The 60,948-nt window shown below is 31.6% G+C and overlaps 1 protein-coding gene across 1 annotated transcript; it reads left to right on the top strand.

Moving 5' to 3' along the window:
* Positions 1–15,040: 15,040 nt before the first annotated feature.
* On the top strand, positions 15,041–42,131 carry LOC139498885 (slit homolog 1 protein-like). The gene is made up of 13 exons (XM_071287471.1): positions 15,041–15,121; positions 24,526–24,723; positions 25,728–25,799; positions 26,662–26,733; positions 27,645–27,716; positions 29,837–29,908; positions 30,683–30,754; positions 31,066–31,137; positions 35,819–35,973; positions 36,791–36,958; positions 38,931–39,098; positions 39,640–39,675; positions 40,485–42,131. The coding sequence occupies exons 2-12, from the start codon at positions 24,551–24,553 to the stop codon at positions 39,645–39,647; spliced, it is 1,104 nt and encodes a 367-aa protein (XP_071143572.1). The 5' UTR covers positions 15,041–15,121; positions 24,526–24,550; the 3' UTR covers positions 39,648–39,675; positions 40,485–42,131.
* Positions 42,132–60,948: the final 18,817 nt, after the last annotated feature.

Raw genomic sequence — 60,948 nt, 5'->3', positions numbered from 1 at the left:
TTTGATAAAATGCGAGAGTTCTCTGAATTCCAATAAATTTATTTCTGTCATATAAGAACTGAAATGGAGTTTTTCTTATATGTCACCGTTGTGAAACTTATATTTGATATTGTACACGTATAAAGAAATGGAGAACCATCTAGGTCGTTTAATTATCATTTAATAAACGTTTTTGTCCCAATCACAAGTCAAGCGTTTGTTTATGTAATTATGCGCATGCGTATAGTTTTCCTGACTTCAAGGGATATCAGATTGAATGGTTGCTCTGGATTCCCCACTTCATTGATTAGTTTGAAACTCATAGGATCCTTTCTATGTCTGTCTGCTATTGAGGGTTATTGTTGTTGCATAATTTTAAATCATATGCATCTTTTTAATTAAAATAAATGTAGTCCACATCTTAAAGGTGTAACTTGAACACCCCTTCAGCCGGAATGGAGTTTTCCATATTATCGTTTCGAGTTGTCTCCCTTCCGTAAGTAACTTCCGTCAAAATCAAAATACGAGAAAAATTAACTCGTTAGATTACGATAAACGTCGTATTATATTAAAAACGATCGCAATTTAAACAGAGAAGTGTGTACAAAAAGGAGTCATGCCCACTGACCCAAAGAAAATTAAATATTTAAAGAGTTGGAAATGAGGTTCCTCCTAGGATTAATGGTGATAAGATACGAAGTGAAATACCTTCTCTCACTCTCAGTGACTGCTGTGGAAAATAAACTTGGAATTTATAGTACAAAAATAAAACCCAATAAGTACATTGCTCATACACTTGTATACAGAATTGGCTATTTTTTAAGTTGAGTAACTATTCAGATTACTAAAATTACATTTAACATGACTGGCAGTTGAAATAGTTTTGAAAGTAATACTATCCAGCTATACCAGGGCTGCTAAACATGCATGAGACTCACGCCTGTTCATGCTTTTTTGCGGCATTATCTCTCGATCTATTGTTGTTTTCTTTGATCTTTTCAATTTTGGACACATCTCACGCATTAGCTTTATGAAAAGTTGGCAGAACTGCTATGTACATGTGTCAATGAAAACAATACACCTTATCGCTATTTGTCCCTCATAACTGGATATCGCACAGGTTCCCGTAAAATTTTGACGTCATAGAACAACATATCTGACGCCACAATGTAAAAGTGATTGTTGTATGCGTCAATAAATTAAATTACACCATATTAAAGTGCACATGCAAAGGTATTTATAAAAGTTTTGAATTCGCCAAAACAATAACCGCCAAAATATTTCGTATACCTTATTCAATGAAAATCGCGAAATTTTACACCGACGAAAATAACCCGCTATACGGTATTATATTTACATTTTCATTTGAACAGTTGAAACAAATTTCTTTCTTAACTAAGTTCGTGTGTCAGTTTTTGATCCGTTGATGATAGTCGATAACTCATTTATTGACGTCTCTTTTACAATCTACACTCGAGACAGCACCTTTGCAAATACATTCGTTATCATTTGTTGTGAGGAGTTAACCAGTAGAATGCATACTTACTTAAAATTTTCCTCACAAGATCCTGAACAAAAGTATAAATCGTCATTTACAGTATGTATACGACTTCGTTTTTCTTATATCTTTTATTCAAAAATGATTAATTTCCTTTACTTTCATTTTTAAAACTTTGCAATGAAACAATCACTTCATCACACTTGAATGAGCGACATAACAGAACAAATCACCCATCCGGAGCATCTAAGACTGCATCCGGTGTTTTGTGAGGTTCGTATTGGTCAGTCTTCAAATTTCAATGTTGTGTTTTGTATACTCTTATTTGGCTTTACGTCTTTTTCTTTTTTTGTTTTTTGTTCTTATAGTGTTTGATAGTTTAAGACCCACCATTTTTTCATAAAATGCCCTGTACCAAGTCAGGAAAAAGGCCATTGTTACATTATAGTTCGTTTCTGTGTGTGTTACATTTTGGTGTTGTGTTTCTGTTGTGTCGTATAGTTCTCTTATATTTGATACGTTTTCCTCAGTTTTAGTTTGTATCCCGGATTTGTTTTTTCTCTATTGATTTGTGAATTTCGAACAGCGGTATACTACTGTTGCCTTTATTTATGTTCGACTTATGAGATTAAATGCCCCTTTGCTATATTTGGCCTATCTATTACAGTAAGTAAACTACTGTTGCCTTTATTTATGTTCCACTTATGAGATTGGATGCCCCTTTGCTATCTTTGGCCTCTCTTTTACAGTAAGTATACTACTGTTGCCTTTATTTATGTTCGACTTATGAGATTGAATGCCCCTTTGCTATTTTTTGCCTCTCGTTTACATTAAGTAAACTACTGTTGCCTTTATTTCTGTTCGATTTATGAGATTGAATGCCCCTTTACTATCTTTTGCCTCTCTTTTACATTAAGTAAACTACTGTTGCCTTTATTTCTGTTCGAATAATTATGAGATCGAATGCCCCTTTGCTATCTTTTGACTCTCTTTTTCAGTAAGTAAACTACTGTTGCCTTTATTTCTGTTCGACTTATGAGATTGAATGCCCCTTTGCTATCTTTTGCCTCTCTAAAACGAACTGTATTTACTACTAAATATATGATAAAAATAAAAGATATTTGATAAACTTCACACGATATCGGAATAGTTTTACAAGAATGAATACAATAACGACTCACAATGTATGCAGACATCACTAATGAATCCACACTCGGTCCAAATTACATGAGTCCTAGACATAACAACTATAGATGTCAATTTGTGGTTGATGTAAAATATATTATCGTTCCTTTGTGCATTTTTCCTTTGATATTTTTTTGTGATATTTTTTTTATATCATGCTACTTGTTTGGGATGGAAAATTATCGCTATAAACTAAGGCGGCATGTAGCGATTCTAATGAAATTGACATGAATTGACAACGTCGTCAAAGGTAAAATAGCGATAAACAGCACTACAAACTGATCAGAGTCTGAATTGACCAGTTTTTGTGCTCGACCAGTAAAATCGAGCACACATTTTACTCGACCTATCTCGACATTGTCTCGACTGTACTTTACTGTACTTAAGTGTACTCGACTAGGTCTCGACTTTACTTAATAAGTCTGATTCAGTACTTGATGATCTTTGTGTAGTTATTGCGGACCTGTTTTTGTATTGTTATGAGTTACAATTTATGACAAAAATAAGCAAAGACCCATCGAAACAACATCTGATAAACAAATTTAATAATACTTTTAGATATTTGGATGATATTTTGGCTCTCAATAATGACGACTTCAGTATGTATATTAATGAAATTTATCCTGTTGAACTTACTTTAAATAAAGCTAATACTAACAATGACCACTGCCCTTTTCTCGATCTTGATATCTATATCACTAATGGAAAGCTGAATACTAAAATTTATGATAAAAGGGATAATTTTTCATTTCCTATCGTTAATTATCCGTTTATAGATGGTGACGTTCCCTTGTCACCATCTTACGGTGTTTATATATCTCAACTTGTACGATTCGCTCGTGTATGTAACAATGTTTTAGATTCTAACGAGAGAAATTTATGTATTACTGAAAAATTATTACACCAGGGTTTTCGATATCACAAACTAGTCAAAACATTTACTAAATTTTATCATCGGTATAAAGACATCATTCGTAAATATATCTCAACATGCAGACTTCTAATACGTTCAGGCATTTCACATCCAATTTTTTATGGAAATATTCTTTATAAAGCACAAAGGTGTCAGTATTCACCTCAGAAACTTACAAAACCTATGAATAGACTTATTAAGAAGGGATATAATTACGATACTGTTGTCAAGTCATTAAAGATTGCATATTTTGGCGTTAATATTGAGTCACTGATAAGGTCTTTGCATCGGAACTAAACACATTTATTCTAAAAACAGTTGTTGGCATGACACGGGTTATGTTCTTCTCATATATGTTATGATGGTATGATACTCAACCCCTAACGGGAAGGATTGTGCCTGATGTTCATATGATGAAATCATAATCTTTCAGTCAGTTTAATGAAGTCTGGAGCTGGCATGTCAGTTAACTGCTAGTAGTCTGTTGTTATTTATGTATTATTGTCATTTTGTTTATTTTCTTTGGTTACATCTTCTGACATCAGACTCGGACTTCTCTTGAACTGAATTTTAATGTGCGTATTGTTATGCGTTTACTTTTCTACATTGGTTAGAGGTATAGGGGGAGGGTTGAGATCTCACAAACATGTTTAACCCCGCCGCATTTTTGCGCCTGTCCCAAGTCAGGAGCCTCTGGCCTTTGTTAGTCTTGTATTATTTTAATTTTAGTTTCTTGTGTACAATTTGGAAATTAGTATGGCGTTCATTATCACTTGACTAGTATATATTTGTTTAGGGGCCAGCTGAAGGACGCCTCCGGGTGCGGGAATTTCTCGCTACATTGAAGACCTGTTGGTGACCCTCTGCTGTTGTTTTTTATTTGGTCGGGTTGTTGTCTCTTTGACACATTCCCCATTTCCATTCTCAATTTTATGAAATAGTCTTGACCATGGCTCGACCTGTCTCGACCTGTCTTGACTAGTCTCGACCAGTTCGAATAAAATAGAGATAGTACACTTTAATTTTTTTTATAACTTTTTAAATTCAACTTTGATTTTCATCAAACTATGCAGCTATCTTAGATATATATCAAGCTTACTGAATCCCCTGTCATTTAGTTTTTTGTTGTATTGCTGTAAAATGTAAGAATTAAAGTGATCTTGGTAAAAAAAAAAAGAGCTAGGATTGGTAATTTGGACAAAATAGAGATAGAACACTTTAATTTTTTAATAACTTTTTCAAATCAACTTGGATTTTAATCAAACTATGCAGTTATCTTAGATAACTATCAAGCTTACTGAATCCCAGGTTATTTTGTTTCTTGTTGTATTGCTGTCAAATTTAAGAATTAAATTAATCTAGGTCAAAAAAGCTAGAATTTGCAGTTCGAACAAAATAGAGATAGTACACTTTAAGTTTTTTAATAACTTTTTCAAATCAACTTGGATTTTATTCAAACTATATAGCTACCTTGGTGAGGTATTAATCTTACTAAATCCCAGGTTGTTATGAAGTTTGGTGTATTGCTGTCAAATTTAAGAATTAATTTAATCTAGGTAAAAAAAAGCTAGATTTTGCAGTTTTGACAAAATAGAGATAGTACACTTTAATTTTTTTCATAACTTTTTCAAATAAACTTTAGGTTTGGTGTATTTCTGTCAAATTTAAGAATTTAATTAATCTACATGTAGGTAAAAAAGCTACGATATAAGAAATATATCTTTCTTCATTTATAAATGATATTAAATTTTTGTTTTAACCAAAAAAAAGGGTGTCTTTTTTAAGATTTCATAACTTTTTCAAATCACCTTAAACAAAATAAACACCTTTTTTTTTTTGGTTAAAATCATGAACTTTCATGACAATCCTTGATAACCTTTTAAAAAAAGAAATGTGTTCAAAAGTTACAGTATAAATTTATTTTAATCAAATCTTAAAATATTTTTTTGTCAAATTTAATGACATGGCACTATACATGATTTAATTACATCAGTACACATGAGTTTTACAGGTAAAAAGAAAGCCCTACTTTTCTTAAACTCGTGTATTGCTTATCTAGTGAATTAAAAAAGCCTTGCGATTAAGATTTAACAGGATGTTGCAACTTTGAATAAATGTTATTTAGAATTTAAAACTCTCTTTAAGATGTGATCTTTTTAATAAGTTTGCCCCAAGCAGAAGGTATTGCTTTATAAATCACCACAAATCAGAAGAACTATTTTAATAATTTCGTTAATGTTTCATCCCTGTTTGATATATTTATATAGTATATATCAAAAGGAATAAAACATTAAAGGAATTAAATAACTATTTTATATATACTTTTTCCCAAATTATGAGGAAGGATATATTTCTAATATCGTAGCTTTTTGACCTAGATTAATTAAATTCTTAAATTTGACAGAAATAAACCAAACTAAATAACACCCTATGATTCAGTAAGATCAATATATTGCAAAGATAGTTGTAGAGTTTGATAAAAATCTAAATTGATTTGAAAAAGTTAGGAACAAAATTAAAGTGTACTATCTCTATTTTGTCCAAATTGCAAATCCTAGGTTTTTTTACCAAGAATACTTTAATTCTTAAATTTTACAGCAATACAACAAAAAACTTAATGAAATGGGATTCAGTAAGCTTGATATATATCTAAGATATCGGCATAGTTTGATGAAAATCCAAGTTGATTTGAAAAAGTTTAAAAAAAAATTAAAGATGCCTATCTGAATTTTTATATAAAAATTTTCATTTTGACATATTGTAAAATTAAATTCTTTCATTTCGCAGCAATAAATCAAACTACCTAATAAGCTTGAATTTTGTAAGATCAATATTTAATTTAGTTAGATGGGCTGATTTACACCAGTCAAAACTAAATTTGAAGGTCAAGACTAGTCGAGACAGGTCGAGACTGGTTGAGACTGAGTCGAGACTGGTTGAGACTGAGTCGAAACTAGTCGAGACAGGTCGAGACTAGTCAATACAGGTCGAGACAGGTCGAGCCTTTGTCAAGACTATTTCAGACTACACAAAGATCATCAAGTACTGAATCAGACTAATTAAGTAAAGTCGAGACCTAGTCGAGTACACTTAAATACAGTTAAGTACAGTCGAGACAATGTCGAGACTAGTCGAGTAAAATGTGTGCTCAATATTACTGGTCGAGCACAAAAACTGGTCAATTCAGACTCTGAGCAGTTTGTAGTGCAGATTAGCAATGGTCATATCAACGGCTTTTCTCGCTTTCGCCGTACCGACTCAAGCGAGATCATCTATAAAAAAAAATCGATACTAAGTTTATTTATTCTTTTCAAAATATATATATTATGTTATCAAAGTTTGTATTGATATTATTGAATCATTTTGTTAATTGATGGCAAATCTCTCTTCCCCTAGTATGTTAGAGTTTTCATCTTCTGTTTCTGATTTCAAATAATTGTAATAAATAAAATTGAGAAAGCATGAACAAAATGATATTAAACAATTCTTCTAATTTGATGATTTGACAATTTATTTATTCAAATAATTCATAATTTATTATAAACGTTGAATTCAATAGTGCTTGTTCAAGCATTCATTTGCAATATGTTACATAGACTTTATTTGCAATATGTACATAAATTTGTATTCGCAATATGTTACATAGTTTTTCTATTTTTTTTATCTTTAGTCATACGTAGTTTTATATTAGTACGAACCGCTCCTATTCAGAAAAAGAAATTTGTAAAAATATTTGCCTTGTTCAACCACTGAAACAACAGTAAGCATGTGTTACATCCTCGGACCACGCACACACTAGCGTGATATTAAACATATATACCATCCCTTCCAACGTGTTATTTCATTCACAAAGCCTCTCTTCAAGTGTTCGGTTGTGTGATCAGTTTTTCCAGTTGTGGTCGTCTTGTAAACTATTTAACATGTAAGTAACTTTATACATTTACCTATCTTAACTTATCTCTTATAGCACTCATCACCATTCCCTGCGACATGACACAGATGATAACGCGTTCGGTCTGTTTTCTGACCTGAAATCATTCTTGATAATTTCATGCTAAAATCCAAATTTACTCATTACATAATTAACATAAAACATAATTCTACGTAGATTTTCCAATTTATCAAAGGAGTAGGTCCGATAAGGACCGATTTTGGCCTCAAATTTCAGGTTCATCTGACGAAAGATTTTGACCACTTTTTAAACACTTAAGTGTCTATTTTATTTGATTCAGTTAGTGTATGTGAAAGATTTTAACTGATTTAGTCATTAAAAACGATCCGATTCAAGCTCAAATATGAAAAATCTACCAAATATGCCGAAATATGTCACTTTTCAGATGTTTTTTGTCAAAAATGAATGTGGCCGCATCCGTGTTCATCCTAAATCTTTATACATGTTATGAATTATCATCAAATACAACTTACATTTCAATATTAAGGATGAACACGAATGCTGCCACTTTCGTTTTACACGAAAACCGTCTAAAATTTAACTACAATGCTAGAATTGTGAAGATTTCAGTAATTTAGCATGACTTAATGGTGCTAGTACCCGATATATGTGCATTGTATTGTCAAAAACAGCCCACATTTATGTAGCAGAAGCATTCTATCGTCCAATAAATAACTAAAAGTTTACATTTTAACAATTTTGTAAAACTGCTTTTTGGGACCAAAAAGGGGTCTTACTGGACCTACTCCTTTCTGCATCTTTTTTTTATGTTTTTGGGATACGATTGCTTTCAAGCAATCTGTAGACTTATACCATTGACTCAGGGCCATGCCCTCACGTCAACCGTTTTATTCTAAACATTAAGGAACATCTCAGATTCTAATGATTGCCTTGCTTTAAAAGGTAAAAACATACAAAAGGATTGAACTTAAAAAACTTTCCTGTAATGTTCTTCTCATAATCTTCATGTTTGATATTTCCCTTGACTTATATGCGTGTTTTTAACAACACGGAAAACCAGACTTAAGCAGTATTTATATTTAGTGTTTTTATAAATTAATTTAGAAACACGTCGGAGGGAATTCCCCAGTTTTGATAAAATGCGAGAGTTCTCTGAATTCCAATAAATCTATTTCTGTCATATAAGAACTGAAATGGAGTTTTTCTTATATGTCACCGTTGTGAAACTTATATTTGATATTGTCCGCTCATAAAGAAATGGAGAACCATCTAGGTCGTTTAATTATCATTTAATAAACGTTTTTGTTCCAAATCACAAGTCAAGGGTGTGTTTATGTAATTATGTGCATTCCCCACTCTATTGATTAATTTGAAACTCATAGGATCCTTTCCATGTCTGTGTGCTATTGAGGGTTATTGTTATTGCATAATTTTAAATCATATGCATCTTTTTAATTAAAATAAATGTAGTCCACATCGTAAAGATGTAACTTTAACACCCCTTCAGCCGGAATGGAGTCTTCCATATTATCGTTTCGAGTTGTCTCCCTTCCGTAAGTAACTTCCGTCAAAATCAAAATACGAGAAAAATTAACTCGTTAGATTACGATAAACGTCGTATTATATTAAAAACGATCGCAATTTAAACAAAGAAGTGTGTACGGAAAGGAGTCATGTCCACTGACCCAGAGAAATTTAAATATTTAAAGAGTTAGAAATGAGGTTCCTCCTAGGATTAATGGTGATAAGATACGAAGTGAAATACCTTCTCTCACTCTCAGTGACTGCTGTGGAAAATAAACTTGGAATTGATAGTACAAAAATAAAACCCAATAAGTACATTGCTCATCCACTTGTATACGGGATTGGCTATTCTTAAAGTTGAGTAACTATTCAGATTACGAAAATTACATTTTACATGACTGTGCAGTTGAATTAGTTTTGAAAATAATACTATCCAGCTATACTAGGGCTGTTAAAAATGCATGAGACTCACGCATGATCATGCCTTTTTGCGGCATTATCTCTCGATCTATTGTTTTTTCTTTGATCTTTTCAATTTTGACCAAATATCACGCATTAGCTTTATGAAAAGTTGGCAGAAATGCTCTATACATGTGTCAATGAAAAAAATACACCTTATCGCTATTTGTCCGCCATTACTGGATATCGCACAGGTTCCCGTAAAATTTTGACGTCATAAAACAACATATCTGATGCCACAATGTAAAAGTGATTGTTGTATGCGTCAAAAGTACAAGGGGCCGGGTCAGCCGGGATTAGCGATAAGGTGTATGGCAATCGTATCCCTCAGAGCATTCTGCTCTTTGATTAGATTGTATTGTAAGTGTTGCATTTTTTCCCGAAGAGAACAAAACTGCCAAAATAAATTACACCATATTAAAAGTGCACATGCAAAGGTATTGATAAAAGTTTTGAATTCGCCAAAACAATAAACGCCAAAATATTTCGTATACCTTACTCAAGGAAAATCGCGAAATTTTACACCCGCAACAATAACCCGCTATACGGTATTATATTTACCTTTTCATTTGAACAGTTGAACCAAATTTCTTTCTTAACTAAGTTCGTGTGTCAGTTTTTGATCCGTTGATGATAGTCGATAATTCATTTATTGACGTCTCTTTTACGATCTACATTCAAGACAGCACCTTTGCAAATACTTTCGTTATCATTTGTTGTGAGGAGTTAACCAGTAAAATGCATTAAAATTTTCCCCACAAGATCCTGGCCAGAAGTATAAATCGTCATTTACAGTATGTATACGACTTCGTTTTTCTTATATCTTTTATTTAAAACTGATTAATTTCCTTTACTTTCTTTTTTAAAACTTTGCAATGAAACACTCACTTTATAACACTTGAATGAGCGACATAACAGAACAAATCACCCTTCCGGAGCATCTAAGACTGCATCCGGTGTTTTGTGAGGTTCGTATTGGTCAGTCTTCAAATTTCAATGTTGTGTTATGTATACTCTTTTTTGGCTTTATGTATACTACTGTTGCCTTTATTTATGTTTGACTTATGAGATTGAATGCCCCTTTGCTATCTTTTGCCTCTCTTTTACAGTAAGTATACTGCTGTTGCCTTTATTTATGTTCGACTTATGAGATTGAATGCCCCTTTGCTATCTTTAGCCTATCTATTACAGTAAGTAAACTACTGTTGCCTTTATTTATGTTCCACTTATGAGATTGAATGCCCCTTTGCTATCTTTTGCCTCTCTTTTACAGTAAGTATACTACTGTTGCCTTTATTTATGTTCGACTTATGAGATTGAATGCCCCTTTGCTAGTTTTTGCCTCTCTTTTACAGTAAGTAAACTACTGTTGCCTTTATTTCTGTTCGACTTATGAGATTGAATGCCCCTTTGCTATCTTTTGCCTCTCTTTTACATTAAGTAAACTACTGTTGCCTTTATTTCTGTTCGAATTATGAAATCATATGCCCCTTTGCTATCTTTTGACTCTCTTTTTCAGTAAATAAACTACTGTTGCCTTTATTTATGTTCGACTTATGAGATTGAATGCCCCTTTGCTATCTTTTGCCTCTCTAAAACGAACTGTATTTACTACTAAATATATGATAAAAGTAAAAGATATTTGATAAACTTCACACGATATCGGAATAGTTTTACAAGAATGAATACAATAACGACTCACAATGTATGCAGACATCACTAATGAATCCACACTCGGTCCAAATTACATGAGTCCTAGACATGACAACTATAGATGTCAATTTGTGGTTTATGTAAAATATATTATCGTTCCTTTGTGCATTTTTCCTTTGATATTTTTTTGTGATATTTTTTTTATATCATGCTACTTGTTTGGGATAGAAAGTTATCGCTATAAACTAAGGAGGCATGTAGCGATTCTAATGAAATTGACATGAAATTGACAACGTCGTCAAAGGTAAAATAGCGATAAACAGCACTACAAACTGCTCAGAGTCTGAATTGACCAGTGTTTGTGCTCGACCAGTAAAATCGAGCACACATTTTACTCGACTAGTCTCGACATTGTCTCGACTGAACTTAACTGTACTTAAGTGTACTCGACTAGGTCTCGACTTTACTTAATAAGTCTGATTCAGTACTTGATGATCTTTGTGTAGTCTGAAATAGTCTTGACCATGGCTCGACCTGTCTTGACTAGTCTCGACCTGTCTCGACTAGTCTCGACTCAGTCTCAACCAGTCTCGACCTGTGTCTACTAGTCTTGACCTTCAAATTTAGTTTTGACTGGTGTAAATCAGCCCATCTAACTAAATTACATATTGATCTTACACAATTCAAGCTTATTATTTAGGTAGTTTGATTTATTGCTGTGAAATGAAAGAATTTAATTTTACAATATGTCAAAATAAAAATTAAGATATAAAAATTCAGATAGGCATTTTTTATTTTTTTTTATAACTTTTTTAAATCAACTTGGATTTTCATCAAACTATGCAGCTATCTTAGATATATATCAAGCTTACTGAATCCCATTTCATTTAGTTTTTTGTTGTGTTGCTGTAAAATTTTAAAATTAAAGTAATCTTGGTAAAAAGAGCAAGGATTTGCAATTCGGACAAAATAGAGATAGTACACTTTAAATTTTTGAATAACTTTTTCAAATCAACTTCTTCGATTTTCCTCAAGCTATGCAGCTATGTTAGATATATATTAAGCTTACTGAATCCCAGGTTATTTTGTTTCTTGTTGTATTGCTGTCAAATTTAAGAATTAAATTAATCTAGGTCAAAAAAGCTAGAATTTGCAGTTCGAATAAAATAGAGATAGTACACTTTAATTTTTTTTATAACTTTTTAAATTCAACTTTGATTTTCATCAAACTATGCAGCTATCTTAGATATATATCAAGCTTACTGAATCCCCTGTCATTTAGTTTTTTGTTGTATTGCTGTAAAATGTAAGAATTAAAGTGATCTTGGTAAAAAAAAAAGCTAGGATTTGCAATTTGGACAAAATAGAGATAGAACACTTTAATTTTTTTAATAACTTTTTCAAATCAACTTGGATTTTCATCAAACTATGCAGTTATCTTAGATAACTATCAAGCTTACTGAATCCCAGGTTATTTTGTTTCTTGTTGTATTGCTGTCAAATTTAACAATTAAAAAGAGGTAAAAAAAAGATAGAATTTGCAGTTCGAACAAAATAGAGATAGTACACTTTAAGTTTTTTAATAACTTTTTCAAATCAACTTGGATTTTATTCAAACTATATAGCTACCTTGGTGAGGTATTAATCTTACTAAATCCCAGGTTGTTATGAAGTTTGGTGTATTGCTGTCAAATTTAAGAATTAATTTAATCTAGGTAAAAAAAAGCTAGATTTTGCAGTTTTGACAAAATAGAGATAGTACACTTTAATTTTTTTCATAACTTTTTCAAATAAACTTTAGGTTTGGTGTATTTCTGTCAAATTTAAGAATTTAATTAATCTACATGTAGGTAAAAAAGCTACGATATAAGAAATATATCTTTCTTCATTTATAAATGATATTAAATTTTTGTTTTAACCAAAAAAAAGGGTGTCTTTTTTAAGATTTCATAACTTTTTCAAATCACCTTAAACAAAATAAACACCTTTTTTTTTTTGGTTAAAATCATGAACTTTCATGACAATCCTTGATAACCTTTTAAAAAAAGAAATGTGTTCAAAAGTTACAGTATAAATTTATTTTAATCAAATCTTAAAATATTTTTTTGTCAAATTTAATGACATGGCACTATACATGATTTAATTACATCAGTACACATGAGTTTTACAGGTAAAAAGAAAGCCCTACTTTTCTTAAACTCGTGTATTGCTTATCTAGTGAATTAAAAAAGCCTTGCGATTAAGATTTAACAGGATGTTGCAACTTTGAATAAATGTTATTTAGAATTTAAAACTCTCTTTAAGATGTGATCTTTTTAATAAGTTTGCCCCAAGCAGAAGGTATTGCTTTATAAATCACCACAAATCAGAAGAACTATTTTAATAATTTCGTTAATGTTTCATCCCTGTTTGATATATTTATATAGTATATATCAAAAGGAATAAAACATTAAAGGAATTAAATAACTATTTTATATATACTTTTCCCCAAATTATGAGGAAGGATATATTTCTAATATCGTAGCTTTTTGACCTAGATTAATTAAATTCTTAAATTTGACAGAAATAAACCAAACTAAATAACACCCTATGATTCAGTAAGATCAATATATTGCAAAGATAGTTGTAGAGTTTGATAAAAATCTAAATTGATTTGAAAAAGTTAGGAACAAAATTAAAGTGTACTATCTCTATTTTGTCCAAATTGCAAATCCTAGGTTTTTTTACCAAGAATACTTTAATTCTTAAATTTTACAGCAATACAACAAAAAACTTAATGAAATGGGATTCAGTAAGCTTGATATATATCTAAGATATCGGCATAGTTTGATGAAAATCCAAGTTGATTTGAAAAAGTTTAAAAAAAAATTAAAGATGCCTATCTGAATTTTTATATAAAAATTTTCATTTTGACATATTGTAAAATTAAATTCTTTCATTTCGCAGCAATAAATCAAACTACCTAATAAGCTTGAATTTTGTAAGATCAATATTTAATTTAGTTAGATGGGCTGATTTACACCAGTCAAAACTAAATTTGAAGGTCAAGACTAGTCGAGACAGGTCGAGACAGGTCGAGCCTTTGTCAAGACTATTTCAGAATACACAAAGATCATCAAGTACTGAATCAGACTAATTAAGTAAAGTCGAGACCTAGTCGAGTACACTTAAGTACAGTTAAGTACAGTCGAGACAATGTCGAGACTAGTCGAGTAAAATGTGTGCTCAATATTACTGGTCGAGCACAAAAAATGGTCAATACAGACTCTGAGCAGTTTGTAGTGCAGATTAGCAATGGTCATATCAACGGCTTTTCTCGCTTTCGCCGTACCAACTCAAGCGAGATCATCTATAAAAAAAATTCGATACTTAGTTTATTTATTCTTTTCAAAATATATATATTATGTTATCAAAGTTTGTATTGATATTATTGAATCATTTTGTAAATTGATGGCAAATCTCGCCTCCCCTAGTATGCTAGAGTTTTCATCTTCTGTTTCTGATTTCAAATAATTGTAATAATTAACATTGACAAAGCATGAACAAAATGATATTAAACAATTCATCTAATTTGATGATTTGACAATTTATTTATTCAAATAATTCATAATTTATTATAAACGTTGAATTCAATAGTGCTTGTTCAAGCATTCATTTGCAATATGTTACATAGACTTTATTTGCAATATGTACATAAATTTGTATTCGCAATATGTTACATAATTTTTCTTTTTTTTTTATCTTTAGTCATACGTAGTTTTATATTAGTACGAACCGCTCCTTTTCAGAAAAAGAAATTTGTAAAAATATTTGCCTTGTTCAACCACTGAAACGACAGTAAGCATGTGTTACATCCTCGGACCACGCACACACTAGCGTGATATTAAACATATACCATCCCTTCCAACGTGTTATTTCATTCACAAAGCCTCTCTTCAAGTGTTCGGTTGTGTGATCAGTTTTTCCAGTTGTGGTCGTCTTGTCAACTATTTAACATGTAAGTAACTTTATACATTTACCTATCTTAACTTATCTCTTATAGCACTCATCATCCTTCCCTGCGACATGACACAGATGATAACGCGTTCGGTCTGTTTTCTGACCTAAAATCATTCTTAATAATTTCATGCTAAGTTCCAAATTTACTCATTACATAATTAACATAAAACATAATTCTACGTAGATTTTCCAATTTATCAAAGGAGTAGGTCCGATAAGGACCGATTTTGGCCTCAAATTTCAGGTTCATCTGACGAAAGATTTTGACCACTTTTTAAACACTTAAGTGTCTAATTTTATTTGATTCAGTTAGTGTATGTGAAAGATTTTAACTGATTTAGTCATTAAAAACGATCCGATTCAAGCTCAAATATGAAAAATCTACCAAATATGACGAAAAATGTCACTTTTCAGATGTTTTTTTGTCAAAAATGAATGTGGCCGCATCTGTGTTCATCCTCAATCTTTATATATGTTATGTATTATCATCAAATACAACTTACATTTCAATATTAAGGATGAACACGAATGCTGCCACTTTCGTTTTACACGAAAACCGTCTAAAATTTAACTACAATGCTAGAATTGTGAAAATTTCAGTAATTTAGCATGACTTAATGGTGCTAGTACCCGATATATGTGCATTGTATTGTCAGAAACAGCCCACATTTATGTAGCAGAAGCATTCTACCGTCCAATAAATAACTAAAAGTTTACATTTTAACAATTTTGTAAAACTGCTTTATTTTGGGACCAAAAAGGGGTCTTACTGGACCTACTCCTTTCTGCATCTTTTTTATATGTTTTTGGGATACGATTGCTTTCAAGCAATCTGTAGACTTATACCATTGACTCAGGGCCATGCCCTCACGTCAACCGTTTTATTCTAAACATTAAGGAACATCTCAGATTCTAATGATTGCCTTGCTTTAAAAGGTAAAAACATACAAAAGGATTGAACTTAAACAACTTTCCTGTAATGTTCTTCTCATAATCTTCATGTTTGATATTACCCTTGACTTATATGCGTGTTTTTAACAACACGGAAAACCAGACTTAAGCAGTATTTATATTTAGTGTTTTTATAAATTAATTTAGAAACACGTAGGCGGGAATTCCCCAGTTTTGATAAAATGCGAGAGTTCTCTAAATTCCAATAAATCTATTTCTGTCATATAAGAACTGAAATGGAGTTTTTCTTATATGTCACCGTTGTGAAACTTATATTTGATATTGTACGCTCATAAAGAAATGGAGAACCATCTAGGTCGTTTAATTATCATTTAATAAACGTTTTTGTTCCAAATCACAAGTCAAGGGTGTGTTTATGTAATTATGTGCATTCCCCACTCTATTGATTAATTTGAAACTCATAGGATCCTTTCCATGTCTGTTTGCTATTGAGGGTTATTGTTATTGCATAATTTTAAATCATATGCATCTTTTTAATTAAAATAAATGTAGTCCACATCGTAAAGATGTAACTTTAACACCCCTTCAGCCGGAATGGAGTCTTCCATATTATCGTTTCGAGTTGTCTCCCTTCCGTAAGTAACGTCCGTCAAAATCAAAATACGAGAAAAATTAACTCGTTAGATTACGATAAACGTCGTATTATATTAAAAACGATCGCAATTTAAACAAAGAAGTGTGTACGGAAAGGAGTCATGCCCACTGACCCAAAGAAAATTAAATATTTAAAGAGTTGGAAATGAGGTTCCTCCTAGGATTAATGGTGATAAGATACGAAGTGAAATACCTTCTCTCACTCTCAGTGACTGCTGTGGAAAATAAACTTGGAATTGATAGTACAAAAATAAAACCCAATAAGTACATTGCTCATACACTTGTATACGGGATTGGCTATTCTTAAAGTTGAGTAACTATTCAGATTACGAAAATTACATTTTACATGACTGTGCAGTTGAATTAGTTTTGAAAATAATACTATCCAGCTATACCAGGGCTGCCAAAAATGCATGAGACTCACGCATGATCATGCCTTTTTGCGGCATCATCTCTCGATCTATTGTTTTTTCTTTGATCTTTTCAATTTTGGCCAAATATCACGCATTGGCTTTATGAAAAGTTGGCAGAAATGCTCTATACATGTGTCAATGAAAAAAATACACCTTATCGCTATTTGTCCGCCATTACTGGATATCGCACAGGTTCCCGTAAAATTTTGACGTCATAAAACAACATATCTGATGCCACAATGTAAAAGTGATTGTTGTATGCGTCAAAAGTACAAGGGGCCGGGTCAGCCGGGATTAGCGATAAGGTGTATGGCAATCGTATCCCTCAGAGCATTCTGCTCTTTGATTAGATTGTATTGTAAGTGTTGCATTTTTTCCCGAAGAGAACAAAACTGCCAAAATAAATTACACCATATTAAAAGTGCACATGCAAAGGTATTGATAAAAGTTTTGAATTCGCCAAAACAATAAACGCCAAAATATTTCGTATACCTTACTCAAGGAAAATCGCGAAATTTTACACCCGCGAAAATAACCCGCTATACGGTATTATATTTACCTTTTCATTTGAACAGTTGAACAAAATTTCTTTCTTAACTAAGTTCGTGTGTCAGTTTTTGATCCGTTGATGATAGTCGATAATTCATTTATTGACGTCTCTTTTACGATCTACATTCAAGACAGCACCTTTGCAAATACTTTCGTTATCATTTGTTGTGAGGAGTTAACCAGTAGAATGCATTAAAATTTTCCCCACAAGATCCTGGCCAGAAGTATAAATCGTCATTTACAGTATGTATACGACTTCGTTTTTCTTATATCTTTTATTTAAAAATGATTAATTTCCTTTACTTTCATTTTTAAAACTTTGCAATGAAACAATCACTTCATCACACTTGAATAAGCGACATAACAGAACAAATCACCCTTCCAGAGCATCTAAGATTGCATCCGGTATTTTGTGAGGTTCGTATTGCTCAGTTTTCAAATTTCAATGTTGTGTTTTGTATACTCTTATTTGGCTTTACGTCTTTTTCTTTTTTGTTTTTTGTTCCTATAGTGTTTGATAGTTTATGACCCACCATTTTTTCATAAAATGCCCTGTACCAAGTAAGAAAAAGGCCATTGTTACATTATAGTTCGTTTTTGTGTGTGTTACATTTTGATGTTGTGTTTCTGTTGTGTCGTATAGTTCTCTTATATTTGATACGTTTCCCTCAGTTTTAGTTTGTAACCCGGATTTGTTTTTCTCTATTGATTTGTGAATTCCGAACAGCGGTAAACTACTGTTGCCTTTATTTATGTTCGACTCATGAGATTGAACGCCCTTTGCTATCTTTGGCCCCTCTAAAACGAACAGCGGTATACTACTGTTGCCTTAATTTATGTTCGACTTGTGAGATTGAATGCCCCTTTGCTGTCTTTAGCCTCTCTTTTACAGTAAGTAAACTACTGTTGCCTTTATTTATGTTCGACTTATGATATTGAATGCCCCTTTGCTATCTTTAGCCTCTCTTTTACAGTAAGTAAACTACTGTTGCCTTTATTTATGTTCGACTTATGATCTTGAATGCCCCTTTGCTATCTTTTGCCTCTCTAAAACGAAATGTTTTTACTACTAAATATATGATAAAAATAAAAGATATTTGATAAACTTCACACGATATCGGAATAGTTTTACAAGAATGTATACAATAACGACTCACAATGTATGCAGACATCACTAATGAATCCACACTCGGTCCAAATTACATGAGTCCTAGACAAATCAAATAATTCATAATTTATTATAAACGTTGTATTCAATCAATAGTGCTTGTTCAAGCATTTATTTGCAATATGTTACATAGACTTTATTTGCAATATGTACATAAATTTTCATACGTAATAGGTTACATAATTTTTCTATTTTCTTATGATTATTCATACGTAGTTTTATATAAGTACGAACCGCTCCTTCTCAGAAAAAGAAATTCGTAAACATATTTGCCTTGTTGAACCACTGAAACGACAGTAAGCATGTGTTACATCCTCGGACCACGCACACACTAGCGTGATATAAAACATATACCATCCCTTCCAACGTGTTATTTCACTCACAAAGCCTCTCTTCAAGTGTTCGGTTGTGTGATCAGTTTTTCCAGTTGTGGTCGTATTGTCAACTATTTAACATGTAAGTAACTTTATACATTTACCTATCTTAACTTATCTTTTATAGCACTCATCACCATTCCCTGCGACATGACACAGATGATAACGTTCGATCTGTTTTCTGGCCTGAAATCTTTCTAAATAATTTCATGCTAAAATCCAAATTTACTCATTACATAATTAACATAAAACATAATTCTACGTAGATTTTCCAGTTTATCAAAGGAGTAGGTCCGATAAGGACCGATTTTGGCCTCAAATTTCAGGTTCATCTGACGAAACATTTTGACCACCTTTTAAACACTTTTAAGTGTTTAAAAAGTGGTCAAAATGTTTCGTCAGATGAACTTTAAAGTGTCTATTTTATTTGGTTCAATTAGTGTATGTGAAAGATTTTAACTGGTTTAGTCATTAAAAACGATCCGATTCAAGCTCAAAAATGAAAAATCTACTAAATAAGCCGAAAAATGTCACTTTTCAGATGTTTTTTTGTCAAAAATGAATGTTGCCGCATCCGTGTTCATCCTCAATCTTTATATATGTTATGTATTATCATCAAATACAACTTACATTTCAATATTAAGGATGAACACGAATGCGTCCACTTTCGTTTTACACGAAAACCGCCTAAAATTTAACTAAAATGCTAGAATTGTGAAGATTTCAGTAATTTAGCATGACTTAATGGTGCTAGTACCCGATATATGTGCATTGTATTGTCAAAAACAGCCCATATTTATGTAGCAGAAGCATTCTATCGTCCAATAAATAACTAAAAGTTTACATTTTAACAATTTTGTAAAACTGCTTTATTTTGGGACCAAAAAGGGGTCTTACTGGACCTACTCCTTTCTGCATCTTTTTTTATATGTTTTTGGGATACGATTGCTTTCAAGCAATCTGTAGACGTATACCATTGACTCAGGGCCATGCCCTCACGTCAACCGTTTTATTCTAAACATAAAGGAACATCTCAGATTCTAATGATTGCCTTGCTTTAAAAGATAAAAACATACAAAAGGATTGAACTTAAACAACTTTCCTGTAATGTTCTTCTCATAATCTTCATGTTTGATATTTCCCTTGACTTATATGCGTTTTTTTAACAACACGGAAAATCAGACTTAAGCAGTATTTATATTTAGTTTTTTATCAATTAATTTAGAAACACGTCGGAGGGAATTCCCCAGTTTTGATCAAATGCGAGAGTTCTCTGAATTCCAATAAATCTATTTCTGTCATGTAAGAACTGAAATGGAGTTTTTCTTATATGTCACCGTTGTGAAACTTATATTTGATATTGTACGCTCATAAAGAAATGGAGAACCATCTAGGTCGTTTAATTATCATTTAATAAACGTTTTTGTTCCAAATCACAAGTCAAGGGTGTGTTTATGTAATTATGCGCATGCGTATAGTTTTCTCGACTTCAAGGGGTATCAGATTGAATGGATTCCCCACTCCATTGATTAATTTGAAACTCATAGGATCCTTTCCATGTCTGTCTGCTATTGAGGGTTATTGTTATTGCATAATTTTAAATCATATGCATCTTTTTAATTAAAATAAATGGTGTCCACATCGTAAAGGTGTAACTTTAACACCCCTTCAGCCGAAACGGAGTCTTCCATATTATCGTTTCGAGTTGTCTCCCTACCGTAAGTAACTTCCGTCAAAATCAAAATACCAGAAAAATTAACTCGTAAGATTACGATAAACGTCGTATTATATTAAAAACGATCGCAATTTAAACAGAGAAGTGTGTACGGAAAGAAGTCATGCCCACTGACCCAAAGAAAATTAAATATTTAAAGAGTTAGAAATGAAGTTCCTCCTAGGATTAATGGTGATAAGATACGAAGTGAAATACCTTCTCTCACTCTCAGTGACTGCTGTGGAAAATAAACTTGGAATTGATAGTACAAAAATAAAACCCAATAAGTACATTGCTCATACACTTGTATACGGAATTGTCTATTCTTAAAGTTGAGTAACTATTCAGATTACGAAAATTACATTTTACATGACTGTGCAGTTGAATTAGTTTTGAAAATAATACTATCCAGCTATACCAGGGCTGCCAAAAATGCATGAGACTCACGCATGATCATGCTTTTTTGCGGCATTATCTCTCGATCTATTGTTTTTTTTCTTTGATCTTTTCAATTTTGGCCAAATCTCACGCATTAGCTTTATGAAAAGTTGGCAGAACTGCTATATACATGTGTCAATGAAAACAATACACCTTATCGCTATTTGTCCGCCATAACTGGATATCGCACAGGTTCCCGTAAAATGTTGACGTCATAAAACAACATATCTGATGCCATAATGTAAAAGTGATTGTTGTATGCGTCAAAAGTTCAAGGGGCCGGGTCAGTCGGGATTAGCTATAAGGTGTATTGCAATCGTATCCCTCAGATCATTCTGCTCTTTGATTAGATTGTATTGTAAGTGTTGCATTTTTTTTCGAAGTCATTCTTTATACAGTATAGTTGGTTATTTTAACGGGATGTACATTTTCACTTATTTTCGCGGAGAGAACAAAACTGCCAAAATAAATTACACCATATAAAAAGTGCACATGCAAAGGTATTGATAAAAGTTTTGAATTCGCCAAAACAATAACCGCCAAAATATTTCGTATACCTTATTCAAGGAAAATTGCGAAAGTTTACACCCGCGAAAATAACCCGCTATACGGTATTATATTTACCTTTTCATTTGAACAGTTGAACCAAATTTCTTTCTTAACTAAGTTCGTGTGTCAGTTTTTGATCCGTTAATGATAGTCGATAACTCATTTATTGACGTCTCTTTTACGATCTACATTCAAGACAGCACCTTTGCAAATACTTTCGTTATCATTTGTTATGAGGAGTTAACCAGTAGAATGCATACTAACTTAAAAATTTTCCCACAAGAACCTGAACAGAAGTATAAATCGTCATTTACAGTATGTAAACGACTCCGTTTTTCTTATATCTTTTATTTAAAAATGATTAATTTCCTTTACTTTCATTTTTAAAACTTTGCAATGAAACAATCACTTCATCACACTTGAATGAGCGACATAACAGAACAAATCACCCTTCCGGAGCATCTAAGACTGCATCCGGTGTTTTGTGAGGTTCGTATTGGTCAGTCTCAAATTTCAATGTTGTGTTTTGTATACTCTTATTTGGCTTTACGTCTTTTTCTTTTTTTGTTTTTTGTTCCTATAGTGTTTGATAGTTTAAGACCTACCATTTTTTCATAAAATGCCCTGTAATAAGTCAGATAAAAGGCCATTGTTACATTATAGTTCGTTTCTGTGTTTGTGTTACATTTTGGTGTTGTGTTTCTGTTGTGTCGTATAGTTCTCTTATATTTGATACGTTTCCCTCAGTTTTAGTTTGTAACCTGGATTTGTTTTTTCTCTATTGATTTGTGAATTTCGAACAGCGGTATACTACTGTTGCCTTTTTTTTGTTCGACTTATGAGATTGAATGCCCCTTTGCTATCTTTAGCCTCTCTTTTACAGTAAGTAAACTACTGTTGCCTTCATTTGTGTTCGACTTATGAGATTGAATGGCTCTTTGCTATTTTGGCCTCTCTTTTACAGTAAGTATACTACTGTTGCCTTTATCTATGTTCGACTTATGAGATTGAATGCCCCTTTGCTATCTTTGGCCTCTCTTTTACAGTAAGTATACGACTGTTGCCTTTATTTATGTTCGACTTATGAGATTGAATGCTCCTTTGCTATATTTTGCCTCTCTAAAATGATTTCTGTGTGTCCAAAATGATATCTTGATTTACCATCATCGAAAATTTCAATATCAGAAAGGTACAAAGTCATCGAAACTTTTGGTGCTTATAATCAAAAGGAAAATAAAAATAATAGCATAATAACTGTATCAACTTTTAATTGGTCATGTTATAGGATTCAGTTTATTTCTTGCATTTATTGCCCGAGGCAAAAAATTCTAGAAGTATCTTTTAACAAAATAACCAGTCTATCTGAATGGCTTTTTTAATTTTTTGTATAATTTATCATGTTTATTGTCCTTATGTTCTAAGTTACGGACCTGCGTTTCAGCATATAGGTTGCATTTCTGTAAATACCGACAATGCAATTTCCCATAAGAACTCCTTTTACGGCTAAAACTATAACACTTTTACTATGAAGCTTTGAAAAAAGTTTTATCTTAGAATGGAAAGTCCATATGCACTACTATTTCTTAAGAATATAACCAATCCTCTATGTTCGTCTGTTTCATCATGACGGCGGATATATAGATTTGAGAAGAAGTGGTATGAGGTGGTACGAGTGCCAATGTGACCTCTCCCCATCCAAGTGACAATTTGTAAAAGGTAAAACATATACAAGCACCCACCCATGTCCACTCTGTTATTTTGTATCCATCTGATGAGTTGAGCCTTTTTCAACTGATTTCTATAGTTAGTTTTTGTGTTGTACTGTTTCACCAATGTTCAAGGTCAGAAGGAGGATTGGAAACGTGATAACATGATTAACTCAGTCACATTCTGTCTGTATGTATTTTTTGTACATAAATTAGGCCGTTTTTTTCTCGTTTGAATTGTTTTACATTTGTCATTTTGTAGCCTTTCATAGTTGACTATGCGGTTTGGGCCTTGCTCATTGTTGAAGGCCATACGGTGACAAATATTTGTTAATTTTTGTGTAACGTGGACTCTCGACATTTGTCATTTCGTGGCCTTTATAGATGACTATGCGGTTTTGGCTTTGGTCATTGTTGAAGGCAGTACGGTGACTTTTAGTTGTTAATTTTTGTGTCATTTGGTCTCTCGACATTTGTCATTTCGTGGTCTCTTATAGCTGACAATGCGGTTTGAGCTTTGGTCATTGTTGAAGGTCTTACGGTGACAATTTTTTGTTAATTTTTGTGTCATATTGTCTCTTGTTGAGAGTTGTCTCATTGGCAATCATACCATTTTTTATATGGATAGCGGGAGACAATTACCCTGTTGACGCACCTGGTCTCACTGCCTTTGGAAGAGCATTCGATCCACTCATGGATTTTATAACTTATTTGTCGATTCGTAATCGAATTGCAATATTTAAACAAATGTAAATTACTGTCACCTTTATGTAAATTACCATAGAAACAATGTTTTTTCCAAATCTTTTTAATGTGTTTGAGCTTTTAAATTTGCCATTGCATTAGGGGCTTTTAAGTTTGAATTTTCCTCGGAGATCCGTATTTTTGTGATTTTACTTTAATGTAATTTAACATTATGTTTTAGATATAAAGAGAAGAAACTTAGAATCATGATTTTAACAGTAATAGTTATTGTAATCGTCAGTTTACTAGAACACACGTATGCTGTGCCATGTATTGGATTGCAAAAAACCACATGTGATTGCACAGGAACAACAGTCGATTGTAGATCCAAAGGTTTAAAAGCAATACCTGAAGGTGTACCTATAAATACAACAGAGTTGTAAGTATGATTATTTAACACTAGCTTCTATTGATTTTTTAGTTACTCGTTAATTTGAATAATCTGAAAGTCAGTTGTCTATTTAAATTCATGTTTAATTGTGATGGATGTATTTTGGATAAATGACTAATGTTCCTGAATGTGGCGTTTCAAGTTTTATTTTGAAGTCGAGGTTGATGACGATGGAGATTGTTTATCAATCAAGTTTAGTTGAATACTATGAATTCATTAATGTCTGTGAGTAATCATGTTCGTGGATAATATTATATTTATAAATATTATTTTCATGAATATTTTAGCATTGTTGATATAAGACCGCATTCAATCATATCCTATATAAAATGTAACGTGTTTAATATTTGAATTTGTGGTTTGCCCTTACTCATGAAACCCAGAAAAAAACTGTTATCACATTCATCAAAAGGAATTCAAAGTAGGCTTTATTAACTACAAACGAAGCTTACGAAATTCTTTTGTGTTATCTATTCTTTAAATTCCTCATTAAAACTTTTATTTCTCATTTTGATATCACCGACCCACTGATCTCGTAGTAGCGTGTTCGCCACGGCTGTATGATGTCTTGCGTAATAATCCCCGTCCGTCCGTGTCATACCAACGACTATAACATTCGTATTAGCTGCTTTTTGCTTCATACGCTAGACAAAGAAGCAGTTTACCAGACGGATTATTTGCATACAGCATAAACATGAGGACAGTGCGAGATTGAAAGATATGTGGCATTTGAATCAAGGTAAAAAAGAGAGTTTTCTCTTGAAGTAAGTTTTCAAGAAGAATTGTTGTAACGGATTTCACAATTAACGTACTATTAACTAACGAGCTTTTACCCATTTTACTACAAATCTCTTTATCTACATAAGGTAACAATCGACGTGCGCAAAAATTAGTCTCGTCGCGAACGTTGTGAACGAAATTTAAAAACCAGTGTTGTACTCCCTGTGTTGTACTTTATCTTACTAAAGATTAATCAGTAATATTTTTTTTAGAAACTTACGGAACAACATGATTTCAATCATACCAGTAAATGCGTTTGAGGATCTTGTGTTATTGGAAACTCTGTAAGTCTTATTGTTACGATAAAGAACGAGATAAACTATTTAAAATAATCGAACTCTAGGGTCGACATTAGAATTGTGCGTTATCCAACATCCTCATCCCAATGATGATAATTGCAGTGATGTTTTCAAGAAGAATTTTTGTAACGGATTAATGTTTCACTCGACGTACGCAAAAATAAGTCTTGTCGCGAACGTTGTGAACGAAATTCAAAAGCCAGTGTTGTACTCCCTGTGTTGTACTTTATCTTACTAAAGATTAATCAGTAATATTCTTTTTAGAAACTTAGGGAACAACAGGATTAGCTTCTTAAAAGTTTGGCAATTATTGTACCTTATCTATCATTTCCTGTAAAGCTCTCATTTCTTGTCCGTGTTATACATTACTTTTTATTCTTTGTGGTTTTATCATTACTTGAAAGTCTGTACAATGTACAATGATGTATTAGCTTTTCGATTTTTGTAAATATTTTCCTGAGTGGTACAAAATTGACAGTCAATGTCGAAATACGCGTCTTTGGATATAAAATTGATAACTTGGATATTGTAAATGTGTAAACAACACTTATATTCGGGTGTCTAGGAGGGTACATTTCCCTTCTGCCATCGATCAAAAATACACCAGAAGCTATACCATAGCAGTGTATTTTCTGAAATTACAATCAGTCTGAGCTTAATAAACGACAAGCAAATATTGGCAGTCAACCTTTCTTTCAAAGAAATATTAGACATTAAGGCTGACATTTGTTTTTCTTTTAATAATAAACAAAAGGAATGCATTCTCGATTCACAAACATGGTTTTAGAAATAGCTAATTTATATTGTATCCAGCTTACTTCTCAAATAATTGATTTTTTTTCTTTAGAAATTTGTATAGTAATACTATCAGCAGTTTACCAGATGGAGTGTTCTCAAAGAACATAAACCTGAAGACAGTGTAAGTTTGATAAAGAAATAATTCATGGCAGCTATAGATTTGTTTTCATTTAACCATGGGTTGGGCATTTATATTCGAACATTTTACCCTAAGCGTTAGCTGCCATGAATTGTTTCGATTCTAATAGGACAAATGTAGTATTTTGTGAACCGTTAAAGCCCTAAACATACTGTGTGGGCTGTTTCGTTTAACCCAATTTTGACAATATTAGTAATATCATATAATTCAATGATATTTTTTAATCGTATTTTTCACTTATATATTTTCTTTTAATGTAATTTTATTCGTTCTGAAGCTTATAAGAAGCTTTAAAAGCCCCGGTAGTTACATTTGATTTTTTGTTTACGGAAAGATACTTGTGACGTCACCTTGTTTCGTTGCCATGCCAAGAAAATAACATCACTTCGCGGAATTTTTGTTTTATGAAATTTTACCCTGAAAAATTAAATGAAACTTACTCCTTTGTTTATTTTGCTGTACATACGAGATACATATATTGTAATAAGTTGGTCGTAACGCGGAACAGCAGCTTTTGTGTATTACTGCGTTTGCACTAAAGGTTCACATATTGTGATGTTACTGGTTGACAATAATAGGTTTTCATGTTAGAATAAATATTTATCAACAGTATACAGGTTAAAACAGAGTTTCTTTTTCTTCTGAACAATATCTAGCATTTTTCAAAAATAAATGTTCGGATAGTTATTTTTTAACGTACTAAGAGCGACCGAACCTTTACACATTTAACACACAATCTCTTTATCCCCAAAAGTTTATAATTGACATACACAGAAATGTTTCTTGATGCAAAAGTTTTGAATGAAATTCAAGAATCTAGTAATGTACTGCCTGTACATAATCATGCTATCCTATTTTTTTTACTAAAGATTAATCAGTAATATTGTTTTTAGAAACTTACAGAACAACAGGATTTCAATCATACCAGTAAATGCGTTTGAGGATCTTGTGTTATTGGAAACTCTGTAAGTCTTATTGTTACGATAAAGAACGAGATAAACTATTTAAAATAATCGAACTCTAGGGTCGACATTAGAATTGTGCGTTATCCAACATCCTCATCCCAATGATGATAATTGCAGTGATGTTTTCAAAGTTTGGTACTGTTGACCATAAATTACATTAAGAATTCGCTAATTAATCCATGTTTGAATCTCCATCCAAGCAGCCAAAACATTGACACTAGCATGCAAATGTGGATATTGTTCTTTTTAAATTAGCTTCTTAAAAGTTTGGCAATTATTGTACCTTATCTATCATTTCCTGTAAAGCTCTCATGTCTTGTCCGGGTTATACATAACTTTTGATTCTTTGTGGTTTTATCATTACTTGAAAGTCTGTATAATGTACAATGATGTATTAGGTTTTCGATTTTCGTAAATATTTTCCTGAGTGGTACTAAATTGACAGTCAATGTCGAAATACGCGTCTTTGGATATAAAATTGATAACTTGGATATTGTAAATGTGTAACCAACACTTATATTCGCGTGTCTAGGAGGGGACATTTCCCTTCTGTCATCGATCAAAAATTCACCAGAAGCTATACCAGAGCAGTGTATTTTCTGAAATTACAATCAGTCTGAGCTTAATAAACGACAAGCAAGTATTGGCAGTCAACCTTTCTTTCAAAGAAATATTAGCAGTTTGCCAGATGGAGTGTTCTCAAAGAACATAAACATGAGGACAGTGTTAGTTTGATAAAGAAATAATTCATGGCAGCCGTAGATTTGTTTTCTTTTAACTGGCAGCCGTAGATTTGTTTTCTTTTAATCATGGTTTGGGCATTTATATTCGAATATTTTACCCTAAGCGTTAGCGTTAATAAATATTAATCAGTAAAGTTCTTTTTAGAAACTTACAGAGCAACATGATATCAACCATAGCTGCAAAAACGTTTGAGGATCTTGTGTCATTGAAATTTCTTTAAGTTTTATTGGTGTAATGAATAACGATAAGAATTATAAATTATCCAAATCTTGGATTAACTTCATGAATTGCATGGCTTTTAACATCCTCATCTAAAGTATAATTAATTTTTATGATGCTTTGAAAGTTTGGTGCCCATGACTAACACAAGTAAAACTCCATTTAGTCCCTGTGGATATCAGCAAGCCCTGTAACTAGAATTTTGGAACTGATATGAAAATACGGATATTGGTTTTTGGAATTTGCTATAATATTTTGAAATTTCGGAATAATTTTAATTTATATATACACTTTATGCAAAGCTCTAATTATTTATCTGAATTTCACTTGATAATTGACTGTTGTTGTTTTATCATCTCTTCCAAGGCTATATTAGGATGTCGGCTTTCGAATATATTTGTCTCGAGTATCACTTAAGAGATAAGTAATGTCGAAAGGATTATCTAGTGCAATGAGACTGGTACCGTTGATAATATTAGTATGTAACAAACGCTTACTATTCACGTTTCATGTCGGGAAAAATTCTCTCTTTTCGTCGATAAAATTGATACGTAAGGAGATACAATTCCAAACTCAATCTCGCGTTAAGCAATCGTCTTCAAGAAATGTTTCTTTGACACGAATATATGACTTCATTGCTGAAAATTATTTTCTCATATGAATAAAAGTAAAGGATCTGAGTTATGATTGACAAATAGTTTTTTAAATATCTCATTTATATTGTACCCAAATTTTCTCGTAGTTAATCAATATTTTTGTTCTTCGAAAAATTGAATAGTAAATGAGTAATAGTATAAGCAGTTTACCAGACGGATTGTTCTCTAACAACACAAACCTGAAGAGAGTGTAAGTTTGAAAGATATTTATCATCAGTATACAGGTTAAAACACAGATGCTTTTTCTTTTTTAAATAATATTCAGAAGTTGAAGTTCAGATTAACGTTCTAAGAGATAACCAGTCTTTCAACATTTCACACACGATCTCACTTAATATAATGTGTGTTTATATCAAAAAAGGCAAAACCGACAAACGCAAAAATGATTTTTGTTGCGGACATTTCGGATGAAATTCAAGAATCTAATCTGCTAGTGTTACCCTCGCATTAATTATGTGATACTTCATTTTACTAAAGATTAATCAGTAAAATTATTTTTAGAAACTTAGGGAACAACAGGATTTCAACCATAGCTGCAAAAACGTTTGAGGATCTTGTGTCATTGGAAATTCTGTAAGTGTTATTGTTGTAATGAATAACGATAAGAATTATAACTTATCCAAATCTTAGATTAACTTCATGAATTGCATGGCTTTTAACATCATTATCCAAAGGATGATTATGTTTGTGATGCTTTGGAAGTTTGGTGCTCATGACTAACACAAGACGTAAAATGCAATTTATTCCCTGTGGATATCAGCAAGCCCAGTAACTAGAACTTTGGAACTGACATGGAAATATGGATATTGGTTTTTGGAATTTGCTATGATATTTTGAAATTTCGTAATAATTTTAATTTATATATACACTTCATGGAAAGCTCTTATTGTTTGTCTGAGTTCCATTTGATAATTGACAGTTGTTGTTTTCTCATCTGCTCCGTATCGGCTATATTAGGGTGTCGACTTTTGAATATATTTGCCTCGAGTATCACTTAAGAGATAAGTAATGGCGAAAGGATCATCTGGTGCAATGAGACTGGTACCGTTGATAATATTACTATGTAACAAACGCTTACTATTCACGTTTCATGTCGGGAAAAATTATATTCTTTCGTCGATCAAATTAACACGTAATGAGATACAAGTCCAGACTCAATCTAGCGTTAATCAATCGTCTGCAAGCAATCTTTCTTTGACTCAAATATATGACTTCATTGCTGAAAATTATTTTCTCAAATGAATAAAAGTAAAGGATCTCAGTTATGATTGACAAATAGTTTTTTAAATATCTCATTTATATTGTACCCAAATTTCCTCGTAGTTAATCAATATTTTTGTTCTTCAGACAATTGTACAGTAATAGTATAAGCAGTTTACCAGACGGATTGTTCTCTAACAACACAAACCTGAAGAATATGTAAGTTTGAAAGATATTTATCATCAGTATACAGGTTAAAACATAGATGCTTTTTCTTTTTTAAATAATATTCAGAAGTTGAAGTTCAGATTAACGTTCTAAGAGATAACCAGTCTTTCAACATTTCACACACGATCTCACTTAATATAATGTGTGTTTATATCAAAAAAGGCAAAACCGACAAACGCAAAAAGGATTTTTGTTGCGGACCTTTCGGATGAAATTCAAGAATCTAATCTGCCAGTATTACCCTCGCATTAATTATGTGATACTTCATTTTACTAAAGATTAATCAGTAAAATTATTTTTAGAGACTTAGGGAACAACAGGATTTCAATCATACCAGTAAATGCGTTTGAGGATCTTGTGTTATTGGAATTTCTGTAAGTCTTATTGTTACGATAAAAAAACCGAGATAAACTATTTAGAATAATCGAACTCTAGGGTCGACATTAGATAATTGTTTTTTTTTAATTAGCTACTTAAAAGTTTGGCAATTATTGTACCTTATCTATCATTTCCTGTAAAGCTCACATGTCTTGTCCGGGTTATACATAACTTTTGATTCTTTGTGGTTTTATCATTACTTGAAAGTCTGTACAATGTACAATGATGTATTTGCTTTTCGATTTTTGTAAATATTTTCCTGAGTGGTACAAAATTGACAGTCAATGTCGAAATACGCGTCTTTGGATATAAAATTGATAACTTTGATATTGTAAATGTGTAACCAACACCTATATTCGCGTGTCTAGTAGGGGACATTTCCCTTCTGTCATCGATCAAAAATACACCAGAAGCTATATACCAGAGCAGTGTATTTTCTGAAATTACAATCAGTCTGAGCTTAATAAACGACAAGCAAATATTGGCAGTCAACCTTTCTTTCAAAGAAATATTAGACATTAAGGCTGACATTTGTTTTTCTTTTAATAATAAACAAAAGGAATGCATTCTTGATTCACAAACATGGTTTTAGAAATAGCTAATTTATATTGTATCCAGCTTACTACTCAAATAATTGATTTTTTTTCTTTAGATATTTGAATGCAAATACTATCAGCAGTTTACCAGATGGAGTGTTCTCAAAGAACATAAACCTGAGGACAGTGTTAGTTTGATAAAGAAATAATTCATGGCAGCCGTAGATTTGTTTTCATTTAACCATAGGTTGGGCATTTATATTCGAATATTTTACACTAAGCGTAAGCTGCCATGAATTGTTTTGATTCTAATGGGACAAATTTAGTATTTTGTGAACCGTGAAAGCCCTAAATATACTGTTTTGGCTGTTTCGTTTAACCCAATTTTGATAATATTAGTAATATTATATTATTCAATGATATTTTTTTTAATCGCATTTTTCACTTATATATTTTCTTTACAATTATTGTACCTCATCTATCTCTTCATGCAATGCTCTCATTCCTTGTCCGGGTTTCAATTTACATTTGGTTTTTGTGGTTTTATCATCTCTTGAAAGTCTGTATAAGGTTTTCAACCTTTGTATAATTTTGCTTGAGTGTTACTAAATTAATGTCGAAATGTGTATCTGGTGGTATAAAATTGATCACGCTCATATTAGCGTGTCCCGGATGAGACATTTCCCTTCATCCATCGATCAAATAATATACACTAGAAGCTATGCCGGAGCAGAGTATTTTCTGAAATAACATTCAGTCTGAGCTCAAGCTAATACCAAACAAATATCTGCAGTCAACTTTTCTTTGAAAGAAATATATGACATTTTTTTTTCAAATGCTAAAACAAAAGGAACGGAGTCTTGATGGACAAACACAATTTTAAAAATAGCTCAGTTATATTGTACCATGCATTCTCCACAAATCATGTCACGATAGAGAACGACCGAAATTATAACTTATTGAACTCTTGGGTCGACATAATGATTTGCACGGAATTTAACATCCTCATCCCGAGGATGGTTATTGCAGTAATGATGTGTGGTGCGGTTGGCCATGACGTACATTAATAATTCGCTAGTTTATCCCTATAGGTATCACCATCTGATAGAAAATTGATACCGTGAATTTTGTTACTATGTAACCAGCGATTACTATTCACGTGACCCGGATGGGACAATTCACTTCTACCATGATCGATCTAAAAAAAAACAACACTAGAAGCATTGTCGAAACAGAATATTTTCTTTAAGTACAATCAGTGCGAGCTTAATCCAACTTCAATCCAACGTCTGCAGTCAACCTTTCTTTGAAATAAATATTAGACAGTAAGGCTGAGAAAGTTTTTTTTTTCTTTAAATAATAAAACTGAATGGAGTCTTGACGATCAAACACGATTTTATAAATAGCTAATTTATATTGTACCCTACATTCTTCACAAATAATCGATACTTTTGTCTTCAGAAATTTGGTTACAAATACTTTAAGCAGTTTACCAGGCGGGTTGTTCTCAAAGAACATAAACCTGAGGACAATGTAAGTTTGATATTTGTTATAAAAATCAATGTTAAAAAAGAGAGTTTCTTTTTCTTTTTAAAACAATATTCAGAATATTTTAAGAGATTGTTCGTAAAAGAGAGGCGAAAGATACAAAAGGGACAATGAAAATCATGAATTATGCAGTCATTTCAATAAATTTTCTGATTATTTTTTTTTTAGTTTTTCGAAACATGAAGTTTTTTCTACTCCAGACATAGATTGCTATAGGCAAATTTAAAATTTTCAGTTTATTTCTCTTTTGCTTAATATTTGAGTTGGTCTTCCGAGTCTTAGAGTTTATTCGAGCGACACTGAAGAGTTTAATGAAGACAAAACGAGCGTTTGGCGCAAAAGTATTTAAAGCCTGGTATCGTATAGGAGTTTGTCGGTCACTAACACGATGTTTTGGTGTCTCAACTCACAATAGAAATGCTTTCGCGGTCTTAGCTCTTTATATACATGAATAGTCGTAGGATTTGTAAATTCCATACGTTTGACCTACACCTGTATTGTCTATACATCTTTATTGATCCAATTATAGATTTTTAATTGATTGAATCTTAAGAAGTATAAATACTACTCATATCATGTTTTCATATTAAATGCAAATCAACGAATTCTAAATCCATACAATAAAAATTCCGAATATCGACTAATAACGTATAACAATGTTATTAGCAATGACTTAAAATACATTGAAAATTGACCATTTAATACGATTACATGTGTCTGAGAGCTGGTCATTAATACAGATCTAGTACAGAAAAGCCGATTAACACAGATTTTTAACTTCCGTTTTTTGGTTCAAAAAGGTGTTGGAAAATGGATGAGTGTATTACGCGAAATATAAGTTTTCAAGATGTTTGATGTTAGAGTTGTTGTTATTTTTCATATGTTATACTATTTTGTTTTCTTTGAGTATATACAATTATGGACGGTACAAAATATGAATTGTCAACAATAAAAGATTATTTCTATGAGGGTGCAGTCTGAAGTGAGAGAAATTTGTAGGATGAACAATTTTTGATATGCATCGGTTCGGAAGGACCACATTTGTTTAATTATACCAAAGGGCCTTTCGAACCATTGAAAATACATGTTAAAGATGATCTTGAACATGTCTTAATGTTGTAAAAAAATATTTTTCAAAACATTTTCGTCAAAGAATGAATGTGTACAACAAATCAAGACTCTTTTTGTGAAGTATTGGTTGCCCTAAAAAGGGCCGTTTGTGAAAGCTATCCTCGACACCAGATTGATTTCAAATACATGTTTCTTCGTCACTCCAGTCAACGGAACAGTTCTGACCTCGACCTTGCCATTTTGTTTACATACATCAGTGATGTCATTTTCATGGGAGATAACTCGTGTAAAAATTAAGAGGCTCAAAGGTTTATATAAATCGGTGAATAAAAGGGTAATTCATAGCACATCATTATTTTTTAGGGTTATTCGAAATTCCTTGCATCAAAATGATAATTAGCCCAAATAGTTCATATTGATCCCGTATGAGTCTTCATATAGTCGCGTTTATCTTTAGTCAGCTTTTGGAGGTTATCTTAAGTCATTGATTAATAAAGGTATCATAAAATGGGTGTTTTCGTATAAATCCTGTATTGTGTCCTCGTACAGTCGTATTGGGTCTCGATCAGCTGATTGACACTCGGCTACGCTTCGAGCCAATACTGCTAACAATGACCTAATGCGACTGTACTTATTACTTAATAATAACGGATTAATATTGCTGGTTTTTTTTAAGCTTTTAAATGTTTTTATTTCAAAGATTTACGAGCCAATGCGTTAACAACCGTGTCAGCCAATATATTTAGGGCAATGACAAACTTAACGGCTTTGTACGTATTATTGACTTACTTATAATAGTATAATGATCAAAAGTATATACGACATACATGTAAAAAGAACTGAATTCAAATATACTGGTTTCAGTTTTGTCCTTTTTAAGTCATTTTATTAGATAGAAAAACTTTTGTTTAAATGAAAACCACTAAAAGATACTTTCCGATTCGGGAAAACAAGTGAAGGTCATATTCTGTTAGCATTCGTGTATAAATTTTATTTAGTTTTTAAAAAAAGAGAGAAAAAAACCGGAAGTACGACAGTAGTTTACTGATGTTCAATTCTGTTAAAGCAAGTAAGTAATTTGATTGCAAAGAAAAATGATTATATCGTTATTTCTCGAATAATATGATTTTTTTCTAGCATAAAATCGTCCAAAATTTTCGACTCGCTTCGCTCGGCGGTATACAATCCGCTTTAAGATTTGCGTCCCTTTCAAACATCTTGGATCCGCTTCTGAACAATCACCCGCCATATCAATTTACACTTATTTTATATTTAATGCGTTTCCCTCAGTTTTTGTTTGTTACCCCGATTTTGTTTTTTGTCCATGGATTAATGAGTTTGAACAGCGGTATACTACTGTTGCCTTTATTCATACTGTCAAACTTTGGAATAGGACACAATCAGTTAAATTACAAATCAGACGAATTTGCTGGTATGTTAAGATTAAAGACTGCGAAAAAATTATGTAAGACTCTAAGACATTGACACAATATATTTCAGTGTACTTCATTATTACTTTTAGAAATCTAAAATCCAACCAATTGGTATGTTGCAATATGACGGATTTATTGAAATGGACAGTCCTCCAAACAGAAATTAACATTTATGGAAAATGCCACGATTTTGTTACAGTTACAAATATCAGAGATTTTGATATATCGAACTGTGCAATTCCAGGTAGGTAATTCAATAGTATTTTCTTGAATTACTGCAATCGTTTAATCAATGAGATCAGTATAATTCACTCAGATACGAAACATACATAGGAAAAACACACATAACAATATTTAAAACAGGAATTATATCATATATTAAGTAATTACAAATCACAAGTGACATATGACCGACAAAGGAATGAAAAGGAGATGAGAAAATTAGCATACCATGTCAAATTGGTTTACTTTTAATAGAGGAAAAACGCATTTGAAGTATTCATGTACACAAGCATAAACTGTATTACAACTCTGATGTCTATGGAATTTCATGCGACTTTCATACAAGTGAGAGGGTTGGCTAGCTATAAAACCAGGTTTGATCCATCATTTTCTACATAGCAAATTGCCTTTGCCAAGTCAGGAATTTGACAGTTGTTTTTCATTTGTTTGATGTGTTTGAGCATTTGATTTTGCCATTTGAGTACGGACTTTCCGTTTTGAATTTTCCTCTGAGTATTTTTGTTATTTTAATTTTTAGGAATGCTGGACAATCAAGATAAAATCACCATAGTAGAATAGTCAGTGTAAACTGATGAGCTCATAAAGATGCAAGACTATCTTCATCAACGTTTTTATGTTACATTCTCTTCCAGGCATCACAGTTAACATTTTAAGAAATCTGGAGGTACAACTATAATTTTGAAAGCCAGTCCAATAATATGAATCAAACTATAGATTAAAACAAATCGATGTTTCAAGAAAATTTTCGTCACTGATATGAAATATATTGCGTATTGCAAGGTTTTACAAGTACATGTAAACTCTTATTATATTTTAAGTTGATGGTCAGTGGAGTTCGTGGACAACAACATCGTGTTCCATGACATGCGGTAATGGCATGACATATCGAAATAGAACTTGCGACAACCCCTCACCTTCTGACGGCGGAAACATGTGTCAAGGTGTCGACAACGAATCGACAGTTTGTAATCTCGGAGATTGTCCAGGTAAATTTTTCTTAAATTGTAAAGAATTCAAAAAGAAATATAAAATTCGCAATCCTGGTCTTAAATATGTTAGATATGTAGTTGCACAGTGAAACAGACTTATCGTCAGATTTATGGTATTAATCAAATGAAAGGCAACCAGAATTGAAGTTGAACTTTCAACGAAACACCACATAACATCTTTAAATAGTTACTGTACCCCAATTTTGACATTTTAACCTATTATGTCTGTTTATTATCCTCACACATTGATGTCAATATAATGGAATTTTATGCGACTGTCATACAAGTGAGAGGTTTAGCTTGCTATAAAAAGCAGGAATATGACAGTTGTTTTCCATTTGTTTGATGTCTTTGAGCTTTTGATTTTGCCATTTGTTAAGGAACTTTTCGTTTTCAATTTTCCTTGAAGTTCGGTATTTATTATATTTTACTTTTTACATATTATCAAAAATCAACAAAGAAATATATTTCGTATAAAGACATTTCTTTATACATCTAGAAAATTGTATTCAAGTTTATAGAGACCATTGTAAAGATGTAGGATAATCGGATTGTCAGTTGGCCAACATTCATAGAAACAAAAGTAAAGATAATATTTTACTCAAACTAAACTGATCAAAATCATACAAAACTAAACACAATTACAACATTTGTTTATAAAGAGAAGATCCATTTTTTATTTAAATTATTTGGTGTGGTTTTAACCAATATTTTTTTATATAATTTCTTAAACTTGACACTCATTAATATTAACGTTCTTCAAATAAAAATCACAAATTCATGGGTATGGTCGCAATGTAGTTCGGTTAATGCGCATTTGGGCCTATTCTAAATTAAAACTTGATGAGATACCAATTTGATGATGATAGCATGGTGGTTGATGCGAGTATTTTTTTTTCAATTGGGTTTAACGTAACACTCCACTACATATTACATCTGGGTTGCGTTCAATATGATCGGTTCTACGTAGGGCTACTACCGAACGTGTAGCTAGCCTAGCGGTTAAATAGATCTAGATAAACCCAAAAATGTATGTTATCTAGAAAATCCAAAAAGGCGTCAGAAAGGATATAACCCATGACGTCATTTTGATAGGCTAGCTACGTAGCATATCGGTCGACATACATAGATATCTAAGACATAGCGGCTATACTATCTGCTACGATATTGAAAGCAGCACTGTCAACTTTTTGATGTTATATGAAGAGGTGTGTTACGTAATAGACGTATACAAATAATTATATAAAGTTGACGTGTCATATTAAATGGTTGATAAAAATCTCTAATATAAATATGAATACCATTGTGCATTCTTGATACTTACTTCGTATATCCGAATTGGAATTTGTTTGATTTTTTATTAATGTACATGTACGTCTTGTGCAAAAAATAAAATCTCCTACATACTATTAAAATCTGAAAGAAACAAAACAAGGGTTGTGTTTTGAGACGTTCATTTATTTCCATTCGAACGGTCGGTCTGTTATTTCAAAATTCAAACAAACATTAAAAAAAATAATAGTTACAATGCTTTTGTTTTGAATTTGGAATAGATGCTTGAATTGTTGCTTCTGATGTCATTTTCATTAAGAACGACAAAACACTAAGACCAAAGATGAATAGATAATTAAAAACAGAACGATAAAACACTAAGACCAAAGATGAATAGATAATTATGGACCACTCTGCCTGAGGGATTTGGAATCTTAATTTCAATATAATTTCTAAACCAAGATTCAATAATGGATAAAATTGTATTCTGAAACGTTTTGTGTTTCTTAATTACAACATATACAAGATTGAAGTATACACAGCTAATGAAAAAAGGAAGCAGATATGTGTTTGAGCCTAATACAAATAAATCGCAACGTACTTTAGAAAAAAAATGTTTAAATCACCATCACCTTGCAATACTGAATATAAGCCATGTATATTTTTTAACAATATTCTTTATTCTTTTGTATCATAGTTGATGGACATTGGGGCCTCTGGTCGTCTGTGAGATGTTCTGTTACCTGTGGTAATGGCATAGGAATAAGAACTAGACGATGTGACAATCCTGCTCCTTCTGGTGGTGGAAATGGTTGTGTTGGTTGTGATAAGAAAAAAAAACTATGTTCCTTGGGAAAATGTCACAGTAAGTAATATTATAATATTTGAATACCGTTTCTGATGACAGTTGTACTTTTAATTATTGTAGGCATTTACACGATTGCTTGGCATTTACGGGTAAATAGTCAAAGCATTTTTTAATTTTAATATTTTACCAGTCATGTTATAGCTGTACAAAGATTTAACCCATTAAAAGGACATATTTGACAATCCTTTCCGTCATTCAACATTTGTTTTCTTTCTAATCAATAATACGTTCATTTAAAGGACAATGTACCTTTGTTTTCTTACCTTTTTGCTAACGTAAATGGAAGTGCATTTTTAATTGTGAACAAATATCCGGATCCTTGCAGCAAACACATTTCAAGTGATGGAACAGGGTATGGATTCCTTAAAACAACTGAATTGAGGGATATTTTATGGAAGTCGCTACAATACGACTTTAAAAATATAAATCGGGATAAAAATGCAATATATATATATATGTGTGTGTATTATATTTATTATATCTTATTTTGTCTTTTTGTCGTCAATTTCATATAATGCTTACAATTTCTATTTTTCAGAATCGTGAAAAGATGCAGCCAAAAACAAAAAAATAGGTAAATATAATTTCAAATGAATTACTTATATACAATATTTGTATAATCTGCACTTTTTTCGTATTTTTTGCACGTAACATTATCATTTTTTCATCAACTAATAAGTTTTTAGTGTCCCATTTGATCCCTTTGCATTAGAAAATAGTAAAAAAAAAAAAAAAAAAAGGAAAATAATGCTTTCAAAAAAGTACTTTTTTTTGTGTGTAAAAGAGAAAAGAGAAATATAAAAAGGCGGAACATACCGATTGGACATTCAAAACGCACAAACAATGAAAACTAATCATAGTGTTCTTCTTTTTACTTCTGTAAAGTTTTTGAAGTTTTTGAAAATGTGATACTTTGTAAAAAGAATAATTTTAAATTACAAACAAAAATCGATTTTAATTATAATTTAATGTATCGGATAAAGAAGCCATGTATTTGTTTATTATTTTAACGTTTTGTTTAACATGTTTATGGGTAACAGTATTTATAGGTACCAATGGTCAACGGTTTTTGGACAGTTTTTCGTGTTGAACAAGAGACCTTCACCAATCTGCTATTGTATGATGAGCATTTAAGATCATCCTAGGTTTTTGGAATAGTTCGAATTGCTCGATCCATAGTTTTCTGTTCGGTGTTTTTCTTAATATTTTTTTTTTTTTACCAAGGTGTTGTCAATGTTTCTCTGACTTCTGATTTGTAGTTGCACTTCTCTTTTCAAACATTCAGCTTTAATATAAAAATAGTATACACAAAAATATACACAAACAGTAAATCTTAACAATGACGGTTATAAATATAATTTACAAATTTTCTGTTTTCTGTAGATGGAGAATGGAAGAAAGCAAGAAAATTAAAAAGGAAATCTCATCACAGACTAATGAAGAATATCATGAATTAAAATAAAACCGGAGGAACAATGAATTATGTGTATCACTTGTGGCTGTAAAGATAAATTTCATTTGCTGATTTTTGTTTCTCATAGAATAATTTTTAGGGATTTTAGATGAGATTATAGGGATACATGTTAATATCTTTTTTCTCTCATGTATCACTTTCAGGAATTTGAAATTGCTCTGTAGTGATACATAACAACTGTTTTTTGTTTTGTGTGTTATATATCATTTGAAAGGGGTTCCCCATGAGGTGATAGGGATAATATCAACTGTATTTCTGTCTAATATATAATTCAAAAAGGTTTCTCTTGAGATTGTAGGGATATCATCAACTGGTTTTTGTTTCTCATATATAATTCAAAAAGTTTTCTCGTGAGGTTGTAGGGATAATACCAACTGCTTTTTGTTTCTCATATATCATTTAAAAGGGTTTCTCGTGAGGTTGTAGGGATAACATCAACTGCTTTTTGTTACTCATATATAATTCAAAAGGGTTTCTCATGCGGTTGTAGAGATAATATCAACTGGTTTTTGTTTCTCAGATATCATTTGAAAGGGTTGTTTCTCATGAGGTTATAGGGATAATATCAACTTGTTTGTGTTTCACATACATCATTTGAAAGGTTTTTTTATGAGGTTATAGGGATAATATTAACTGGTTTTTGTTTCTCATAGATCATTTAAAAGGTTTCCCGTGAGGTTGTAGGGATACTATCAACTGGATTTTGTTTCTCATATATCATTTGATAGGGGTTCTCATGAGGTTATAGGGACAATCTCAACTGTTTTTTGTTTTTCATATATCATTCAAAAGGGTTTCTCGTGAGTTTGTAGGGATAATATCAACTTGTTTTGTTTCTCATATATGATTTGAAAGGAGTTCACATGAGGTTGTAGGGAAAATATCAACTGATGTTTGTTTTGTCATATATCATTTTGAAGGATTTCTCATGATGTTGTAGGGATAATATCAACTGGGTTTTGTTTCTCATATATACTTTTGAAGGGTTGTTTAATATGATGATAAAGGGTTAAATCGTAATTTGTTATTTTTTTCTCATATATTACCTTACGGGTTTCATAAGAGATTGTATGGATAAATGTAAACTGGTATTTGTGTCTCACATATTTTTTTGATGGATTTCAAAACTGGCTGAAAGAAAACACGGAAAACATGCCAACTGCATTTTTATTCAAATATATGATTGTAAACTATCTGAAATAAATGTCAATGTTTTTCCACCTCATATTTCTTTTTAAGAAATGGATGTTCAGTTGACTCTATCTTAAAAACACTTTTATATATTTGTTATGTGCTATTTTTTCAATAACAATTTTATACTTATAGAAAAATGTGTTTTAAAGGATTCTTTCGGTATGTTTAAATGCATCAATAGAGTTCATTCAGTTTAAAATGTTTATCAGTGAGCAATATTTGTCTGAATTTTTTATGATACCTTTTGCTAATATGAAGTTGCGCCTTGTTGCATTGATTTACATTAGTATAGTACAACTGCTGACATTACTTTTTATTGGAATCATTTAATATTTGGCTTTCGCAATAAATCTTGATACAAATTTGTAGTTATCTTCTTTTTGTATACAATAACTTATTTATAATAAAATAAAATTACCAATCTTACACAACATATAAGGTATACCTAAAGCAATCTTGAACATGTCATATAGTGAACATATAACACTTTCAATAACATATGCTGGCATGAGCATGCCATGTTATCATTAAATAACGCCTTCAAACCATATACTGAAAAAAAATCCATCACAAACATAATATATCGGGCAATTATCACCATACAATATACAAACTATGTTATGCATTTATAATAACGCCATAACAAACATACCACTGATCTACTGTATAACATTTCAAACAACATACCATATACTTCATATTGTAAATACAGAAACTATTGCGTCCATTTATAATTTCTATTTTTGAGGACTGATCGAAAATGCAGAATTGATTATTACAGTTTCAGGGAAAGTTTAATGCATATGAAGGATTCTGATATAAATAAAAAGTAAAATAACAAAAATATTGAGCATCCGAGGAATATTCCAATCGGAAAGTCTGTGAGCAAATGGCAAAATTAAAACCCAAAAGACATCAAACGAATGGATAACTATTGTCATATATTTTTGACTTGTAACATGCATTATCTTATGACGAAAAAGGTTTTATGGCTAGCTAAACCGCTCATGTTTATGACAGTTGCATACAAGTCATTTATATTGACAACTTTGTATGAACAAAACAAACAGACATAGTTGGTAAATATGTAAAAAAAAAATAGGGATACAGCTGTCTACAATTGGTTAAGATAGTAATTACTATAAAAAAAAATTTAAAAACATACATTAAAAAGGGAAAACAAAGCGGCATACAGAACATACACATTGGCAAAAACGAAAGACATCATTACAAAAAGTTAACATAGCACAATAATACAATGACATGATAGATAAGTACCAAGCTACGTCAAATGGATATTATTAATATAAGACTGAACATTAAAAGTAAAAATATACCAAGAAGAAAAAAGGAAAATAATTTAACAAGTAATTAAGATGATAAACAACGTCAGTTCCTAGAATCTGTACTATTTAAAGACCATCGCGTAGTATTTGTAAGCAAGGTTTTTGTTTATTCAGATGATTTTTTTTTTATAAAAAGGACGAGACATTCTTTGCCATACCCTAATTCATCAACTAAAGGCTCAGACAATGGTGAAGTTTTACAAAGTCTGAGTGGCAGATGCAGGCTCTTAAATACGAATTATCATTATTACAATATTCACCCCGTCGCGTTTTTGTCATTGATAAAATCTCGCAAAAATTTCTGAAGAAACAGAATACGAAAATGAGAACAAAAATACCATTTTCTGCTTTTGTTCTAAACTTTATGCATATTTCATGCATTGAAAAAGCAAGGAGTATGTATCCGGTTATTATTAGAATTATGATGACATGCTCCATATATATGTGAGGTAAAGAAGTTTTTAATATAGTGAAATGTTGTCGATTCTCAAATTGGTTAGCAGGTTTTGATTAAATGTCTGTTAGACGGCAAGGTTTTCTTATTAAAAAGGAGTTTACAATTGACCTGAAATCAAATTTATCGTCCTTTATTCAGAACTATAGTCCCTAGTGTTGAAAGTTTGGTTTTTTGACACAATTCCATAATTATTTTCTAATATATTATGCATGGAATAGTAATCAAGGTAGGAGAATGAAATTACATGATAAACACATTTGGGTGATGAATTTTTAGGTAACTTAGTTATATGTCCCAGTTCAAACATTAGTTTGATCGCGGCTGTCAAACATAATTATTGGATCGACTCCTTATCAATTCAGCGTTGGTAGACTTTCCTTTAATATGTAATATCATTTGTCGCAAAATTAATACAGTACACTGACGAAAAAAAATTGAGATCTAACAGATTTTGTTTTTTGTTGTGTTTTTTGTTGTGGTTTTTTGTTCTCTCGTTTTTTTTCGTTTTGTCTTTAAGAGATGTACTATAATATAAATGTTCTCGCGCTAGTATAAATGTAAAAAAAGATTTGGTATAATTGCAAATGAGACAACTCTTCAAAACAAACCAAATGACACAGAAATTAACAACTATAGGTCACCATACGGACTTCAACAATGAGCAAAGCCACTACCACATAGTCAGCTATGAAAGGCCCAGAAACGACTAAATTCTAATGTAAAACAATTTAAACTAGAAAATTAACGACCTAATGTATGTGCAAAAAAATGAACTAAAAACAAATATGTTTCTTAGAATCAGTTGGCCTGATGTTCATTATGGAGAGTATTACATATTCCTAGCTATCTCGGAATTTAGCAAAGAATTAAAATTGCTAGTTAAGTATATCGTCAGGTATTCGGAATTCCGATGGGGAATAACTGTGCGCCACTTATTTAAGACCTGTTCCTGCATTGTTGTGAGCTACCATCTATGACTAAAATCAAAAAAGACTCATCGAAACAACATCTGATTAAAAGATGTAATAACACTTGTAAATATTTGGATGATATATTGGCTCTCAATAATAGCGACTTCAGTATTTTTACTGTCGAACTGGTTTTGACTAAAGCTAATACTGACAATGAACACTGCCCTTTCCTGGATCTTGATGTATTTGTCTTTAACAAGAAGCTTTATACCAGAATGTATGATACAAGAGATCATTTTTCATTTCTTATTGTTAATTATCCATTTTTAGATGTTATTTTGTTGTATATCTGAACTTGTTCGATTAGTTCGCGTATATATTGTTGAATAATTATCACAACCAGGGTTTTTGATATCACAAACTAGTAAAAACAGTCATTAAATTTTATTATTGGCACAAAGACATTATTCGTAAATATAAATCAACATGCAGACATCTTATACGTTTAGTTATTTCGCATCCAACCATTTATGATAAAATTCTTTACAAAGCACAAAAATGTCGACGTTTACTTCAAAAGCTAACCAAACCTTTAAATACACTTATTCAGAAGGGATATTGTGACGATACTGTTGTCAGTTAATTAAAGATTTTGGTATTAATATTGATTTACTCATGGGTCTTTATATCGGAAATAAACACATTTATTATAAAACCAGTTGTTTGCATGATACGGGTTATGTTCTTCTCATATATTTTATAATGGTAAGATTCTAAAACCCCAACGGGAGGAATTGTGCTTGATTTTCATTTGATGACGACATGATTTTTTCATCCGTTAAAATTAGGTCTGGAGCTGGCATGTCAGCAACTCTTAGTTCTTCTTTGTTAATGTTTGTATCATTGTCATTTTACTTTCTTTTGTTACTTATTCTGATATTGGACTCAAACTTCTTTTAAACTTACTTTTATTGTGTGTAAACTATGTGTAGAGGGACAGGGGATGGTTGCATTTTTGCACCTGGTCCAAATCAGGAACCTCGGGCCTTTGTTAGTCTTGTAGGTTTTAATAATTTTAGTTCATGTATGTTTTTGAGTTTAGTATGACGTCCATTTGCACTGAACAAGTACACGTTTTTATTTATAGGCCATCTGAGGCCCACCTACGGGTGCAGGATTTTCTTGCTGCATTGAAGACCCATAGGTGTCCTTCGGCTGTGTTATGCTCTTTGGTCGGCTTGTTTCCCTTTGACATATATTCTATATTTCTATTCTCGAATTTATGATTGAGAGTTCTTCGTTTTGCATAGAAACTTGCTAATACTGAAGATCGTTTATTGGCCTTAAGATTCTATTGTATTTGCCGATTCGTAGACTCATTATCATTTATGTTCTACAATAGTGTAACGAAAACCGAGCGGTCAGGCTTTGATGTTGAACTATAAATGGGTAATCCTTAGTGTTTTGCTATAAGAATATGTTTTATAACATGGATAAGTATATATGAACTGAAGTTATAACTGGCGACCCTTCTTTGGTAGCGTGGTACTCTGGTATCGTGGTACTTTGTGGTATTCCGGTAGATCTAAGGTTGGTTCTGTATAGGTTTTGTGGTACTTAGTGGTATTTTGGTAGATCTTAGTTTGGTTCTGTTAAGGTTTTTGTAAGAATAACAGACTCGTTAAATAAAAATCAACTTGTATTAACTTTTAGATGGTTAAATATCCACATTCATACAAATAGTATATAACTTAACTGTATTCAAGTCTAACAAATAAATACCTTACTTTATTAGAATATCGTAAAGAAAATGGATAGCGGAAATATATATATATCTCGAAAGTTTACGAACTATAGCTTGGTAATCGGCAAATGGTAAATTGAATTCAATGTAAAAAGATAACGTTTCTCACTTGTTTAAAGGAACTAACAAGCCCACATTATACAGAAATAGTCTGGTTACTACTTTAATAGTCCGGTAAATGGTTTCGGTACATGTATATTTAAATCGCTTGGAATTAGCGTGTGTTACTTGCCCAGGGTAAAGTCGTACTAAAGTCTTATCTGTTTTCTCCACCGTATTTATACTTAGGTAAACCAATCTACCGAAATGGTTTACCATTTACCATTTCGGCTTACCATTTACCATTTTGGCTTACCATTTACCGAAATTACCAAAGCCAGAGCCGACGTCATAACAAAAATAGGTTATGACGTCATTGGTGTACTTCATTTGAAGTAGACAATTCACAGGTGTTCCGATTGTAAAAACATTGACAAGAATAATAAAAAGTTAACAAACATAGTAACGCAAGAAATATATAATAAAAACAGTCAATTAACGGTAAGGTTTAAACAACATCATCACACAATTTTAGGGAAAACAAGTTCCATTCCAAGGGACCCCCATTTCGTTTCAATAGTTATAAAACAGAATGTGATGCATCCTTTCAAAGATTAGATATGTACATACACTATGTCTATAATTTCGATAGTTATTCAGTTACGATAAGGAGGAAATGTAAATGGCAGTAAAAATCTTCAAATAAAAATAAGAAGATGTGGTAAAATGTGGTCCATGGAAAAAAACCAAAAACCAGTATACAAAACACAACATTAAAAACTTAAGACTGAGCAACAAGAACCCCTCTTAAGGTGGTATGGGAGTCTAAAATAAAAATGATAGAATATGTTCATACTTTGCCAAAACGTAGTATCTATTGATATATGTTGAAGAATATAATAAAAATGATAGGTCACCGTGCATTTTCTCAAGCTACAGAACGATACAAAATGACACATTTTGTATGGATTATACAGGAAAAAACACCATTTTATGATTAGAAACTAAACAAAATGATAGAATTGTTAAATACTTAAGGAAAAGATGGCTTTCAGACAATGCTTTGAGAATATCAAAAGAAAAGATAGGGTCACCGTACGTTTTTTTCGGCTAAAATACAAAAAAGGAAAATTTCATGTAGAATCTTTCAGAAAATGCACTGTTTATGAGTTACCTCCCCTTGAAATACCAATTTAAAAAAAACAAAAAATAACCAAAACTAATCAACATTTGCAAAAGTATTAATATTTGTAAGTTTTACTCTTATAAGTTGGTTCTTTTAAATGAAAATTCACATTAAATATCTGCATTCCTGCATCACATTTTGCTAACTTGATAGAAAATATGGACCTTTGATTCTCTGTTTTTTACAATCCAAGATGGAGGAAGACACCCATACCACATTAAACAGTGAATTGAATTTTGCCAGGTCATTGGTGAAGAAAAGTCACAATACAAACTGTTATCCCAAATACAAACTGTTATCCCAAATACAACCTGTATATTCTTATAAATTAAAACATATTCACAAACTTGTACTTGCATTGCCATTCGGTCATTACATTTTAGTTTATATAAGATATGCTTGATCAGAACAAACAATTATTTAACATATATGTAAAACTATCGTGAATCTTTAATGAATATACAAAAGAAATAAATATAAGAATCGCATGTTTATGATACAGAAAGAGACCGAGTGAATCGTCAATGATACATTTTGATCGGTTAACGTGCATTTTGTATATTAAGGGTATTTGCATTTTAAGGGTATACGATACAGTTTTGATCCTGTATTTTTTAGTTTGATAAAAATTTCCATACAGACTATTTTTTACCTGATTAAATAAAATATGTAAAAAAAATATACCCCCATGTGCTACTTTTTGAGTAAAATGAGGTCGAAATTTTGTATATATATTTGCTCAAAATTCGGATTTGTTGCCGTATTTTCCCTTTCGAAATAAAGACACAACTTTTTTATTTTAAAAGATTAACACAAACTAGTTTTTAATTCGTTAAATAATTTGTAATTTCTTTATTTTATATGTATCCCAAAAATTTATACATTTTTTATTCAGAAATAATTCATATTTATCAAATGTTCATGAATGAAGAAATAACATAATTTTTTGCTTCTTACGTTATTAAACCAAATGGCATTTTAAAGAGGGGTTCATGAACACGTTCAAGTTAAATAAGTTTGAATGATAAAAATCAGTCGAAAATTGAATCTTTTTAAAATCAATCGGGTCCAGGACCAATCCAGTATATCTTATCATAATCCTTCGTTTTTAATTCATTTTTTTATTGCATACATTTATAATAATTAAGAGCTGATAAACTCAGTGTATGATAAATATATATTTCCGGTTATGGAATACATTCTTTAGTATTTATTTCCATATTTTTCTAGAAATTCACAATTGCATTTTTGTAGTATAATTATTGTGTCTGTACTAAAAAAAGGTGTTTCGGTTATGGTCATGTAGACCTAGGCTTATCCTCATCAGGTATCCCTAGCCTATTTGTTTCCTCCTTTGTAATATGTAGAATAGTTCAAATTTGATTTCTCTTATGAGGATACGACACCTGTCCATACGTTTTAGTTCTTTCTTTCTTTTTTGTTTTTATCTGTTTTTTGTTATTTATTTCTCTCTTTATTTTAGCAGTTCTGTAATTTTACTGTGTGTGATATTTTTATCTTTTATTTGATTTTATATGATCACATTATTTTCCATTTTAAAATTCGTTAAATATTCTTTTAGATTTTTATGTCTTTTGTACGCAATAATCGGTGGTTTTGGAAACAAAGTTTTAGTATTTCTGTTTTGTTCAAATAGGTGCCAATGTTTCCTTAAAGCTCTTCCGATTCCTTGAAATGCTGGGTTAAATCTTGTTTCGTAATGTCCTCTTTTAAGAAGTTTAGACTTAAAATGTTGGACTTCTTTATTGAAGTCTTTTAGGTTATTGCAAGATCTTCTAAAACGAATAATTTTTGCAGTAATGAATCCTTTAAATACGGATGTAGGGTGGGTTGATGTTCGTTCCAGGTATTGGAAATTATCAGTTGGTTTCCTGTATAGTTTGACGTCTAAAATTTGCATTTTTTCCCATCGTTCACCTTTGAAGACAGTTATGTCTAGAAACTGTATACTTTCTGATGATATCTCATGTGTAATTTTAACAAATGGGTGTATAGTATTAGCGATGTCGAAGATAGTCATAAGATTATCTTCACCGGAATCAAATAGGACAAAGCCATCGTCCCGATAAATTGATAAATTAGTGATATTGTTTTTAAACGAGAATAGATCAAGTATTTTTGAAATTATTTCAAACATTCTGATATCAGCTAAACTAGGACTCATTGGGTTTCAAAGGAATCCCACATCTCTGTTTGAATATTATGTTATTAAATTCAAATTCATTATTTGTTAGTTCGTAATTCAACAGCTCGAGTATTTCATTCTTGGGTGGAAGAGGTATATCATATTTAATTCCGAGTATTTTTGGCCATGTTCTATCGACCGCTTCAATTATTTCTTTGTGTGTGGGTGAATTGTACATACTCGAAATATACCCGATAAGTCATAGTTTGACGTCGCGAAAAAAACAAATTTCGTTAACAACGTCATTACATCCCCTGTAACTGTATTGTATGCCCTTAACGGCTGAAATCCTTTACACAATGTCGATGACTATAACCGATCGGAGTAAACGGGAAACGAAATTCAGAAAAGCGCTTTCACAAATTATGGTTACCACTCAAATCATAACTTTATTCACAACCACCTTTTCCCTGATGCCAACAACCTAAGTCATCCACCATCAACAATCACCTTTACTAATAAATTTTACAGATAAGGCCTGAAGTTTTCTCAGTGGCCTATAATTGTTTACAACCACATCATTTGAACTTTGATGGATACTTGTTTTTGCAGTCAAACCACATCCCTTTATTTTGTATTCAATTATTAAATTGAAGTAAATCCACCATGGTGCTATTGTAAATCTATGCATTTTAGTCTTTCGTTTTTGACAATGTGCATTGTTTGTATGCATCTGTGTTTTCTTTTCTTTTCTTTTTTTTTTTATAGTAATTAATATCATAACCTAATGTTTACAACTCTACCCCTATTTTTACCATTTAAACCAATTATGTATGGTTTTTTTTCACACATTGTTGTTAAGATAATGGAATTTTATGCAACTGTCATAAACGTAAGAGGTTTTACTAGTCATAAAACCTTTTTCGTCATCAGGAATAATTGTAACAAGTCAGGAGTATGACAATTGTTGTCCATTCGTTTGATGTGTATGGAGTTTTGATTTTGCGATTTGCTCACGGACATTCTGGTTGTAGTATTCCTCAGAGTTCATTTTTTTTGTATTTTACTTTTTTCTCTTATAGGGGACATTTATATGCATTAAGCTTTTCCCTGAATTGCAATAACTGATCTTGCTTTTTTGTTCAGTCTTCAAAAATAGAAATGATACTAGTAAATGGACGTAATAATAACTGTATTTACAGTAGTAAGTATATTACATTTTGGTTTAAATGTTATACAGTAGATCAGTGGTATGTTTGTTATGGAGTTATGAAGTCTTTATATTATAAATGAGTAATATACTTTGTATCTGGTATGGTGTTAAGTGTCCGATATAGTATATTTGTGATAGATTTTATTGAGTATATGATTTGAAGGCGTTATTCAATGATAACATGACATGCTGATGCCAGCATGTGTTATTAAAAGTGTTATATGTTCACTATATGACATGTTCAAGTTTGCGTTCGGTATACCTTATATGTTGTATAAGATTGGTCATGGTTTATTTTATTATTCAGCTATTGTATAAAAAAAAAGAATACTGCAAATTTCTATCAAGATTTATTTGGAAAAGCCTGAATGAACTATATAGATGCATTTGAAAGCAACCAGAATCTTGGACACATTTTTCTAGACTTTCACTTAAAATAAAATATAAGAAAAAAACACATTGAATTTTAACCTCGATAGTCTAAAATGATATGTTAGAAACAAATTGCAGTTGATATTTATTCCTTCAGTCAGTTGCAAAATCAACCAATAATACATGGGACACAAGTACTAATTTACATTTATTCCCTACAATCTCATGTGAAACCCTCAAAAGTAAAATATGAGAAACAAAAAAGGTAAACATTTAGCCCTTTTAATATCATGTACAACCCTTCAAAATGATACATGAGAAACAAAAACCAGTTGATATTATCCCTACAACTTCATGAGAAAAATTTTCAAAGAAGATATGAGACACAAATACAAATTTACATTTATGCCGAAAATCTCATGTGACATCCCTTAGAAAAGTATATGAGACACAAATACCAGTTAACATTTATCCCGATAATCTCATGTGAAATCCCTCAAAATAATATATGAGACACAAATACCAGTTAACATTTATCCTGACCATAATATGTGAAATCCTTCAAAACTATATATTAGAAATAAAGAAAAAAAACCAGTTGATATGTATCCCTACAGCATAATGTCAAAGTGATAAATGAGAGAACAAAACTTTTTACATTTATCCCTACAATCTCATCAAAATCCCTAAACAATATTTGATAAGAAACAAAGACAAGCAAATAACATTTATCCTTAAAGCCACAAGTGAAACTTGAATTCATTGTTCCAACGGGTTTGTTTTAATTCATGATATTTTTCATTTATCCATGGTTGGATGTCTTTTTAAATTGTCTTGCTTTTTTCCATTCTCCTCCTACATAAAAAATAGAAAAGTTGAAAATATTTATAAACGTCATTGTTTATATTTATTGTTTGTGTATACTTTCATGTATACTATTTTATATTAAAGTTGTATGCTTGAATAGAGAAGGTGAAGATACAAATGAGCAATCACTAACCACAAACCACAAGTCACAGAAACATTGACAATACCTTGATACAAAAAGTAAGAAATACACTAAAACAGAACTATTTGGATCAAGCAATTCAAACTATTCCTAAAACCTAGATGGATCTTGTTATTTGCTAATTACACAATTCTTTAATAATTTGCAAATAACGGAAACATCTATATGATTGGTCTAGAGGGCTTCCTGTAGTGGCTCTCGAATGCTTTAGGTTTTTTTAAACAATATTTAGCAACGTATTTTCGTAAACAAGATCAAGGCGAGAATAACACAAACCGTCCCGACGTTTAAAATATTCATTAACACTAAAAATTGTCAAAAACGTTAACCATCAGCACGTTTAAATACTATCACCCTTAAACAAAATCTTAAAATAAACAACAGATACATGGCCTCTTTATCCGAGGCTTTATTTTGACATTATAATCGATTTTTGTTGGTTCAATTTAAAACTAGATTTTCCTTGACGTATCATATTCTAAAAAGAGACATTACATGAGTGTAAGAACACGATGATAAGTTAGTGGTTACTGATATATTTATTTGCGACACGATATGTTGATTTCCTCAATAGAATAAATAGAAGAATTATCTCGCCTATGAAAAAAACAAAAAGTTATCAAAGGGTTGTTTTTTGCGGACCTGTTCGTCTTATTGTCTTTCGTTGAAAAGTACACAAATAGCTAGTCTGCCATTTTTATTTTTTTTTATTGTTTGTTGTTGTAATACTACATTTTCTGTTGAACTTATTATTGGTATTTTGTTTAATATCTATTCCTTTGATGCATTTTAGAAAACATTAAAAAAAGAAAAAAAAATGCTTTAAAATCAAGAGCAGATTTAACCCATAATGATTAGGAGTATTTATATTTACAGGAATTTTTGTTTTTGCCTGCATCTTTGCACGATTCTGAAAAAAACGAATTGGTCGGCATTATATGAAACTGAAGAAAATAAATGAGTTGCATTTCTGTCTAAATTTTTCAGGTCGTATTGGTTCACTCGCATATTTAAAATAAAAAATGTAAAATTAATACTAATGGTGAAATAAGAAACTGAAAAACCAAAAATAAATATTAAAAAGACCACATATAGTACATTTATTAAAATTCAAGATATTTACGATACCCATTAGATATACTGATAACATATTTTTACTTTTTCATCTGAATTCAACTTGTGTTATTACAGGAATCTTCTACGGAGATGTTTAACCTCAAAAGTCATTAGATAGACTATCATTGACGTTTTGAGACACTTGCAAGTAGTACGTCGTTCCTGTGCTTCCGTGTAGCGACTTCAGTAAAAAGTTATCAAAGGTACCAGGGTCATAATTTAATACGTCAGACGCGCGCTTTGTCTTCATAAGACTCATCCATGACGCTCAGATCTAAATATGTATATAGTTGACGACCATTAAGGACCAAAAGTTCCCAAATATTGATCCCAATTCTCATAAGGTAATTTATTTTTGGCATAAGGAAATCTTAATTGAGAAGCAGCACACAAATGTTTCAGAATACAATTGTATCCGTTAATGAAAAATGATTTAGATAATTGTCCATGACAATATGAAACAATTCAATTAAGTAGACCAGACGGCCTTATCTATACAACTGAATTTAACAGATCATTTTTGAGTTATTTACATGACTGCTGTTTAAACTTTTAAACGAATATGAAGGTTTGGTCTGTTACAATATGGCCGATGTAAATGAGTAGGGTTTCACAAAGAATTCCTCTCTGATAATGCTTTCGTTTTTGAAGCAGCCTAATTGATTAACCAGGTTAAAGTAGACTTACCATTAACACATGTCTACTGGACATATGTGTTGATACATTATATACTGGTATGTGATGCACACATGGTTGTTGATTAAATGGATGGATAAGTGTTAAATGTATACTTGTTAATGTTCTTTAAATAAAAATTATTCTCTGTTATGTTGTTGACGCATTGATTGAATGAATGAATAATGGTCTTTCTGTGTGTATGTTCCTGTCCCAAGCTAGTCAGGAGATGACATTTCAGTGGTTGTCGTTTGTTTATTGAAAATTCAAGATAGAAAGTCGTTTAACAAATGACAAATACAAAAGATCAAAGACATCAAACAAATAGAAAACAACTGTCATATTCCTGCTTTTTATAGCAAGCTAAACTTCTCAATTGCATGACTGTCGCATACAACTCGATTATATTGTCATCAATGTGTGAGGGAAATAATCAGACATAATAGGTTTGAATGTCAAAACTGGAAATTCAGTAATTATTTAAATGTGTCACGTAGTGGTGTTTAGTTTGAAGTTGAACTTAATTCTGGTTCTCTTTCTAAGATTTATACCACTGTAAAACTACAAATCGAACATTTTTAAGCCAAAGATGCCGATATTTATTTTTAATTGTTTACAATTTAAGAAAGAAAATACCTCGACAATCTCCGAGATTACAAACTCTCATTTCCTTGTCGACACCTTGACAATCTTTTCCGGCGTCAGAAGGTGAGGGGTTGTTGTAAGTTCTATATCGATATATCATGCCCTTACCGCATGTCATGGAACACGATGTTGTTGTCCATGAACCCCACTGACCATCAACTTAGGAAATGAAAATAAATAAAAGAAGAGTTTACATGTACATTGTATTCATTTTGTAAAACCTTGCAATAAATTTACGATCAATGAGGAAACTAAAGTTGAGAATTAAAATAGGGAATGTGTCAAAGAGACAACAACCCGACCATAGAAAAGACAACAGCCGAAGGCCACCAACAGGTCTTCAATGAAGCGAGAAATTCTCGCACCCGGAAGCGTCATTCAGCTGGCCCATAAACAAATATATACTGTCTTGAAACGTCGATTTGTTTTGAACTATACTTTGATTTATATTATTCAACTGGCTTTCATAAAACGAGTTGTACCTCCAGATTTCTTAAAATGTGAACTGTATGACGTTCAGTTAACTTTCTGTCTATGATGATAATAATAATAATAAATAATAATTTATCTAAAGAGGGTAAAATCAGTTAGTGCAATATCACCCCCCCCCTTCCCCCTTGATGCCTCTGAAAAAATGGAATATAATATAAAAAAAAAACGTTGGTGAGGATAGTGATGCATCTTTTAGAGCTCATAAGTAAGAAACTGACTCGATTTCTGTCGTAAATTTCACCTTAATTGTCAAGCTGTCCTCAGGATTTATTATTACAGTTCATGCATGTGTATATGAATATATCAAATGCTTTTATCTTCTGTTGAGAGTATGCTTTTAGTTTAAATATACTAATTGAATATTGTATAATTTTTTCATCACCTTTCAGTATAAATCCAAGCCAATATGAATTATTTTGAAATGTTCTTATCACATTTCTACTCTGATGTAAGTCATTTGTCACTTATATTTCGAAATTTCTTTCAATTCACTTTTTAAGTCTTATCTTATGTGTGTTTCTTTTCGAAGTAAATTATATTGAACTTATTGATTTAACGATCACAGTCATTTACGGATTATTTTTGAATTACTAACCTTGAATTGTACAGTTCGACATTACAAAATCTTTGATTTTTGTGACTATACCAAAATCTATACATTCTCTATCAATACTAATTTTTGATTGAAGGGCTGCCCAGTCAAAGAAATCCATCATATTGAAACATAACAATTGGTTGGACACCATATTTCTGAAAAGTAATGAAGAACACTGAAATGCATTGTGTCAGTGTCTCAGGTCCATAGCAACATGTTTTCGCGTTCTTGGATCTTGACATACCAACAAAGTTGTCGGATTTGTATGTAAATTGATGGTGTTCTATTACCAATTGAGATATTGTGAATTAATATAAGTTTGCATGGCTAGTGACTCACATCATTGGATTCAAGATTTTTGAAAGGGAGACGAAATTCTATAAAACGGATTATAAGCTGCATAGCAAATCGAGTCAAATATTTTATGCTAAAAAAATCTTTTTAATCGTGAAAAACTTGATATCATTGTTATCCGCACTATGTTCAGTGGACCATGCAAATGGGGTAAAATCTCAAATATTGCATTAAAATTAGAAAGATCATATTATAAGCAACATGTGTACATTGTTTCAATTTGATTGGACTTCAACTTCATCAAAAACAAAATCTTGACAAAAAACTTCTTCTGAAGCGGGCCAGATGAACGCAGACTAAAAATCATAATGCCGATAAAATGGGAATACAAAAAAGTATATAAGGATTTTTTATCAGCTTTTTCTCGTTTAATCTATCTCGAGGAGCATGTACGGAATGAGTCATGAATAATAATACGACACTCATTCCAAATAATAATTGATGGAGGACGATTTTTAGGGTCTTAGCTCATCATTTGCATGGTCCACTGAACATAGTGCGGATAGGGCATCCGTGTACTATAGACACATTCTTGTTTAATTCAGTAAAATATAATGAACATGTATATTTCTGATATTCATATTTAACATTTTTAAGAATATTTTACTCAACAATAGCCCTATTTCTTGTACCAAGCATAAGCTGAAAAAAATAGGAAAAGGATTTGTTTTTGTTGCGACTGATAAGGCTGCGAATAATATCATTATTATTGAACGTAAACTTTACATTGGGGTTCTGTAAAAGGGAATCACAAACTCACTTACATTCCAACTACTTCATTTTTGAAAAATTTCATCTGTAACACATATAAATCTTTAGCTACCTCTGTACAAGAGAAACCACATACAATGAAAGTTTCAACTTAGGCCTGGCTTCCAACGCTGTTCAAATGTTTTATTTTTCTACCCTACATATCACTATTTCTCATAATCTTATTAAGAAAAACATCAAACACCTATACTAATTAAATGCACATTTACAAAATGCGAATTTATGTATTTAAACTCTTTTAGATCATTTTTAAGCAACAACAAACAAAAGAATTAAGTCAAACGAACCTGCTCTGATACTATAACTTACCTTTCTTGTTAATAGATAACAACTTGCTTGTATTGAGATTCCATATATCGTCATGTTATCGGATTTTCAAAGAAACTTAGGTGTGCTACACCTATCGCGGACTTGTTTGTGTATCGTTATAAAATGATCAAAGAATCATCATCTGATACTAAAATATAACACTTCAAGATATTTGGATTATGATTTGGCTTTCAATAATTACGACCTCAGTATGTAGACTGATTAGAATTATCCTGCTAATATTAACAATAAATACTTCCCTTTTCTGGATATTGATACTATTATCTTTATCGTTCTGTAGCTGGAAGCTTGAAACTAAAACGTATGATGAAGGAGATGCTTTCTTTTCCTATTGTTAATTATCAATTTTTAGACGATGACGTTCCCTTGTCACCATCGTACGGTGTTTCCGTATCTCAACTTGTTCGATTCGCTCGTGTATGTAACAACATATTAGATTCTAATACAAGAAGTCTCTGTCTTACTGAAAATTATTACACCCGGGTTTTCGATATCACAAACTGTTCAAATCATTTACTCAATTGTATCGTCGGTACAAGGACATCATTCGAAAAAATGACTCAACATGCAATCAACTTATACTTTTAGGTATTTCCCATCTAATATTTCATGTTAATATTCTTTAAAAAGCATAAAACAACTGGTTTTAGAATAAATTTGCATTTTTCGATGCAAAGACCCTTTGCATTAGACAATATAAAAACCAAAAAGGCTTTTTGGTTTTTATATTGTCTAATGCAAACGGTCTTTGCATCGAAAAATGCAAATTTATTCTAAAACCAGTTGTTGGCATGATACGAGTTAAGTTCGTCTCATATATTTTATGATGGTATGAAACAACCATAACGAGAGGGATTGTACTTGATTTTCTTAAACAATGTATACTGAAGACATACCTTTCAATCAGTTTAATGAAAGTCTGGAGCTGGCTTGTCAGTAATTCCTGTAGTTGTCCTTTGATAATTAAGGTTTGATTGTAATTTTGCTTAGTTTATTTTCTCGCTTTTCGGAGTCAAAAAGCGAAACATATGTATGTTTTTTTTGGCGGCGTCAACAATGTATTTGTTTGTGATTAGGTCTAATTCATGGTGAACTTCTAGTGAAAAGTCAAAGATATATTTGGTATGCAGTTGTTTTAGCATTGGCACATCTCATTACCATGGATATCATTTGGCCCGGCCCCTTAAATTATGGTCTATTGACTTTGAAACTTTTGAGATGTATTTCTGTGATAACAATTTATTTTGTTTCTTATTCTGAAACCAGTTTCGGACTTCTTTTAAACTGATTTTACTGTGGTGTTGCTGTGTGGTTGTTTATTCTATCTTAATGTAGGTTTATAAGATGGGTTAAGGTCTCGAAAATATGAGAGCTCGTCGTATGTGATGTCACATACCAAACAATGACGTCATTTAAAAAATGGCGTGATGACCATTCCATTTTAGACCCATTGAAGAAAAATTCTCATTTTTAATTTTTGTTCTATTTTCATATTTCCAAGTAAAGGTGTGATAAAAAAGGTGGGGTGTGATAAAGGGTATCATAGACATGCGATAAAGGGTGTGATAAAGCATGTGTAAAGGGTAGACATGCGATATAGGGGTGTGATAAAGGGTCTACATCAACGTTGAGCGATACGGATTAAACAGCAGGCTATTTATCAAATATTCAAAACTACTTTATTTACTACTAAATATATGATAACAAAAAATAAAAGATATTTGATAAACTTCACACGATATCGGAATAGTTTTTCAAGAATGAATACAATAGCGACTCACAATTTGTGGTTGATGTAAAATATATTATCGTTCTTTTGTGCATTTTTCCTTCGATATTTTTTTATGATATTTTTTTATATCATGCTACTTGCTTGAGATAGAAAATTATCGCTATAAACTAAGGCGGCATGTGGCGATTCTAATGAAATTGACATAAAATTGACAACGTCCTCATAGGTAAAATAGCGATAAACAGATTAGCATTGGTCATATCAACGGCGTTTCTCGCTTTCGCCGTATCGAATCAAGCGAGAAAATCAATCTTGTTGAGATGATCAACGATAATCTATAAAAAATAATTCGATACTAAGTTTATTTATTCTTTTCAAAATATATTATATGCTATCAAAGTTTGTATTGATATTATTGAATCATTTTGTAAATTGATGGCAAATCTCTCTTACCCTAGTATGCTAGAGTTTTCATTTTCTGTTTCTGATTTCAAATAATTGTAATAATTAAAATTGAGAAAGCATGAACAAAATGATATTAAACAATTCATCTTATTTGATGATTTGACAATTTATTTAATCAAATAATTCATAATTTATTATAAACGTTGAATTCAATAGTGCTTGTTCAAGCATTTATTTGCAATATGTTACATAGACTTTATTTGCAATATGTACATAATTTTTATTCGTAATATGTTACATACACTAGCGTGATATTAAACATATACCATCCCTTCCAACGTGTTATTTCATTCTCTCAAAGCCTCTCTTCAAGGGTTCGGTTGTGTGATCAGTTTTTCCAGTTGTGGTCGTATTGTCAACTATTTAACATGTAAGTAACTTTATACATTTACCTATCTTAACTTATCTTTTATAAATATCGTGAGCCTAAATCCATCAATTGGAAATACAACTTTAAAATTTTGATGGATTCAGTTGAGGATTATGCCAGGCAATGGGCTAAGCGCGAGAAGGAAGACGTTGACACTCTTTCCGAATGGATTAAGGCAGTGAGGTCGTTGATATAAATCAAAATTAAGAAACTGAATGGGTCTATCAATGCCCATGCTACGTCAATCTTTAAACACCCAAATGTTGCAAAACACCTATCCTACCTCCATGACAAATATGTTGTTGTCCCCGCAGATAAAGCCCCAAATAACATCGTTTTTGTATGTAAAACTCATTACATTAACTGCTTGATAAACGAATTAGGTATTGACAATTCACTTGGAAACTCAACATATACCCTCACGACACTTACCAAAGAGGAAATCCTGGATAATCATAGGTCTGTTCTGTGTTCCTTTGGAATTTTAACCAAAGATGAAGAACTGGATCCGCCATCACTGTATTGGATACCTAAACTACATAAGTGTCCTTACAATCAACGGTATATTGCTGGGTCTTCCAAGTGCTCCACGAAACCTCTTTCTAAATTATTAACATCTATTTTATCAGCAATCAAAGACGGGCTTCAAAGTTATTGTGAAACTGCCTATTCTAGAGGGGGCGTGAATCAGATGTGGATACTTAAAAAGTCCAAAGATCTTTTAGAGTACATACAATCTAACTCTCTTTCATCTTGTAACAGTATTAAAACATTTGACTTTTCTACTCTGTACACTAGTATTCCACATTCCAAACTAAAAGACAAATTGAAAGAGTTGGTATTGCTTTGCTTCGTAAAAAAGAATGGCCAACGTAGATACAAGTATCTTGTCTTAGTGAGGGACAAATCCTACTTTGTAAAGGATCACTCTGATTCGAACAAAAAATTCTCTGAAACTGATATTATCAAGATGCTTGATTTCTTGATTGACAACATATTTGTTACGTTCGGAGGACGTGTTTTTCAACAGACTGTCGGCATTCCAATGGGAACAAACTGTGCCCCTCTACTTGCCGACTTGTTTCTTTATTATTATGAGGCTGACTTCATGCAGGAACTTCTTAAGAAGAAAGATAAGAAGTTAGCAATAT

This window comes from Mytilus edulis, chromosome 12 (genome assembly GCF_963676685.1).
Source record: "Mytilus edulis chromosome 12, xbMytEdul2.2, whole genome shotgun sequence".
Lineage (NCBI taxonomy): Eukaryota > Metazoa > Mollusca > Bivalvia > Mytilida > Mytilidae > Mytilus > Mytilus edulis.
This window is presented reverse-complemented; position numbering and strand designations above follow the sequence as displayed.

Coding starts and splice junctions, on each gene's coding strand:
- LOC139498885 (XM_071287471.1), top strand. CDS start 24,551: ATGATTTTAACAGTAATAGTTATTGTAATCGTCAGTTTACTAGAACAC. Junction 24,724..25,727: donor CCTATAAATACAACAGAGTT/GTAAGTATGATT, acceptor TATTTTTTTTAG/AAACTTACGGAACAACATGA. Junction 29,909..30,682: donor CTTGTGTCATTGGAAATTCT/GTAAGTGTTATT, acceptor TTTGTTCTTCAG/ACAATTGTACAGTAATAGTA.